This window comes from Phyllostomus hastatus, unplaced genomic scaffold (genome assembly GCF_019186645.2).
Source record: "Phyllostomus hastatus isolate PE091 unplaced genomic scaffold, TTU_PhHast_1.1 phas_contig_477, whole genome shotgun sequence".
Taxonomy (NCBI): domain Eukaryota; kingdom Metazoa; phylum Chordata; class Mammalia; order Chiroptera; family Phyllostomidae; genus Phyllostomus; species Phyllostomus hastatus.
Genome location: NW_025333889.1, coordinates 1,439,919 through 1,500,866, shown reverse-complemented (window position 1 = coordinate 1,500,866; position 60,948 = coordinate 1,439,919). Strand labels below are relative to the sequence as shown.

Genomic DNA, 60,948 nt, shown 5'->3' with positions numbered 1-60,948 from the left:
CCCACATGGCTGTCACCATCACCAGGGCCACTGGGTTCTTGCGGCTTCCGCTCCGTGGGAGGCAGGAGGCAGGAGAGAGCCAGCCAACCCGTTCCGCGCCCTTTGCTCTCTGGTCGGCAAAGGTCCGAGGCCTGGTTCTCACGCGGCTGGTCCAGAGAAGTCCCCGGGGGCCGAGCACAGGAAGCTGCCAAGCGTCGGGCCCGTCTCACTGGGAGGCGGTGGCCGGCACGGAAAGGGCGCATCTGGTGTGTTCCCCGCTTTCCCGCCCCCCTCGCTGCCCTGGGGCTGCAGCTCCTGGGAAGGCACCCATTTGCACACCAGTCCTCTGACCACTGGCCAGGGCGCCGGAGCCGAGGCCGGGATGCCGCAAATGGCTCCAGAACTCGGTCCTGGGGGGTCATTTTGCGACGGAACTGCCCCCCTGTCTCAAAGCCATGGTGTTACAGAACAGAGCCAAGGGGGGTGCACGATATGCTATTACCGAAAGGACCCCCCACTAGGTTCGCTGTGCCCGCCGCCAGAGGAAAGACATCTCTCAATGCCAGACATTCGTGAAAAGGAAAGGAAATGTTTACTTAAAAGCTATACAAACTTAAGAGTAGTGACTTATGTCTTCATTAAAATACTAAAATTCTTTAGAACACCCACAGACGCACACAGTCCTTCCTTCTCCCCTTGCCCAGTCCGGGGCACCGTATCTCAGGAAAAGAGGTAAAAGTCTATGAATCAGGCTCCCGGCACCATCAGCTGTGTCACCACCACGATCCCCAGTTAATCCAGAGCCACGTGGCACCTTCTCATGGCCCGCCAGCGAGAGTCCTTTCACCCCTTTTCTTCCAGGCAAAGTCTCTCCTGCAGCCTAAGCCACGGGGCAAAAAGGGAGCACCCCAAAGCCATGTGGTCCCCACTCCGCCAAAGCCGTGTGGTTCTCCCCTCACCTGGCTGCCGCGTCTGGGTTTGAATCCCCGAGCCAGTCTCCCTCTGCCGCCCCACTTCCGACTCCTCCTGACAGGGGGCTCAAGACTTGGGAAATTTTAGCTTAAGGTAAAAAGTGATAAGCCTAGCAAGTAATGTGTATGGTAAAGCTTTTGTTTCGAAACCGCAGAGAGATGAGGCCCGTCCTCGCTCCCGGGAACGGACCTCCCGGGGCAGTGCTGAAGACCACCGCCTGGGGACAGCCGCCGGCACCCGGGCCTCTGCGTTCCAGGGAGAGACAGCCGGCCACCGCCCCGGGAGCGGCTGACCGCCCAGGGCAGGGATGTTGCAGCCTCTGTCACCCAGTCCTCCCTGAATCTCAGAGCCCTCGCCGCACCTGGCTGACCCCTGGTATAGAAAGTCTGGCCAGGAAAGAGAAGGTAAGACGGTCCGTTAGGGTACGACCCCGCCATCTTCTCGGATCGCCAGCCATCGGAATACAGTGCCCACAAAAGATTCGATCGCTGTCATTGCTTCTTGGGTTTGGAAGTGACAGGCAGCCCGAATGCTGGTGTCTTTTCCAATTACAAATTATGTGGAGAAAGGGGTATCCCATAGTCCAACGCCTAGAAGACAATTTTTCCAAACTCTTTATTCAGAAGCTTTAAAAAAGGGCCCTTGTTACCAAATAATCCCAGTGAAGTGTTCACCGTAAAGATACGTCTCCAGGTTATTGAGACCCCTGGCTACCCGCGTGAGGGTCTGCTGCAGGCCAGTTCTCGGCTCCGGTCGGGTTTGCGGCAGTGGCTGTCATTGTGGAGTGTGGGTGACATTTCTTTTCTTTGTCTGTTCTACAGTACTTAGTGCATGTTACATATTTTGTATATACACAGTATAAATGCTATGTAATCTGTGTTTATACATTAGAATAAACATCTGCAGAAAATCATCACTTCATATGGTATAATTTACTAAACATAAAATAAACAATTAATTTTGAATGTGATGTTCAGTATTGGTTTAAAGCCGCTTTGCTTTGGGACCTGGGCAGTATTAGCAGGGCTGGGGAGTCGGGACCACAGCAGGAAAAATCAAAAGTACAGAATCCTTCGGGTTGCGAAGTTAGTGTATTTTCATCTGACTTCCATTCGTTTCCCAGCGCTTGCCTTGACAATGAGATAAACAGGAGTTGCACGCCATTTTGCTCAGCCAGCCCCTGGAGATCTACCAAGCTAATACTTATCATCCAAACCTTTGCAGACATTATAAACAAATGGTCAACAGAGCAAAACTCAGATGACAAAACTATAAACAAACCACCAAAAATACAAGGTGACAGACGTGGAGCAGGCATGACCACGAGGGCAACACACAAACAAGAGGAATGGGGCCCCGAGCCCTCGGGGGGGGGGGGGGCACAGCGGGGACTTGTGGGTAAGAGTCACGTAAGAGTGGCCACCGAGGCCGCAGGAGGGTCAGACTCCCAGCGAAGGGCTTGGAGGTTCCCGTGGAGCCAAACCAGGCAGAGCCGGCCCCTCGGCGGGAGGGCGGTTGGAGCCCGTGCCCCCCGGGAAGCACCTTTTCCATCCAGCCACCAGCCCGTCCTGCGGAACCTCAGAACGCCGGGCCGGGGCACGAGAGGGGGACACCTGTGTCTGCGGACGGAGTGGAAGTCTTTTCCTCCCTCGTCTTCCCGGCCCCACGTGCGGCCTGCCTGTTCTGTCCCTACGAACGATCCAGGGTGCCGCGTGGCTAATTCCTACGCTCCGTTTGACTCGGGTTAAAACATAGAAAACCTTGCAAGGAGGTTTGCTCACAGCCCGTGCATCTATCTCTCCCGAGCGGGGTTGCAGGCTACAGAGGCAGAGGGCTGGCCTCAGGCCCCTGCTGACCAGCCAGAGCCCGTGGGCGGGTGTGCCCGGTGTGCCCTGGTGGGACCGGGTGAGCTCAGCTCCCCTGTCCCTCCGCCCCTGCTCCCAGCTCTGGACGCCTCCACCCAGCGAGGCTCCGGGTCACTCTGGAGCCCCTTCCTCCTCCAACACCTGCAGGCACCCGGTTTGGACGTGGGGCTGCCCTGCTCCCCTCCAATACACCTGTTGAGGTGGAGGGGGGGCTTGGAGTCTGAAATAACCCCGTCACTCAGCCCTGGGCGGGGCCGATCGGTGAGCCTCCCGGACATCACCTGATTCGGAAAGTCTCCACCTGTCCCCAGCCCTCAGGCTCTGCCTGTGCCCCAGATGGGGACACTGGGTGCCCATGCCACCCTCTCCGGTCCCCAGCTCCCATCCTTGCCGCTCAGGACCCCGGAGTCCTCCTAGATCTCAGAACTCACATCCCACGGCCCCTCCCTGGCCCCTTGGGGTGGCATTGGCGCCTGGGACAGTGAAGGGAGGCGCTTCTATTCTTAGAGACTAGTTTCTCTATGCCCCTGGGGCTCCGGGGTTGGGAATGCTCGCCACACCCTTTGGGAATGTTCGAGATAAGAATCGCTTTCCCTTTTCTCCAGGATGAGCTTCACCCCGCCCCGGGGAAGGACTCTGCTCCCGCGTTCATCTCCACTCCCCCCGCCCCCCGCCCTCACTATTCAGGTCACCGAGATTTCAGGCGGGGTGTCTGTGCCTGCAGAGGGGAACTGTCCGCCGAGACACCCACTGCTCAGCGCCCCAGGGAGGAACGCGCTGCGGGCTGCAGGCGGAGCTCCTGAAACTCGGAACGGCCGCGCCAGGCTTTTGGACGGCGCCCCGGCCGCGGCCTCGTGACACCTGGAACGGCCGAGCTGCGTCCCGGTGGCTCTGGGCCTCCGGCTTCACGGCCGTGTGCGCGCGGCGGGGGGGCGGGGGGGTGCCTGTCCGCAGGGACCAGCATCTTTCACCGGCATCAAAAGACTGACCCATTTTCAGAAACCACCGTCTCGCAGCCGCGCAGCCCTTTGTTCCGCGTGCGCGGGCACCCGGACTGCGCCCGCGAGGGGGCGGTGGGTGCTCAGTGGGAGGGACGGAAGCGCGACCACGGCTCTCACCTCTTTCCTTTCTGGGAAATTTCTTTTTCTCGGTCATCATTTAAACCTCTCTTCAGGCACAAAGTCCACAGTGGACAATGGCCATACCCTGAGCGCGTGACCCCGACTGGGGACTGGGCCTGGAGCGGCCATGAAAGCCTGCAGCCGGCGGGGGCAGGGGGGGGACGGGGGGGGACGGGGGGCGGGGGCCCCAGGCTCTGCGCCCGCACAGGGCTGAGCCCCACGCTCCCAAGGGAGCTCGGAGGCAAGACGAGCCAAGGGCACTCGGTATGTGTCGAGAGCCTTCGCCGAAGCCCCAGCGAGCCGAACTGTGTTTGGTTTGTGAAATGTCATTGCTCTTAGGAGGAAAAGAGTTGCTTCAACGCCTCACCCGCTGCGCCCTCCGGCCGGTGGGCGGGGCCCGGCGCTGGGCGGGCCCCACTCTGCGCGGCCCAGCTTTCTCCCCGGAGCGGCTGGCACCGCGCCTCCTGTCACCTGCCCTAAATTCACGACAATGGTTGGCATAATGCGAAATTCACCTACATCGACTGAACAAAGGGAATGGGCGGGACTAATGCCTAAATTGTCAGCCAAATATTGCCTAGTTTCTAAAGAAACTCATTGTGCCTGACCTCTGTCTCAGAGAGGACCCAGAAATGGGTGTGCTCCCCCTCTTTTGGGGCGACCCAAGGGCGAGGTTCTGACTGGTCAGGAGCCAGAGCAATGGGTAGTGGGCTGTCCACAGCCCAGCGGGGACTAGCCCCCGGGCCTGGGGACTGGCTGGGGGCTTGGTGTTCTCTTCCAGAAAACGAGGTTAGCAAAGACGCCTATCTGAGGGGGTGGTTTTTCAATTTTATTTACTTATTTTTAGAGAAAGGGGAAGGGAGGAAGAAAGAGAGGGAGAGAAACATCAATGTGTGGTTGCCTCTCACTGCCCCCCCCCCCCAACTGGGAATCCTACCTGCAACCCAGGCATGTGCCCTGAGTGGGAATCGAACCGGTGACCCTTTGGTTTGCATGAGGACACCCAATCCACTGAGCCATGCCAGTCAGGGACTGGGGGGTTGTTTGTTTTTTTTTAATTTTTAAAATGTTTACGTTTTGGTAAAATACACATAACATAAAACTTACCATCTTAACTATTTTTTTTTTCAATTCTCACCCACTCAAGGATGTGCTTATTGATTTTAGAGAGTAAGGGGTAGGGAGACAGAGAGAGAGAAACATTGATGTGTAAGAGAAATGTCCATCGTCTTTGGGGGATCAAACCCACAACCTTTTTGGTGTTCGGGAGGACACGCCAATCAACTGAGCCACCTGGCCAGGACTTAACCGTTTTTTCTTCTCTTTTTTTTTTCAATGTGTGGTTGCCTCTCGCGCGCCCCCTACTGGGGACCTGGCCGGTAACCCAGGCAGGTGCCCTGACCCTTTGGTTCGCAGGCCGGGGCTCAGTCCAACCAGGGCGGGGCTTAACTGTTGCTAAGTATCCGGTTTGGTAGTGGTCGGCACAGTCCTACTGTTGCGCCGCAACCTCCAGAACTGTTTTCACCCGGTGAAACCGAACATTGGCACCGATTAAACGTCACCCCGTTTCTCCCTCCCTCGGTCCGTCTTTAGGAATTTGACGACAGTAGGCGCCTCGCGTTAGCGGAATTACTGTGACGGGCTAATTTGACGCCGCGCAGTGTCCTCAGGGTTCGTCCGTGGTGCAGCAGGTGCAGAAGCTCCTTCCTTTTCAAGGCTCAGTACTGTTTCCTTGGATGGACGGGCCACGTGCTGCGCGTCCACTCATCTGCCTGCGAACGCGGGGCCGCTTCCCCCTCCTGACTACTGTAAATAGTGCTGCTGTGAACATGGGTGTACAAATACATCTCTTTGAGACCCCACTTTCAATTCTTTTGTGTATATACCCAACGGTGGGATTGCTGGGTCATATGCCAGTTCTATTTTCAATTTTTTAAAAAGGTTTTATTTATTTATTTTTAGAGGGGAAGGGAAGGAGAAAGAGGAGAGAAACATCACTGTGTGGTTGCCTCTCGCACGCCCCCTACTGGGGACTTGGCCCGCAACCCAGGCTTGTGTCCTGATTGGGAATCAACCTGGCGACCCCTTGGTTCAAAGCCCACGCTCAATCCACTGAGCCACACGGGCCAGGGCTATTTTCTATTTTTTTGAGGAACTACCCTCCTGTTTTCCACAGCAGCCGCTCTGTTTTACATGCCCACCAGCAATGCCTGGCCCGCAACTCAGGCATGTGCCTTGACTGGGAATCAAACCGGTGACCCTTTGGTTCACAGCCTGTGCTCAATCCACTGAGCTACACCACCAGCCAGGGCCACAACATACATTTTTAAGTAAGATAAAAAATAAAAACAAGTCAGAGAATGACCAGAGGCTGGTCCCTGTGGAAAGGCCTTCAAGTCCCAGGTCCGCGGGTCCACCCAGCCCCTTTCTCACACAGCACCCTGGGGGCCATTTTGATGGTGAGTCTGCCTTCTTCCCCTCCCCCCGTCCCCTCCCCTGTTTTGCAAGGCGACATGGACTGCCTGCACGGCCCCCTCCCCCGCCACCCCCTCTCCTTTCCTCCCCTTTTGCCCATCAGGCTGGCCTGTGATCCCCCCGCCCCCAACAAACACGCCTGTTTACAGCCTCCTGAACAAGACATGGTCCTCGCTCCCTCGAATGCACTCGCCTTCAAAGCAAATCAACATTGCACAAACGAGCATCACATGAGTCAGAGGAAAAGGAAAGCGACACCCCAGGTGACCCTGCCAGCCTTCAGCAGGAGGCAGAGAAAAAGCCGCTGCCAAGAACAGAAAGAGCGAACGCTGCGCCCACGCCCGGGGTCCGGAGAGGGGAAGTGGCCGGCTGGCCTGGTCAGTCCGGGGGCCATGCACTCGCCCATCCCCCGGTGACACGGCCCCGCCTCCTCTGCCCGCCTGTTTTCGCTTGTGCTTTCTTCTCCTCAGCGCAGATGAGTTGCTTTTTGTTTTTGCCCTGTGCTATCACAAAATCCCAGCGCGTGTCGCTGCGGGTTGATTCCTCACGCGCACTGTTTTGCCCGGCAGTCTTTTCCCGCGCGGGGCCTCCCGTGCGGGGATGGGGGGAAGAGCTCTCAGAAGCCCCCACAGGGGGCAAAGCAGGCAGGTGAGGGGCAAGGAGGCCTGAGCAGCAGGTGCAGCGGAGGACTCCAAGGCCCCCCACCCCCAGGGCTGTGAGCTGGCAGCCCCGCCTCCCGCCGTGGGACCGAGGGGAGCGCCCCCTGCTGGACTCACGTTCCATCCCACTGCCCGGGGCGTTTTCACGGTGGCATCACTACAGTACCTGGGTTCAGGTCTCCCCTTCACGCCAATCGTGGGGATTCGGTCCAGCTGGTCAGTGGGAGAGTCAGCTCCCCAAACCTCGGGGTACTGCTGCTTCCACAGACCACTCCCAGGAGCAGCCCTCTTAGGTGGGAGTCCCTGGGAGACTGGGTTTGGACCTCCAACTCCGCCGGCCCTGCCCTGGGGGCTGCCGCGAGCAGGGCAGGCAGGCAGGCCCTGTGCGTTAGGTGTCTGTCCCCAGAGAGGAACTCAGCAGTGACTTATAAGGACCGGCACTCCCTGTGGAGTGAGCCTCGCTCTCCAGGGGCACCTGCGTGGCCGGCCACAGTGTCCGCTGCCGTGGCTCACGTGTCCTCCTGCGGGCCGCTCAGAGGGGGTTCACTGGGTGCCGGGGGAGGCAGCAAATGGGCTCCCGCTGCCTGGAGCGGGCGTTCTAGTGGGGAGGGGACCTCGCACCTCCAGTCACAGGCCTGCCATTTAAGGGGACCGGAGGGGCGTCTGACGGAGGCCGGGGAGGCCTCTCACAGGGGACCCACGGGTCAGTGGGTGTTGAATACAAGGTCGTGGAAGTGGCGAGTAGGGGAAGTTTGGGCAGGAGAACTCGGATTTTTAAAAAATATATTTTATTTATTTAGTTTTAGACAGAGAGGAAGGGAAAGAGGGAGAGAAACATTAACGTGTGGTTGCCTCTCATGCGCCCCCTGCTGGGGACCTGGCCTGCAACCCAGGCACGTGCCCTGAGTGGGAATCAAACCAGCGACCCTTCGGTTTGCAGGTCTGCACGCAATCCACTGAGCCACACCAGCCAGGGCAAGAACTCAGATTTAAAAAAAATTTTTTCAGTGATTTTTGACATACAGTATTATATTAGTTCCAAGCGCACAGTATAGTGGTCAGACATCTATATACCTTACGCAGTGATCACCCCATAAGTCTAGTGCCCAGCTGGCACCCTATGTTTAACTATTATTGGCCACATCGCCTGTGTGTGCTTCACACCCTCAGGACTACTTTGTAGCTGCCCATTCGCATTTCTCAAGCCCTTCACACTTTTCACTCAGCCCCACCTGCGGCCCGCTGGTGTGCCGGAAGCTGGCCGTGGTGCCCACGGAGGGCTGTGCACGGGTGGGCCAAGCTGAGGTTCGCAGGACTTGGCACCTGCCCAGGTGGGCATCTCCCCGCTCTCACCTGTTGGCCCACCGTTGACACCTCCTCGGGCAGGAAGCTCCAAATCCGCAGGTGTGTCTTGTCCTCACTGACCTTTGGAAAGGGCAAACCTCGTTGACTTTGGACTCGAGCAGACGGGCCTGGAAGGGCTGGCTTGGGACTTCCCAGCCCCCCCTCCCCCGCTGGGCGCTGATTCTCGCCCCGAGTTTGGGAAGCAGCCTGCTGCGTCCGTCTGCAGGATGAGAGTAGGATGACAGCAGGAAGAGCCCTCTCGCAACTGTGCTGTCCCCGATTCTGGGAGTGACGGGCCCTGCGTCAGACCCGGGAGAGCCGGTGTGGGGGTAGTTGTCGGGGGCTGCTGGCCCTCACCACGGGGCCTTCCTTGGGGAGTTGCTTTGGGCACTTGCCACTGGGAAGGGGTCTTGTGAGACATGGCCAAGCTTAGCGCGGATGCTTCCTGGTGAAATCGCTGGGGGCAGAAGAGGCCAGGACCGACCAGCCATGCGGGTGGCAGGTACAGGCTGCCCTCAGGCCGCTGCCCTGCTGCTGATTCGGGGAGCCGGCCCGGCACCGGGCGGACTGCGGGCGTCCCCGCGGCCTGGCGGACGTGGAGAGATGGGAATGGGCTCTGCAAGGGCGCCGGGACGCGGCTACCGGCAGGGCGTCGGTGCCCTGGTTTTTGCCAAGTGGGGAGTCTCCTCTTCTGACACTTACTTTTGTCACTGATCGAGAAGTTTTTATTGAGAAATAAGTCTAAGAGACAACGAGCTGTAAAAAGCAGGAGAAACCTCCTACATCCTGACTCCCAGACAATCTCCGAAACCTTGACGGACAGGCTCGCGCTCTCATATACCCACACACACACACCCCACACACGCACACTCCCCCCCCACGCACACACCCCCCACACGCACACACCCCCCCACACGCACGCACACCCACCCCCCCCACACACACCCCCCCCACACACACCCCCCCACACACACCCCCACACACATGCACAGATACTGAACACCACTGAGATCATTTTGTCTGCACTACAGTTTGATTTTTTAAAAATCTAACATTGTGATGCGAGCAAACCGTATTATGAAGAGCCCGTTGGCAAGAGCAGTTTGGGCAAGAGCGCAATCTATTCAATGTGCGTCCAGCAGCCACGGAGCGCCCGCGCATGTTCGACAACACAGGGCGCCCACGCATGTTCAACAACACGGAAGGTACCGGGTGGGGGGGCACGGGGCGAGCTGACCAACCAGGCCGCTGACTCCTGGAGCTCACTTTCCCGGGGTGACTGGGGCGGGGGCTGGGACAGGAAACAGAAAGGCAGATATGAATACAAAATCGCGTCCCAGAGGACCTCGAAGGGAGTAGCGAGGTCCGGCTGGAGAGTTCGGGCGCGGACTGCTCCCGAGGCCGTCCCAGGTGAGCTGAGGCCCGCGTCACGCCCAGGATCCGGCCTGTGAGGCCCGGGGGTGCCTGTTCTTACTCGGCCGAGGGGACCCGGGGCCCCGTCCTCCCTGGGGGAGGGGGCCGAGCCTCCCGGGAAGGCCCTCTGGTTCCACAGAAGGGGCCAGCCCCCTCCCAGCCCAGGCGGCCCACGCACAGCGGGGCACGCGACCGGCCTCAGAGCCCGCCCGGGAGTCCAGCCTTGGACCCAGGGCTGGCGAGGCCGCCCCCAGGCTCCGGGCCCCTCCTCCTGCCTGGCGCTGCCCCCCCAGGCCCCCCCACAGGCTGACCCACATCCCGGGCTCTTCACGGGTGACTAGCTCTGAGCTGGGCCGAGTCAGCCTCTTGGGCCTTTGTCCCCGGGAACGCTTTCCTCCCAGGGGAGGGCAGGCAGGGCCTGGGGGCCGCCTGGCTTTGTGGAGCCCCGTCACCCGGGGTGAGTCATGGTCATGGTCATCTCGTCCATTCATTCAGAAACTGCTTATTTCAAAAGCCTCTCCTGCCAGCCTTCTATGTTTCAAACAAGATTCTGTGCTGTGCTTTTCTACAGTTATTTAACCAATTATCTTTTTTTTTATGAATGACTCTTCATGTTTTCTGCCTTTTCCTTTCATCCTTTCAGGACTCCGAGGAGCTGAGGGATAATTCAGGCTGCAGCGCCCAGCCCCCGCCCCCGTCCACACCCCCCTCTAGCTCCCAGAACTGGAGGCTCCAGACTGGCCTCTGACCCCCCACCCGCCGTGGCCCAGGCCCCAGGTCCCTTTCCTGGAGTGGAAACTCCTTCCTTGCATTGTCAGCCGCTGCTTTCTAGGCCACCAGAACGCCTGCCTGCGTGGAGGGTGTGCACTCGCCTCCTGCTGGCGGTATGGCTATCGCCTCCAGGGACAGGTCCTCTCCAAGGCTGGGATGGCCCCTTGCGCTCTGCCGGCTGCGGGGGAACTGGGCTCAGCCTCCCCACGGTGGCACTGGCCGGGGCCCTCAGCAGAACCTCAGGGGGCAGAGGGCTGTCTATGGCCACGCACACCTTCCCCAAGACTCGCAGACAGGCCGTTAGCTGGCCCCACTGGCCCTGCAGCCCTGGGCTGTGCACAATCTGGGGTGGGGGGGAGGGGAGGGCTGTCTGTCGAGAAGGCAGGGCTCTTGGGGTCAAAGGCAGGGGTCAGAGACCTCCTTGAGTGCACCCTCCAGCCCCTGCTCAGGCTGCCCCCCGGCCAGCGTTCAGAGCTCAGAGGCGGGTGCTGCTTACAGCAACCTCTGGGTCCCCAGCTGGGCGTGGCCAGCCGATCAGGGGACTGTCTGGGTCAGCGCTTTGACACCAGAGCGCCCCCCTGAGGGCTCCACCTGGGCATCCGGAGAGAGTGCCCCCCGCCCTCTCTCCCAGCGTCTGGACCGCGGGACGCTGCAGAGCTCCGGGCCAGCCTTCCTGAGCGAGGGCCCCGACCCAGGGAAGCACGCAGTCCCGCTGTGGCCTCCCTTTTAAAGGCTTTCTGACCCTTGGCTGATGTGGCTCGGTGGATTGAGTGCTGGCCTGTGAACTGAAGGGTCGCTGGTTCGAGTCCCAGTCAGGGCACATGCCTGGGTTGCAGGCCAGGCCCCCAGTGGGGCGTGCATGAGAGGCAGCCCTGCACTGATGTTTCTCTCCTCTCTTTTTCCACCCTTCCCCGCTCTCTAAAAATAAATACAGTCTATTTAAAAAAAGACATTCTGGGGGCCTTTGGGGGTGGGGCCAGGCACCAGCACCCTTCCCCTGTGGGCGGGCAGTGCTCATCTCAGGGGGGCGTGCATGTTCTGGGGTGACCAGGTAGATCGGAAACTGTTTTATTCTTCCTTATAGGGTTTGATGAGCTGTTTCAGGGTGCATGTTTGCTCCTGGGAAGTGGGACACCTAAGAGACGAAGATAAGCATGTGGGTGATAAGGAAGTAACAGGACTCTGCAAGACCTGGACAATGGTCCCTTCGCAGCACCGACCTTCACCCTGGACTGTTCCAAGGGGCCGAAGTGCTGGGTGTCACAGTTGGCTCTCCCGCCTGCCAAGGCCTCGGGGTACAAGTCTGGAGACCCCAGATCGGGAACTGTCTGGGAGGGCTCAGAGGAAGGGGGTGCTTTGGCCAAGGGGCTGGGGAGCAGGGTCAACAACAGGAGCGATTCTCTCCAAGGGTCAGTCTCCAGTCAGGGCACGCGCCTGGGTGGCGGGCCAGGTTCCCCAGTAGGGGGCGCTCAAGAGCCAACCACACAGGGATGTTTCTCTCCATTTCTTCCTCCCTTTCCCTCTCTAAAAAAGAAAATAAATAAAATCTTTAAAAACCATTGCAAGAGGAATAATTAAACACACAAAAAATTATGTTCTATATGATTCCATTCATATGAAACTCTAGAAAAGTCAAAACTGTAATGACAGAGACCAGGTCAGTGGTTGCCTGGGGCTGGAGCGGGGAAGGAGATGCAGAGGGGCGGGGAGAATGTTGAGGCGGGCGGGAAGGGGGTGGGGGTGGCGTCAACAATGTATGTACTGACCACAGTGCATCCGCCGGCACACTCAACATGGGTGAGTTTTACTGCATGCCAGTAACAATCAAATAAAAATCCTAAGTTAAAAAAAAAAAGCCCTAAAACTTCGCACCTACATCATGGACAAACTTATGAAAACCCATTATCAAAAGAACGCCTTGAAGGCAGCCAGACGCACAACGGACAGAAGGAAGGTGAGAATGACGGCAGACTTCTCCTCAAAGACTCTGTGATGCAGAAGCCAGTCGAGGAAAACCTTTCAAGTACGGAGAGAGAAGAAAAGTCACCCAGAATCCCACAGTCAGTGAAACTATCTTTCCAATGTGAAATGCACTAAAGGCTTTCAGGCAAACGAAAGCTGCGAGCACTCGCTGCCAGGTGACCTGTGCTCAAGGGAGTAGCACAGGAGGGTCTTCAGGCGGGAGGGGCGGGGCAGCAGCATGAAAACGTGGGTCTTCGCAAAAACGAAGGGCATTGAAAATGGCAAAAAGGAACGTAAGTAAGAGTTGTGAAGGTATCTATGAGAAGAACTACAGGCTTCCAGATTGCCAGACAGGTGCGGCAGAGCCGCAGGCACCTGGCCCAACATCGGGGGCGTGGCTTCGCCCCGGTGACCGGTGACCGGTGACCAGCGCTGGCGCGAGGCTCGGCCCTCACCACCCCGGGAGTTAGGGGGGCTGGCACACACTGGCCCCTGCTTTGTGGGAATGGAAACGCAGTCTCGGAGGAAACAGTGACTGTGCTTGCACAAGAAGCCGTGTTAAGTACCGGGCGGGATCGGGCATTTTCTGCCCCGTGATGTTTGACCCAGTCCCCTAGGAATCCGAGAAACAGGCAACACAGATCGTGGAAGCAGCATCGCTGTTGAGCAGTCCCCGGGCGGCACTTCCGACCCGGGGCGAGCACCTGCTCCCCGAGGCCGTTGGGAGGGTCCAGGGAGAGGGCCAGCGGTCCTTCCACGCGGCGGCGAGCGCGCCCCACCGCAGACCCCCGCCCTGCGTGCGCGCGCAGCCGGGGCAGGGGCGGGGCGCCGCGGCGCGTCCGTTGCTAAGGCCGCGCTGCCCCGGGGACCGAGCGACGCGACCCCGCGCACGCGCTGTGGCGGACTCCGGTGCACTGTGGGATGGAAACCCGAGCGGCGCGTACGGGCCAGGGCGGGCGGCGGCTTCGGGGCGAGAGCGGCGGGGACGCGGGGCTTCGGCTCGGCGGGCCGGCGGGGCGCCGCCATGAACGCGGCGGTGGTGAGGCGGACGCAGGAGGCCCTGGGGAAGGTGATTCGGAGGCCGCCGCTGACGGAGAAGCTGCTGAACAAGCCCCCGTTCCGCTACCTGCACGACATCATCACGGAGGTGGGCATTACTGCCGGGGCCGGAGTGCGGGTCGGGGGTCGGGGCCAGTGCGGGGCGTGGGGAGGGCCGCGGCTTAGTTGGGAATCCGGGCCCGGGTTTGGGCCGGGGGCCGGGGGCGGGGTCGCGGCCCGGGTGTGGGTCAGGGTCGAGGATCGGGGGTCTGGGCCTAGGTGTGGGCGGAGATCGGGCCCAGGTTCGGGGTCGGGGGTCGGCACCCAGGTGCAGGTCTGGAAATAGGGCCCCGGCCCGAGTGCGGGCCAGGGTCGAGGTCTGGGCTCCGGGATCGAGGTAGGGGCCTTTGGCCGGGGGCCGGAATGAGGGCTGGCGTCAGGGTCGGGCCTCGCGTGGCTGTGCCCGGTCCCCGTCCCCGGAGTCCCCGCCCGCGGACCCCCGCCTTCGGCTGGCCTGCGGCCTGAGGGGCGACCACGGGCCCAGTCCTTCGGTGTCTCTGCGCCGAACGCCTCGCCCTCACCCCTGTTCCGCCCTTGTCAGCCCCACTCCCGCGGGCCACCTCTTCCAGGGAGTCCCCCGGGCCCTGAGGCAGCAAGCATCGTTTGTTTCCAGCCAGCCCTGGGTCTGTTAGAGCACATCCACGTCTTCCGTTCTACCTGCCGCAGCCGTTGCTGGGATGATTTTTCTGCAGTGCCTGGTGCCCAGAGGCGCTCAGAACTCCCGGGAGGAGGAAGTTATTTTTACCCGCCCCGCCCCCGCCAGGTTTCCCTCCACAGGGCTCTGCACAGTGGTCACCACATACTGGGTGTTTAATAAACACCTGGGGGTGAATTTACTGAAAGTGGCTGTAGGGGGACCTGGGAGGGGGCCCTACAAGAGAGCAGGTTAGTATTTGCCCACAGACAGCTCCGCCTGCCTTGGTTGGGATTGGTTGTCACTTCCCGGCGGGAGGTGAACTGCCGGGTGGCGGAGACTGCAACCTGTTTGTTGGCACATCCCAGGTGAGCTGCACGGCCAGGTGCACGGAAGGTGCTCACAGACAGTCACTGTTACCTGGCGGCTGTCAAGTCCCTGGGTGACTCAGGGGGCCGTGCCCGCCTCCATGGGGCGCCTCGGCCGGCCTCGGAGCTGCGGCCGCAGCTTGAACGTGTGGACTTCCAGGGGCCCCCGACCTCACCCCGTGCTGGTCCCCAAATGCCGTGTCTCACTCTTTGCCGCAGACTGGGTGTCTTCCTCTTCCACGACCTGTGCTTTCTTCATCTGTGCTGTTAGTTTAGAACATGTGTCTCTGTTGAAAACCCTAATTCTGCTCGGAACTCAGTCTGGGCCCCTCCTCCTGCAGCCCCCAGAAGGCCCGCGGCAGCGTGCTGCTTCACCTCTGCCCCCTCTGGCCCAGAGGGCACAGGCCAGTCACCGGGATGGGAGCGGGGCGGGGATAGCCTCACGCTGTCCTGTGTCCATCCCGTCAGGACGGGAGGCGGGGGCCATGCCCCTCCTGTGGGTGCTGGCGGGTCACTGAGCAGGCGTTTTGCTCTCTGCGTCCTCAGATAACAGGTGCGGAGCCTCGTGTGGAAATTCTCTGCGGCTCCGGAGCGTTGTGGTGAAGCTGCCACCTTAGTCCTGTAGCTGCAGCCGGACCGGCTTTGCCTCCTTCTTAAGGCAAAGACTTGGTCTTGTGATGTTCACGTCTGTCCTCATTTAAGATTATCACTCACAATTGTAACTGTCAGCGAACTGGGACCCCTCCAAAGAGACTGAGCCAGGGGCGTGCAGGAACATTAGGTGCAGGGTACTCGGGGTGCGGCGCCTGTGCGCTCAGGAGGGACAGGGCCCGGCGCTGGCACGGCTGGAGGAGGAGGAGAACAGTGTTTGGAGCCCACGGAGCGGGGGCTCGAGGGGCCGTCGATGTTGGCGTGGGGCTGGATTTTAAACTGTGCCTTCCGGTAATAAACACGCTTCACATCCATCCACCCAGGGCACATACAGAGATGCGCTCGTCCTTACTGCACACTGTGCAGTCCGATGCTTTTTTTGTTTCATAAAAAATGCTGTTGTTACCCGTGGTGTTGGTTTTACAGTAACCTGCCGAGTTTGAAAAACGCTGGTCCTGGAGCGCCCAGAGCCCCCCCTCCCTGCCACCCTGGGGGCACAGGTGGGGGGGCACAGGTCGATGGGGGGCCGGGAGGAGAGAACAGGATTGATGTGGCTTGGCCCCCTCCGTCCTGGGGGGGAGGGGCCGGCGAGGGAGGGAGGCCTCCAGTCTAGTGTCAGACCCCAGGCTGGGAAATTCCATTTCTTTCTGGAAGCCGTTCTCTCTCCTGGGCCCGAGTGACCCTCGTAAGACGCTGTCCCCTGCTTTTGAACGTCCCAGGGCCTCCTTGGGGTCCGGTGCTCAGTCCTATTCCTGAATAGCTCCCAGGGCCACCCGGGTGAGGCCCCGCCTGACTCTGGCCTCGGGCTGCTCCTGTCCTCCGGCAGCCTCGGGCCCCTGGAACAGAAGCCTCCTGCCCCGGAGCCTCCGGAACCGAGTGTTCAGCCCGACGGTGCCTGCTCAGCCCCTCCCCCAGCTCTTCCCCTTGGGCCTGCCTCCGGTCTCCCTTCAGACCCGACTGCTGCTGGGCGGAGTTCCCTGACGCCCCTCCCTCTCCTGAGTGGGGCCGGTGCCGACCCCTGCTCCCTCACCACCCTGCAAGTCCCTGTGATGCCACCCGTGCCCACAGCCAAGCTGGGCTTCCGCCTGGTGCGAGGGCTGGCACGTGGGAGACCCACGTCCGTCGAGTGAGAGCCTGAGTTCGGTCCTGGGTGCCGACAGCCCCGGTCAGCCCCAGCGTACGGGGCGCAGCGGCTGCGGCTCAGGGCAAGGCTGTCCCGGGGGGCGCTGACCGGGGCTTCGCTTTCCCTGTTGAAGGTGATTCGGACGACGGGCTTCCTGAAGGGCTTGTACACGGAAGTGGAGATGAAGTCGGAGAACGTGAAGGTGGGTGGGGCCCCGCATGGGGGGCGGGGCTTCCTACGCTGTGCGTGGGGGTGTGTCCCGTTTCCATGCGGGCTGTGGCTGGGCTGCTGGGCTGCGGGGCTCCTTGACGCGCGTGTTGCTGGGTCCTGTCCCATGTTTTCACTTTTGAGAACTGCACTCATACTAGTTTTATGCACTGAGGAATCGGATTGTGTTGCAAAGGGCGGTGCTAGCCCATCCACTGATACCAAAAACTTCAACGAATTGTTTCTGTTTTGTTACATGGAGTCAGTGTTTCTGAATTGGACACGTAAAAAGAGCTTTTTGTGCAAACAGGAGCTGTGCCTATTGAACACACTGCAGTCAACACACTTTTCTTTGAAGTGTCTCACTGTTCGTATTTTAAACGGGAAACTCCCAGGACAAAGACGCGAAGATCGGCTTCCTGCAGAAGGCCATAGACGTGGTGGTCCTGGTCTCCGGCGAGCCGCTGTCGGTGAAGCCGGCGCGCATCGTGGCGGGGCACGAGCCCGAGAGGACCAACGAGCTGCTGCAGAGAATCGGAAGGTGCTGCCTCGGCCAGGTAGCGCTGCGGCCGGCCCTGCCCTGCCCTGCTCGAGCGCGAGGGGCGGTGATCGGGAAGGAGTTCTGGGCAGGGGGTGCCAGATGCTAGGCTTTCGGTCTGATCCCGCCCGTTCTGGAGCCGTGGAGTGAGAGGAAATAGACACCCTGGTTCCACCGGCTTGGGGTGCAGAATGGGGACCCCCCGCACCTGGCTTCGGGGCTGGCGGACGGAGGCGGTGGGCCCCGGTGCCCCAGCCCTGCATTCCTCCTTCCGGGGAGTTCCGACCGGGGCCCAGGGGGCTTCGTCTGGCAGTGGTACGGGACCGCTGGCCTTTCCCCCCACCCCCAGGTTGACTTGGGTGCCCCGGCATGTGCCCGTAGCTCACGGCCATTTGACTGTTGTGTTCGGCCACGCGTCCTCCGCCCCGGGGTAGTGCCTGAGGCTTCAGGGTCACTGGGGCCTCCCTGTGGAGAGCCGGGGCGAGTGCGGGGGGGCTGCACTCCTGCGCGGAGCTGGGCGCTGGCTCCAGGGGGCGCTCGCGCGCTGCCGAGGGGGCCTCTTATTCCCAGGAGCGAGTTCCATCCTCCCCCCGGCCCCGCCCTTTCCTGCTGGCTCTCCGTGACCCCGAGGCAGGAGGAGGCATTCGTGGAGTTGTCCTCGAACAGCGTGCGGCCACGCGTGGGATGTGGGGAGCGTGGGCGGGCGCCATCGTCCCCGCTGCAGGTCCCCGCTGCAGGGCCCCGCGGGTGCCGTGCTCTGTCTGGCGTGACAGCGGGTCCCCCACGCCGCACCCTCCGAGACAAAGAGCCGGGGTCCCGAGCCGCCCTGGATGAGGCCGGTGGTGTCTGTGCCCGGGCTGACCCCACTTCCCCCTGCATGTCCTCCCTCCCGCCGGACGACAAGCTGTCCAGTGACGACGCGGTGAAGAGAGTGCTGGCCGGAGAGAAGGGGGACTCCAGGGGCCGGGCCGCCCTGACGTCGAAACCCCAGGAGTCGGAGGACAGGAACGCGAGGGTCGAGGAGCCCAGGGTCCCCGGCGAGAAGGAGGTGCCCGCGGGGCGGCGGGCTGGGGCGCGGGGCGGCGCGTCCCCCTGTGGTTCCGGCAGAGGGCGCTCGTGAGCGATCCTGGAGCCTGGCCTTCCTTCCCAGGGGAGAGGAGCCTCTGAGTCCAACGAGGGGAGCCCCGGCAGGGACCGCAAGCAGAGGGAGCTGCAGGAGGACAGCAAACCGAGGGAGAAGGACAGGGACAAGGAGAAGACGCGGGACGACGACCGCGAGCGCCATCGGGACCCCGAGAGGGACAGGGGCCGGGAGGGCGAGAGAGAGCGGGCCAGGGCCCGCGCCAGGCCCGACAGGGACAAGGACAGAGGCCCCAGGGACCGGGACTCGGACCGCGAGAGAGAGCGGAGGAGCGAGGGCGGCCGAGAGAAGGAGCGCTGGAGGGACCGGGAGAAGGAGCGCGAGCGCGACAAGGGCCGGGACCGGGAGCGGGAGCGGGACCGGCGGAGGGCGAAGGCCGGGGAGCGCGCCCGGGACCCCGGCAGGGACCGGCACCGGGAGCAGGACAAACCGGACAAGAAGGTGAGTCCCCTCCGAACGCGGGAGCCCCGCCTCCGAGTTGGGGCGGCTCTGTGACTCGGTTTTCGTCCTCAGCAGAGTGTGTCCGGGAACCGGGTCTCCGTGCAGCGCGCTGGGAGAGCGGTCTTTTCAGCGCCGCTTCCGAGCGGCACCGGGAGAGGGCGCAGTGCCGCGCCTGGGGCCGGCGGGGGGCGGGGCGGGGGGCCGGGTTCCTATTCGCTCTGGCCGTGTGGGGGTGTTTTCTGAAGCCTGCGGGGTGCGCCTGTTGTCCTGGGGACAGTGTGCTGTCTCGAGTCCCGGGAAGGAGGGCCCGAGCTTAGCTCGGTGCGGGCGGTGGGCGCCAGGCCGGAGCTGCGCCTTTCCTGCGGCCGCCCTCTGGGGCGTGGCGTGGCGTCTTGGTGCTGCCCGGGGTCCCGGGCCGGCGGGTCGGGCCCCACGGAGCCGTGGGAGCTGCACACAGGGTGTGGACCGTGACTGAGTTTGTGTTTTGGGGGCCTTGGGGCCCCCGCGTCCCCGCCGCGCTGTCCCTTGCACTCGCTGCTGGCCTGCCGCGTGTTTGGTGGAGACGCCGTTGTGAAGCCCGGCTGTACTCGTGGATGCGGGGCCTGTTGGAGCCACGTGGGGGCGCGGTTTCGTGTGCACGGGCGTGAGGCCAGGGTGGGGGCGGTCCCTGCTCGGAGCTGGGCCGCCAGGGGGAGACACATACCAGCTTCGACCTCTCTGTGTCGCTGCCTGGGGGGCGCGAGCGTCCCTCCACTCGCTTGCACCTGCCCGCCAAGAAGCTGGCCTGCCCGGCCTCTCTCCGGGGCTGGCAGAGAGAGGGCCATGTGGTGGGTGTGGGTGCGCTCTGAGAGGCCAGCGGGGTGATACGCGTGTGGGGTGAGCGACCCAGCTGTCTGTGGGCACGGGGCCCTTTCCCCTCTGAGCGGACAGCCAGGTGCCCGGCGCTGGGCAGCCCCTGTGGGGCACCGCTGTGGACGCCGCGGCCAGGACGCTCAGGGTGGGGCACCAAGCGGGCACCCGCGCCCTCTGCCCTCACGGGGGGTAGCTCCTCGCCTGTGTCTCCCCTCCTGGCAGCGACGTGCGTCTGTCTCTCGGGGAACTGGGGCCAGCCGTAGGGGTGGGGGCGGGGGGCGGTGCGGCAGCTTTCCCGTGCCTTGTCCCGAGAGTGCCGTCCGGCCGTGCTGTCCGGGCTGTTGCTCCAAGGTGCCGGACCTCAGAAAGGGGCCGCCCCCTGAGCGGGGTGGGAGCGGCGGGTGCTGGGCCTCTGCAGCTCTCCCTCCACGGTGCCACAGTCCCGTCCCCGTCCCCCCCCCTCCCGCCCCCGTCCTGCTGGGGTGTTCCCGAGAGGTTTGGCCTCATGGCCCGGCCGAGAGGTGCCGCCTGCGAGCACTCGCACCGGTCCCTGCTGCCCTGGGCGGCCGCGCCCGGGAGGCCCTGAGGGGTCCCGGCAGCCCACGGCCCGAGCCGGCTCGGACTGGGACGCGGGCAGGACGTCTCGCCGTCGGTCAGCCACAGACAGCGTGCGTCTGAGTGTCTTCTCAGAGGTGGCGGGTTTGAGTAATTCTAGAATTCGAAGGCAAGTAAAGCATCTTTTACAGTCGTCGAGCTCCGGGGAGGTGTCTAAGAAGCTGTCAGATGGACCGTTCAAAGACTCCAAAGCTGAAGCCGAGGTGAGCCCCAGAGAGCGCCTGTCCGAGGTGCAGGCCTGCAGGTTGCAACTTGCCTTTCGGGGAGGTGCGCCGGCCGCCACAGGGGAGACGGACCAGGCGTGGGGTGGCGTGGAGACCCCCGGCCCTGAGGGCCATGGCGAGGCCGGAGCTGCCAGGGTGGGGCATGGGACGGGCTGTGTCCCCCCACTGGCGCTCACAGCTGTCTGCGGGTGCGGTTGGGTGTGTAGGGCGGCAGTCGGGTCAAGTGCGCTTGGCAGGTTGCTGCCGCTTCCCAGCCCTACAGAAGGACAGAGTCCTGACCTGAGAGTCAGAGTGCGTTCAGCCGCCCTCTGACCCCTCCTCAGGCGCCCCTGGTGCGCCCCGAGTTGGTGTGGGTCCCCCCCCAAGAGTGTGGGTGGCCTCCTCCTGTTCCCTCGCCTCCCTCGAGCGGCGCTCAGCTCGTGCCTCTGCCTGCGGCATCTGTGGGTGAGGTGCCAGCTGACTCTCCTTCTCTCTCTCCCCCACCCCAGACAGAGGCCTCCCCCAGAGGGCCCGGGCCCGTGGCGGCGAAGACCTCCAGGCGGCGCTCCAGAACCTCGGGGGAAGGTACGGCTGCGGGGGGGCGCGGGGGGCTGCTCTGCTTTGCCGGCGTCCCGGCGTCTAGTGGGGAAGCACCCCTGCCGCTCAGAGCCAGACCTGCCGGGCGGGGGCGGTGGTGAGCGGGGGCTGTGACGGCGGTGACCCCACTGTGTGGCTCTTGCTCGCCTGTGAGCTCGGGGCACCGGGGCGGAGGGGCACCCTGCTGGGGTCTGTGTAGCAACCTGCAAGATGCGCTCAGACTTTAGTTTTTGAGAAACTTGTGTCACTGGAACGTCACCCACGTTCAGGACGGGCACGAGAAGCCTCCTGCTCCGAGACAGCTGGTGTCTGTGCAGCGGTTGTCCCTGGGGGTCACACTGGCACTGGGGACAGGCCTGCCGGGGGGCTTGCCCACGGACACACCCAGTGGGAGAGGCAGCCAGGGCGGCGAGGGGCGGTGCTGCCTGGAGCAGCGGCAGGGTCTGAAGGGGCGTCCTTTCCCCGAGCCGAGCGGGTTGAAGCGTGGCAAGCACACGATCTCCGGAGTTTTCTGTAGAAAGGAGACTTGGGGGGTGCGCCCCTCTCCCACCGAGACACTCAGGTCTTCAGTGAACACGCCTGTGTCCGTGGGGGGGCCCTCGCCGCCCTCCCGGGGACCTCACCCCGACCCGCAGGCCTTCCCGTCCGCCGAGGACACCGGCCAGGTCTCTGAGAAGTGTGTGTGTCTGCGCTGTTCACGCTCATTTCTGTTGATTCCGTCTGGTTTCCGGCTGCCCGAGGGTTTCCTTTTTGTGCACCGGAGGCTGCCGGTCTTCACTTCATTTTACTTCTGTCGTGGTTTATCTGCAGATTTGAGGGGTGAAGATCTGTGTTCTGTCGTGCACTTTTAGATTCAATTGTGTTAGTTATCTCCTATTTTAAATCTTGGAAGGTGGGTCGGTGTGAGGTGTTTCTGTGAATACTTCTGAGACGCCATCAGGTGTGTCCCGGGAAAGGGACGGTTTCCCGACTTCATTCCTGCCTCCCAGACCCCCCCCCGACCCCCATGGCAGTGGAGGGGGTGTCCAGCGGGCTGTGCCGCCCCAGCCCAGGGCCCGCCGCCGTCCAGAGTCCAAGCCTCCGGCGCCTCCTGCCCCGCTGGTTCTCAGCAGGGAAAGTGTCTCACACACACTTGACTCTCTTCTCTGGTTTGGGGGTGCTGGCCCATCAGCCGGTCAGTGGTGGTGACCAGGTGTCTGGGGCTTTTGAGGTGCTGGCCCGTGCGCCCCTTCCTTGCCCCTGAAGTCACTGCCTGTTTGCGCCTCTCGGCCTCCGGGCCGGCGGCAGTGGGAGGCGGTCCTGGAAACGGGGTGCGGGGCTAGTCTGCCTTGGCTGGGGGGCCAGGCCTCCGCCTGCAGGCAGCACTCCACCCCTCCGGGCCCCAGAGCCCCACCGGGGACTGATCTTGGAGCCCGTTCTGGAAGGCCGCCTCTGCTGTGTCCGCTGTGGGCCGAGGGCCACCCCCGGGAGGGGGGCTCCGCGCTGAGGCCGAGGCCACCAGCCCGCCGGGCGCAGCCTGACCCGCCCGTTCTGAACCGTTTCCGTCAGGACCCAAGGAGGCCGCTGCCAGCTCCGCTCGCATTGCCGACGGCAGCGCCGCCGGCCTGTGGCGGGACCGCCCCGAGCCAGAACCGGCAGCGAAGCAGAAAGGTGAGGGCCCCCTTTCACTCCTTTCCTGGGGGAGGCCGAGCCCCCGACTTAACGCTGTCCGTGGGCCCCTCCCTCCTTGGGGTCCCGCCGGCGCTGTCTCTGGGCGCTGTCTTCGGGCCCATTCCCTGTCACTGTGCGCTGATGGTCACGGGCGCCGTCTCCGTGCCGGCTCCACCCTCCGCACGCAGCTGGGCCGTAGGGGCGGGAGCGGAGCTGTGAGCGCGGGCCGCGGTCTGCGCCGGGACTGTCCTGCGCGTCCCGCCGGCCGAGGCGAGGAGGAGGACGAGAATCGCTGATGCGCGCTTTGTCTCTCGCAGGCGACTCCCCGAGCAACGCAGGTGAGGGGCGGCCGTGGTGCCCACGCGGTGAGAAGTGCACGTCTGTGCGTGTATGTGCAGGCGTGTGCGTGTGCGCCCTGGTGTGTGCGCGCCCTGGTGCGTGTGTGGCAGACTGGGTCAGCGAGACAGCGTCACGACGCCACTTGAAGATTTAATTTACATTCTCTTTGTGCTGAGAGAATACATTTCAGGTTTTTCCCCCCCGGGGGACAAAGGACATTTTCAGTAGCCAGATTCTGATGGGTTTTCACTATTTTCTGAAGTTTGAAACCCTTTCACTTTAAATAGTGGAGCGGAGCCTTAATTGCCTTAATAACGGCTTGGACTTACTTACTTTTATTAAGTCTCTTCTTACCAAAGAGAAGAAACTGCGGCCGGTTCATAGACACAGCGGGGCTCGCCCCCAGAGCGCCCCCTGTGGGAAGCGCACACGGGGAGCGGGGACGCAGGGCCCTGACCGCCCTCTGGCGCCCCCGTGTGTCCGCGCGGGGACTAGGCCTGGGACGGGCGCCGCCGCTCCCGGGGAGAGGATGGCAGAGGACGACGGCTTGGCGACGCCGCGTCCCCTCCGTTCCTGTCGTCCTCGCCGGTGTTGACCGGGGAGCTCTGGGCACGCGGCTCTTTCCTTTAAGTTACGTGGCTGGCCCCGCGGCCCCGCCGTCTGAGTTTTCTTCCCCGAGACGCGAGCCCCTCGCGGTCCCCAGACTCAGCTCCGAGCGTCCTCCCCGGAGCCACAGGCGAGGGACGCCCCTGTGTGCCCGTGGCTTGGGTGGTCGCCGCCTTCCCCAGTGTGTGTCTGTCGTGCGTGTTCTCTCTCCTTTGCCAACTGGCCGGGGCGCCATCCCTGCAGAAGGACACGTGGGACCCGCCAGTCAGGACAAGCCCCAGGGGCCCGAAGATTCCGAGGTCCCCGCCGACCTCCCGCCCGACGCCAGGTACGCGCCCGCCCCCGCTCGCCCCGCCCCCCAACCAGTCCCTCTGCTGCCGCGGTTTCGGTGCGCTGCGCCGGGCTCTGCGGCAGCGTGTGTGCGAAGAGGCGCTCACGCGCGCGTTCTGGGGTCCCACTGTCTGCTCCAGAAGGCTCCCGCGGCCCGGGAGCGCCAGGCCGGCGCCGCCCCGGGTGAAGCGGCAGGACAGCGCGGAGGTGTTGGCGGCCGACAGGTGAGTCGGGCTCGGACCCGGCAGGGGCTCCTCCAGGTGGGTAGGGCCCCGGGGTGGCTGGGAGTCGGCGCGTGCTGGGGAAGGGTGCCTTCGTGAGAAAGCACGCTGGGTGAGGCCCTGGCCTGGAACCGCACCGGCCTCGGGTTTCAGATCGGTGAGCGCCCTGGCCCCTGGCGTTTGTGCGCGTCCAGGAAGCCTTGAAAATACGTGGGGAAGGGGCGGGGCGCCGTGCTCTGACCTCCAGATAGAGGGTTTTCGGAGCATAAAAACGAGGGGGAATTAAAGGCTGATTGCGCGGAAAGGAAAACCAAGCGCAGTGAGCAGGTCACAGACGGGGACGCAGGGCCTTGACGGTGCGGCCGGTCAGCAGGCTGGGCCGGCGGGTTCCGGGCGGAGCCGGAGGCCTCGGGCTCCACTGCAGAGACAAAGGGGAGCAGCGGGGAGGAAGGCCGGGACGAGGGGCGTCCCCAGCTCCCGTTTTCCAGAGGAGGGAGCGAGCACACCTGGGTGGCAGTGGCCAGAGGCGCAGATGTGGAGCGGTGGGAGCAGCAGGCTGGGGGCCTGGGGGCAGAGTCCCTGATGGGGCGGGGGGTGCGTGTGCAGCCCCGTGGGAGGAGACTCCGGGAGGGGTGTCTTGTCTGGGCTTCATGCTCCTGTGCCAGCAGCCGGTCTGGGGAGGCGGGAGGCGGCTGAAGCCGGTCTCCACAAGAGGGGGCTGGTGGCACGCTGGCACCGGGGTTCTCATCTGGGGGCCACCCCCACCCCCGACCCCCGGAATGTTGAGGACAGTGGAGCCATGTGTGGAGATGGAGCATCGTGACTGGGGAGGAGGCGGGGGGGTGGGGGGGTGGGGGGGAGGTTCTTGGCATGCAGTTTGCGGGGTTGGGGCCAGGGGTGCCACCGCCCACGGAGAGCGACCGTCCTCCCGGAGAGCAGGCAGGGGTGGGGGGACCCTCGGAGAAGGCGGTGAGGCCGGAGAGGCCTGCTGAGGAGGGAGGGCTGTGGGGAGGGCCAGGAGCGGGGACGGTGGGTTGTGGTCCGCAGTATGGGGTGCAGAGTGTGAGGGGTGCGGGGCGAGGTGACGTTGGTCCTGGGAGAGGCGGGCCTCCGGGCAAGGTGATGATGGACTGAGGGTGCGTGAGAGCTCGTGACCCGGTGCCCTGCGCTGAAACATGGGAGTGGCTCGGGGTGTGCACGCGCGTGTGAGTGTGTGTGTGTCGCCAGGCTGACAGTGGGGCAGGGATGTGGAGGGCATTCGTGGAAGTGGGGAGCGGGTGGGAGGAAATGAAGGTGGGGGGTCCCCGAGAGGGAGGCGCAGCTGCTGGGCCGGGGGCGTGGCCGGGCCGGGGGCGTGGCCAAGGCTGCAGTGTGGTGGAGGCAGTGCCCGTGCTGGGGACGCTGGCTTGGCCTGCAGGGTGACGGTGGGCGGGGCAGTCCCAGCGGGAGCTCACTGGGGGTCTGAGAGAGCTCTGGGTTGGAGGGCCGGGTTGTGGGCTGGTGGCCCAGAGCAAAGGCAGGACCTGGTGGGCAGCAGGGGTGGGGTATGGGTGCTGGGCAGGGACGCAGCTCAGGGCACGGACTGGGGGTCAGCGGAAGGGCCCTGAGGACGCTGCTGTTCCCAAGTGGCACTGAGGAGCAGAGGGCTGGCGGGCCACCCTTGTCGTGACGCTTATGCCTGCCGTGGGAGGGCGGGCCCTCATGTGAGGGGTGACAAGGGACAGCAGGGTCTCCCTGAGAGGCGGCCAGGGGAGGGGCAGGTCCGGGTGTGGACAGGCAGGGCGCACCTGCGCACCTGGGATGGGAGGGGCTGGCAGAGGGCGGGGCTTCGGCTTGGGTCCAGGGGCTTCGCTCAGCGCCCCCCGACCTCCCCCGCAGACGCGGGGGCAGAGGGAAACGTCCCCTCGTGGCATTTCTGACCTGCTCTGACGCCCTTCTGCGCAGGACCGGGAGCGGTAAGGCCGTGTCCAGCGTGATCGTGGACGCCCAGCACTCGGACGACGAGGACGACCAGTTCGTGGTGGAGGCGGCACCCCAGCTGCCCGAGGCGCCGGAGCGCGAAGGGGTCAGTGCGCCGGCCTGGGGGAGGCGTGGCTGCCCTCACACCGGGTGCCCAGGTGCCCGTGGACGATTCCCTCCGTTTCTTGGTCGGTTCCCGCCCTCTCTGACCTCGTCTGTACTCCAGCACGCTCTTCGGGAGCAGGGTTTGGGGGACTCGGCAAACCCGGGTCCCCCCTCTTCTCCCTCCCTTCCCCGCGCAGGCGCAAGCCGTGGAGCTGGGCGAGGACGAGAGGCACGGTGAGTCCCAGGTGTGGGGAGCGCGGCAGGGTGGGCTGGGCGGGCCCGGGCTCCGCGGGCTCTCTGTGCCGGGAACCTGGGGGACCTGCGGGCACCCCGAACCCTGGGGCCAGCCCTGAGCTCTGCCTGGGGGACCCCTGTTCTTAGCGTGTGGTTACTGGGTTGCGCAGAGTCGCAGGGCGTCCCCAGAGCAGCCACCTGGCCGCCCGTGTGCTCTCGTCCCCACACACCTGCCTTTCCTCATGCATGTCACCCCAGGGTGGGGGTCCTCAGAGGCTGCTCAGAAGCAGTTCCTCAGTTCTCGTGCTGTTCGTAACTGTTTCACATGCTCATCTGCATTTCTTCTAAACTTTTGGAAATGGAAAATCTATTTTATTTCTAAAGTTTTTTTTTTAAGATTTTACTTATTTATTTTTAGAGAGAGGGAGAGAAACATCACTATGTGGTTGTCTCTCATGCGCCCCCACTGGGGACATGGCCGGCAATCCAGGCATGTGTCCTGACTGGGAACCGAACCAGCAACCCTTGGGTTCACAGGCCTGTGCTCAGTCCACTGAGCTACACCAGCCAGGGCTAAAGTTTTTGTTTGTGTTTTTTTCACCTTTCACGGAGCTGGTTTCTCTGAAGCTCTGTGAAACGGTGGAGTTGGTTTCCAGCAGCAGCGGCTGTGTCAGCCTGCTGTGGGCTGTCCGTGATCAAGCAAAGGTGCTGGGCGCCGTCTTCAGGGTGGGGGAGGCGGACTGGGGGCTCGGTGTGCTCCCCGGCCCTCCGGCTGCCCGGGGCGGAGCTCAGCGGGAACCTGAAGCCGCTGCTTTTCCGCAGGAGGACTGGTCACAAAGATTCTGGAGACCAAGAAGGATTACGAGAAGCTGCGGCTGCCCCCCAGACCTGGGGAGAAGGTGAGGTTCTGTCCGCGGCCGCCGGCACCTCTGCGCTCTGTCACTCAGGCTCTCGCTGAAGCCTCGGGCGCGCCTCTTGGTGCTGTGATGGGTGGCGTCTGTGCGTGATTCAGGGTGGCGCCCCCTCAGTGGGGGGACAGACACTCTCGGAGTCCCCTTACCTCCCTGGACCCCGCGTCGGCCCTGTCCCACGTGGGCAGCAGCCTCATTCAGCCTCACTCAGGGACTCAGGGGCCCTGAGTCCACGCCAGGGCCTGCCCTGCGCTGACCCCGAGACCCCCATTTCCCAGTACGTGGAGTCAGCCGTCCCCCGCCCCAGCTGGTTGCAGAGTGAGGGGTGGGGCTTTCTAGTCGGGCTCTTACACTCGAGCTCTTGGCCCCTGGCCTCCCCGAGTCTCTCTCTCCCGTGTGGGATGTGGTCTTACTGGGCCCTGGGCCCCCTGCCGGCGCTGCCCCTGGGCGTGGGACCCTGTGGGGGCAGCTGCGGGCCGGGCGGCCTGACAGTAAGTGCTTGCTGTGGGCTTTCAACAGACAGTGGTTTCCTGCGCGTTTCCTGCACATGTGTCCACTCGCTGGCTGTCTGTTGTGTCCGTCTCGCTCCCGGTCGCCTGCTGTGTCCTGGGGCCCGGCCTGGCATACCCCCTGGCATACCCGAGGGGGCAGTGTCCTGGGTCAGGGGCCTCCTCACAGGCGCAGGGTCGCCGCTGTCCCTGGCTGTGCGTCTGCAGCCCTGGGGCGGCCGTCGGGGCCCCCCCCGGGGCTGTGTCTGTGGGCGCCCTTTGAAGCCTCGGTTGGTTTCAATTTTGCGGCCCTGATTTTTATGCAGAGCACACCAGGCCGTGTTTCAGAGTTCCTCTGAAGAGTGCGTTTCAGAGGACTGGGGCTTTTGACTCGGGAAGATAAAAGAGGGAAAAGCGCACTTACTGCTGGAGAGAGGCAGCCCCATAAGTGTTTCCAGGCGGGGGGCGGGTCTGGGGGAGGGGCGGGGCGCGTCTCGGCGCCGCTTTCCTCCGCGGGTCGGTAAACCCCAGGTTTGCATCTCACCTACTGGTCTTCTGAAAATCCTCGATTGTTTTTTAATAGGAGAAATTGAGATGGGCAGGAGATGTTGCAGTCATTCCTGTCCGGGCCCCGCCCCCCTGTCCCCAGCAGCCCGCCCCTGCGCACAGTGCCCCGGCTGCTGCGCGCCTGGCGCTGCGCCGGGAGGTCCCGTGCCCCCTGTGGCTGGGGGGGTCCCTTTCTCCAGGCAGCATGTTGCCCCTGAGACCCTCGCGTTTTGACACTGCAGCTCTGTCTGTTCGTTTTAATCGGTGGCTCTTTGTTTATTAATTCCTTTACTGACGGACGTTCAGGCTCCTCCCGCCGTTCGCTGCAGCGTCCACGCTTCTGCGGGCGCCGTCCGTGGCTGCCGGCACACGGGAGCGCTCTGTCCAGGGCAGGTGGCGAGCGTGGCCGGCTCGGAGCCGGGCCGTCTCCGGCGCGGACAGCAGTGGGGCGTGTGCGGGCTGTGCTCTGAGGACGCGGTGTTCCCCACAGGACCCAGCCGGGGGCTGTCGCCTGCCACCCCTTCCCCAGCGGCTGCTGAGTGCTCTGTGCGGCGGCTGCACCGTTTCCTCTCCCTGTGGGTGAAAGTCAGCACAGATGCGTGCCAGTCACGGTCAAGGCAGGGTCACGCCCATCACCCTCCAAAGTGGCCTGTGCCCCCAGAATCCCTTCCGCCCTCCTCTCTCCGTGCCCCGCCCCCACCCCTGCAGCCCCTCGCCCCGCTGCGCCTCTGCCCTCTAGCGTGCGTTCCTGAGAACTGCGTCTGCGTGGCGGCGTGCGGTGATGCGAGCACTTGCTTGCGGGCTGGCTGCCGTGCGTCCCGCCTGTTCGGAGGCGTCTCCGTGAGCAGCGCGGACCGGGCCGGTTCCTTGCTCTGCTGAGCTGCCGTCCTGGTGCCGGCGGACCGCAGTGCGCTCATCCGCTCACTAGCCAGGGCGCCGCTGGGCGGCTAGTGCTTGGGACTCTCGGAGCGCGGCTGCGGCGGGCGCGCGGACCGCCCACGGGGCGGGCGGACACTTCCGCCGCCAGGAGGGCTGCGGGGTCCGAGGGCAGACGTGTGTCCGCCGCGGCGGGAGACGTCAGCTGTTCTCCTAAAGGTTCCCGCATTTCACTGGGTCGGCCGGAGGGTCCCTTTGGTTTCATCCCTGCACCTTGGCTCTGTGGCACTCAGCTGTCTTCAACTTCACTGGAAACAGTTGTGTTGGATGTATTGTGGCAGCTGTCATGTCAGTGTGCATTTAGAAACCTTATCAAAATGGGTAAGTTGTTGTGCAGCCATTTTACTACTGACGATGGAAGAAAACGCACAACTTTTCAGTGTATTGTGCTTTGTTGTTTCAAGAAAGGTAAAAATGCAACTGAAACATGAAAAAAAAGATCTGTGCCGTGGGTGGAGAACGCGCTGTGACGGATCGAACGCGTCAGAGGCGGTTCGCGCGGTTTGGTGCCGAGATTTCCCGCTGGACAGTCGGGTGGACCCGCCGAAGTCCACGGCGATCGCATCGAGACAGTCATGGAGAACAACCAACATTCTACCACATGGGAGACAGCCAACATACTCAGAATATCCAAATGAATGAAGTTATTGGTGAAAATGAAAAACGTGTCTTTCATTTTACGGAAAAAACTGATCAGACGTTTTGGCTGGCCCAGTTCTCTCCGGCCAGCAGCATGGGAAGGCCCTGGCCCCTCCGCCCGCATCCTCAGCCTTCGCGGTTTGTGGGGTGTTGTTACCGTGCGTCTCCCGGCAGCTCCGCCCGGCCTGTCCTCGCGGCCCCTCCGCCGCGCGCTCGGTGCTGCTGGGCGTTCCGGAGGCTGCCGGCCCGCCGGCTGCTTGTCTGGAAGCCGCCCTTTCTGCCCTCTTCTGGGGGCGGTGCCCCCTCCCTGTTTCTTTCTCTCTGAGTGTCTTTTTGGCAATTAATACGTGAATCGGTCAGGATTGTGTTTAGCTGCGAGGGAAGGAGAGACCTGGAACCGTAGTGGCTCCCACGCAGCAGGGAGTGCTTTGGCTCGCGTGTTGCCCTCGGCGGTGTCCTCATACCTCCCCTCCGCTCTGCGGCTGGTCCGCCGGCAGGAGGGCGGGGCCGGGGGCCGGGGCAGGGCCCGCCCCTCCTCTTTCAGGCTGTCTGCTGGGGGCTGTGCACACCCCCTCCAGGCCCTGGTCACCGAGGGAACCGGGAGGTCAATCTTCATTCTGGGCATCACTGGCCCAGCGATCAGTCGAGTTCCTTGATCCCAGGCTGGAACTTGCCAGATTTTTCCCGCGGCCTGGCAAGCTCAGAAAACGGCGATGTCGGCGCGGCACGTGGGTGAGCGGAGGAGCTGCCCACCGCTGGGTGCTGCGGTCTCTGGACCCCGCGAGTCTGCTGCGTGTGGGCCGCCCTCAGCGGCGGGGGGCTCCAGCGAGCAGAAACGGCGGCCAGCAGCCTCTCCGCAGCGTTTCTCTGGGAAACAGTTCATCGCATCCACGTTTTACGAGGTCACGGCGTGACGACGTTCGAAGTCCACTTTCTGATTTTAAAAATACATCGTGGCTGCGGTTTTCCTTTCCTGTCAGAAGTGCCATCTTTTCTTTACCCTCGGTGACACTTTTTAAAAACTGTTGAAATAGACACCCTCTAGGAAGGAGTCAACTTTTGGTTTTGTAGATGATCACTTTCGTGTTGCTTTAATTTCATTGGTTTCTACTCTTTATTTTTCCTTTTGATTTCTTTAGGTGTTCACTTTTCCTAGCTTCTTGTGTAAAGCTCATTAACTCATTTATTTTTAGTCTGCCATTTTAAAAATTAACATATTTAAGACTACATTTTAAGCATGCTTTGTGCGTGAATTTTAAATTCCTTGAATAAGAAGTTAATATTAAATATTAAAACTTTTTGAATTTTAATGTAAAATTCTTTGTTACTTCTTTTAAACGTGTGGGCCACTTAGGTTTCGGTTCGTCAGCTTTCAGATCAAAGGGTCTTGAAGAGCCTCCTTACTGACACTGCGCAGTGTGGCCGCACGTGCAAGCAGCGCGGTGCCCGCGATTCCGACTGCCCGGGAGCGAGCCTGTCCTCGCGGCCCCGCTGCGCTCGCGTCTGCGCGCGCTCCAGCGGCACGCAGGGCGTCTCCGCTCCCTGCGCCCCGCCCACGTCCCCGGGAGGCGGCTGTCACGTACCGAAGAAAAGGCCCCTCGAGCCTGCCTCTTACCATCGGTTTGCACAAATCAGCGTTAACATCGGCGGCTGATCTTCTCGCCGCCTCGCCTGGGCATTCAGAGAGAGGGGGTGTTCTCTCTGCTCTTCACCTGAGCCAAGGTGGAGTGCTGCGGTCTCGGTGCCTCTCCCTTCTCAGAGGGAGCCTTTGTGTCAGCGCCGCCGGGGACACGCAGGTCGTACGTAGCCCGGGCGCCTCTCCGGCCTGCCTTTGAAGTCGCGCCGGGAGGAGAGCCCTTTCTCGTTGCGCTGGGGCTGCATCATGCGTTTCAGAGCAAACATGTGACTCGGGCTCCCCGAGCCGTTTCTGATTATCCCGGCCCATTTGTTCTCCTTTCAAGAGGAAATATTAAACTTTGTTAATGGTAAGGTATTAGCTCATGCCAACATTTTTTCCCTTCAGATTTATGAAGTTTTTAAAAAACAACCAGAAAAGCACTTTTATTAGTGTTCCTTGTGCTTTAAAAGTACTTGCTCTCTAACCGTTGCACGTGAAGGAGCTTCAGAGTGATGGGGGCAGTGTCCCTGGCGGGTCACTCCCTGCGAGGGGCTGCGAGGGTCCCCGTCCCCCGGTTCACTGGCTCCTCCCTCCCTCCTCCTCCTCGCCTTCCCGCTCTCCGTCCCGGACGGTCCGTTCCGACTGAACGTGAACTTCAGACACCAGCCCTGCCTGTGCGAGTTCGTGCTTTCCAAGCGGACGGGGGAGTTTCCCTCCGTAGGTGTCTCCGTCCTCCTGTTTCTGTCCGTTTCTGCGGTTTCACTGCCCAGTTTCTGCGGTTTCACTGCCCACCGCGTTGGTGCTGGGGGCCCCGCCCCCCTTCAGGTGAGAGCGCGAGGGTGTGCACACGGGTCCACCCGCACACGCCCGTCTCGCCCCGTCTCCGTGGGGAGGGCCCGGGCGGTGGCCGCGGTGGCCTTGCCGGCGACGGGGTGACTGTTTTCAGGAGGCGTCGGCCAGGGACCGGAACAGCATGCTGTCTGTTAAAATGTCTCTTCGTGGATAAGATGATCTTACCACAACCGTGTTCCATTTTAATTATAATAATTAGCGTATAGCAAACAGCAGCTAAATTCTTATGGAAGTCAGGGATTTCGGTCTTACTTACTCTCCTGTATTTGGTTGATTTAAGTCGACCCTTAAATTACTTCTTATTTCGGTAGCTAGATGGTGCAGTTTCAACACAAATACTTCAGCCGTGTTGGAAAAATGCGATTCGGAGCTCGTGCTTCTCTGACTTCCGCGCCTGATCGGAGTGGTTCTGGTCTGGGCGTTTGTGGTCCCCGCGTCGGAGGGAAAGGGGCAGATGCTGCGATGCTTCTTCACCAGCGACGCCGGGAAAGCTACCTGGGGCCCACTGGCTGATGTTAGTACTAAAAAGTTGTTGTTGTTGTCGTTATTATTTTAGGAAATAAGGTGATGGTTTGATGTTCCCAAGTCGTGCAGTCTCTTCCAAGACACACAAGTCGGGGTTTTGTTTTTTTTTTAAACTATTTTTTTTAAAGATTTTACTTATCCATTTTTAGAGTGGGAAGGGAGGGAGAAAGAGAGAGAGAGAGAGAGAAACATCAATGTGCGGTTGCTGGGGGTCATGGCCTGCAACCCAGGCATGTGCTCTGACTGGGAATCGAACCTGCGACGCTTTGGTTCGCAGCCCGTGCTCAATCCACTGAGCTACGCCAACCAGGGCTACAAGTCGAGTTTTGAGTTTTGGGTGTGAAATTGTCACCAGCAAGTTGGCCACAGTTCCACTCAGAAACATCTACACCGCTGTGCCGTGGGTCTGTCACATGCGCGCAGACAAAGGTGGTGATGCGGAGGGAACATCAGAGCTCTCTCTAAAAATTTATTTACTTGTTTTAGAGGTGGGGGAGCACGAGAGGGAGAGAAACTCAGTGTGTGGCTGCCTCTCACACGCCCCCTACTCGGGGACCCGGCCCGCCACCCAGGCCTGTGTCCTGACTGGGAATCATACCACCGACCCCTTGGGTCGTAGGCCGGCACTCAGTCCGCTGAGCCACACCAGCCAGGGCAAAAACATCAGAGTACTTCTACCTGAAAAAAAAACCCCAAAAACCATTTGACTTAAGGAAATTGGTGCCGCGCGGTGTCCGTCGGAGGGGCTGCTTGTGAGCCGGGGAAGAGCGGCACTCGGAACGGGGCCGCCAGGTCCGGCCACGCAGGGACCTCCGGCAGACTGGGGGGCGGGGGCGGGCCGTGCGACCCTGTCAAGGTCATCTGGGGGTCGCAGCTAGCACCAGGAAAAGAGAGGTTTGGTCTGGTGGGGGCGGGGGTCACCGTGTTGGAAGGTGCCGGCAGCCTGCGGGGTCCGTCAGCCCCAGGAGTGAGACCTGTCCGCAGGAGGGGGTGGGCGACCCGGGAGCCGTGGCTCCGCAGAGGCCGGCGGCCGGCCGGCAGCGGTGGGGACAGCGCTCCCCTGCACAGCTGGGACACGCGTGTGAGTGCGCGCTCCATGCGTGCCTCTGACAGGACGCTTCTGGTAACTGGGTGGAGAAGCCCAGGAGTTTTCCAAGAAACAGAGACGGTCTGGAGAAAACCAAGACATTGTGGTCCTGGTCAGGAAGCTCAGCACTGTAGCTGCGTCCTGTCCCTGGGACTCACTCACAAATTCGGTGCCATCCTAGCAAATACTCAGTGCGGGCTCTGGAACTTGGCAAAGAATGTTCTGAAGTTCCTCCGGAAGGTAAATACAGGAGAACAGCGCTTCATAAAAATGCCTGAAGAAGCCAATGTCAGGCCAGCAATGCCACGTCCTTAACTTACTAACGACTGTGGGTGGAGAGGGGAGCGCTTCGGCCGAGAGCGTGCGCCCTGCGCGTCCCCGCCGCCTGCCGCGGCGCCAGTGTCGGCTGTGGTCGGTTCTCTGTGTGATGGGACGGCTGTGAAATTGTGTCCTTTTCTCGGGTCAGCGCGAGAGGGCGGCCCAACTCCCGTCCTCTCTGTGCTGCGCGCTGACCTTTGCCTCGGCCATAGTGACCCCGGGGCGCACGCCAGCCTCCGCACGCTCGCCCCCCCCCTCCCCCCCGGCTGCCCAGGCAGCTCTCGGGCCCTCTCCGGGGCGGCGCCGTTTGTCCGGCCGCTGACTTTGCAGAACCCACACCGGCCGCTCGGAGGCGCCTCCTCTGCCGTTCTTCTCCGGGAGGAGCCCGCCGATCGGTTCTCTGTCTGCCGTGGCTCCATGAGCAGGCGGTGCCCCCGGGGAGGCGGTTCGCGTGTCCTCCCGTGGGCTCCTGACCGGCACCGTCGCACGGTGGAGGCCACGGGACCGGGTGTGCTTCCCCCGAGTGCGGATCAGACGCTGCGCCGGGGGCCGCCTGGATGTCCGCTGGGGTGTGGTCCTTCGGAAACTGTTCAAGGTCGTGCCCGTGGCTGAGGTGGGCGTGCCCTCCCGCCCCACAGGACCCTCCTGGGGCCGCGTCCTGGCACGCGCGTGAGGTGGTCTGGAGCCGCGTTGTGTGCGAGAGCCGCAGAGCAGGAGCGGCCCCTCCAGCGCGGGGTGGGGGCGGGGTGGGGGCGCTGCGCTCTGCGTGGGCCGTTCCCACCGGCAGCGCGGCTTCCCTCCGCCTTCCCCCGACAGCGAGGACGCTGGGCGTCGCTTCCTGGGCGCCTCCCTTGCGGGGGCGGGGCGGGGGGGGTTGGTCCCTGCCTTTTGTCCGTTTTCTGACCGGATACTTTGCTTTTTGGCTATTAAGTTTTGGGAGTCTGTGTGTTCTCGACACTAGTTCTCCGTCTGCTGTCCGGTCTGAACCTTCTCACTCTCTGACTCGTCTCCCCTCCGCCCGACGGGGTCTCTGGCACGGCTGGGCCGAGGTTTAGTTTCCGTAGAGGCCCCGGTAGTGGGTTTTCCCAGGCTGTTTTGTCCGGTCGAACTCTGTGCCTGGCCCTGGATTGCGAAGACTCTCTCCCCCCAGCCTTTCTCCTGAGGGGTCTGTGGCTCTGCGCCCGCCCACAACCCACTGGGCGGGCGCTGCTTGCTGGTTCTCGTGTGACCTGGGACCCGAGGCCCATGCCCCGCTCCGGCGGACCTGCTGGTCTGGTGCGGGGAGCTGAAAGGCTGTTCCCTTCACTGGGTCGTTTCTGTGCTCTGTCAGAGACCAGGGGGCCCGTTGGGGTGGGTCTGCTTCTGGACTCTCTGTCCCGCTGTGTCGGTCTGTTGTCCCGCCGTCACTGTGGCTGTATCGCGGGTCCTGCACTGGGCCTCCCCCTTCTTTCTCTAGCCGTCCGGCTGCTGTGGCGGCCTTGTCTGCACACGGCAGCGTGGTGCTGCTGGCCGCGCCCCCCTGTCCGCCGGCAGGTGGGCAGTCTCCCTCCCTGCACCCGTACCAGGTCCCCAGTCTGCCCCCTCGAGGGTCCGCCCCTCCCGCCGCCTGGCAGGCTGGGTTCCTCCGTGCCGGAGGGGGAGGCGATGCGGTGAGGTGCATGCAGGGTCGGGCCCCCTCTCTGAGCTTCCGCGACAGGACGACGGTAAGAGACCCCTGCGCCCTTTAGGAAGGGGCGGGCCCTCCCTGCAGCCCGTTCCCGCTCCCCGCCCTCCTGCCTCAGGACTGAGCGTCTTCCTCTCGCCACATCTCCCCGTGATTGCAGGATAAGTCGCTTGTCTTCGAATCAGCGTGGAAGAAGGAGAAGGACATCGTCTCCAAGGAGATAGAGAAGCTGCGCGTGTCCATCCAGACCCTGTGCAAGAGCGCGCTTCCGCTGGGCAAGATCATGGACTACCTGCAGGAGGACGTGGACACCATGCAGAACGAGCTGCAGCTGTGGCGCAGCGAGAGCCGGCAGCACGCGCAGGCCCTGCGCCGGGAGCAGAGGTGGGGCGGGGGTGTGGGCGGGGCAGGGACGGGGGGGCGTGGTGAGGTGTGGTGTGGGCGGGGCAGGGGCGGGGCGTGGTGAGGCGTGGTGTGGGTGGGGCGTGGTGGGGACGGGACCTGGTGAGGTGTGGGCGGGGCAGGGATGGGGGCGTGGTGAGGCGTGGTGTGGGCGGGGCAGGGGCCGGGTGTTGTGTAGGCGGGCTGGGTGGGGCGTGGTGAGGCGTGGTGTGGGCGGGGGTGATGGCGGGGCGGGGCCTGGTGGGGCGGGGTGCGGGGGGTGAGGCATGGTCACGGTGTGGCGGGCAGGGGCGGGATTAGGGGAGCCCCTAAACTGCCAGCCCCTCTCCGGCCTCTGCCAGACAGCGTGCCCACGGAGCCACACGGCCAGGGTGAAGCGGCAGTTATTAGAGCAACCGTTTGCAGGGAAGGGGTTGTGAGCCCTGCCCAGCCGCCGGAGAACCTGGCGGGGCGCCCCCAGTCAGACGCGAGGCCTGAGAGCAGGGACGGCACGTCCCTATTTAACAGCACGTTCCGCACGCGCACCAGTCTACTGCGGCAGGCTGTCGTTTGTCCGCTCCTGGTGCCGGCTGAAGCGCCCCCTTGCCGCCAGCAGAACCGGAACGGGCTCTCCGGCGGCTGTCGGGGTCCTCTCCGTGCGCGCAAACAGTGTGGGGGCTGGACGCGGGTGGGTCGGCACCCACGCACAGTCTTCGTTCGTTCACCGTGGTCAGACCGCTCCGTGACGTCCAGGAGGATGCCCCACTTACCTCCCTGGCGCGCCCTCCTAGGCTGTCCGGATACCCCATGACCCGCTGGCGCTCGGACGCGCAGAGGGAGGCGAGCTGCGGCCCTGCGCTCAGACTCAGGCCAGAGCTGCGGCGGCTGATGCTGGGCTCTGAGCGCGGCGCCCTGCTCCAGGTGCCACTGGCTTCCTCTTTGCCCTTTTTTGGAGAAGCGAGAACCCCCTTTGGGTGCCTTTGGGTCAGCGCAGGCAGGCACTACTAACGCAGTCCTCCGCGAGCGCGAAGGGTCGGAGCGGGGGCTTTCCAGAATCGGGAAAGCCTGGCACGGGCTGGCCCTGGTTGTGTTTTGGTTCGAGATGTTGAAACCATCATCCCAGACTTTTCCCCCTGAAGACGCCCCACTCGACTTCGCGGTCGGGCGGCTGGGCGCTGTGCCCCTGTGTGCCCCTGTGCGCAGACGGGGGCGGGGGGAGGGAAAGGCAGGTGGGACTGGCTCTGCCACAGACCCCTTGCTTCGCCAGAGTCTGACCCCCAGTGAGGGGCCGCCGGCCTTGAACAGGGAGTGGGAGGGCCCTCAGTGGGGACCACTGACATGGGTGCGCCTGCCTTGGGGGTTGGGGTCCCCCCACTGAGGCAGGCAGGGGTGTGCGGGGCTGTCCGGGTGGTGCTTCTGGGTGTCGTGGGCCCTGCTGCTCGGCCTCCCGGCCGTCCCTGGGCCCTCGGTGACACCTGGATTTCAGGGCTTTAAGGATCATTAGCTTCCTTTGGGTAAACCTCACGTTCAAGGGCGCTTTGGGCTGTGGCGGGGGATGAGCCCAGTGGACTTTGCCAGGTGTCAGGGGTTTGTCCCTCGCATCACCTCACCGTTGTGCTTGCCGTGTCTTCACCTCTTTCTTTGGACGGGACGAGCACTGAGCTGTGGACGCGTACTACGGAGAGGGCGTGGCCTGGGGGGAGGGGCGGGGGGCTACAGGTGGGAAAGGGGCAGGAGGTGGGGACAGCCGCAGGGCCTGGACGGCAGCCCACACTGGAAGCGAGTGAGTGTTAAACGAAGCAGCAGCCTGTCCGAGAGGAGGCGGGGCCCTCACGGCGGTGCCTTCCCTCCTCAGCATCACGGACGGCGCCGTGGAGCCCCTGCGGGCGGAGCTGGCGGAGCTGGAGCAGCTGATCCGGGACCAGCAGGACAGGATCTGTGCCGTGAAGGCCACCATTCTGAAGAACGAGGAGAAAATCCAGAAAATGGTGTACGGTCTCAATTTGAGTTCGAGACGGTGAACCTCTGTGGTCTCAGCGATTCAGAGTCTGAAAATAAAAAGGACGATGGAGCAGCATCGCTCTCTAAGTTCAGTTTGCAAAGGAAACGAACGGTTAACAGTGTCGTCTAGCCGGCGTCCCGCGCGGCGGGAAAGCCGTGGGCGCGCTCAGTGCGTGGAGAGTCCTCCGGCGGGCGGGCTCGCTGCTGAACGCCTGGGTGGGGTCTCCTCGCGGCCCATCCTGCGTGTCCCCGGGAGCCTGTCCTGTCCAGTCCCTTCCAGAACCCTGGAGCCCCGCGCGAGGATGACTGCCCCTGGAGGCACCTCGCCCCGGGGAGCGCAGCCCGGGCAGGAGAGGGTTCTGGTTTTAGGTCACCTGCACTGGGAAGGGGTCGCTGCGGCCTGTGTCGCCCAGAGGTGCACGGGGGCGGTGTGTCAGCCCCGTAGCTGTGCGGCCCTCTTCACGTGATTTTCCCAGCAGTCCCCGCTGTCGGCGGCTGGTGTTTCTCGTCCTTCAAGTTCCCGAGTTTAAGGAGGTTCTGTGCAGCCCTCACGGCATGGCCCGGATGTGAGCTCGTGCCCAGCTGCCCTGGCTTTGTTCGGCGTCTGCCTGGCGCCCCGGGCGGGTGCTCCTGAGGCTCCAGGGGCCCTGCCCTCCCCGCCGGGCCGGCCCTCCGCTTCCCAGCGATGCGCGCGTGTGCACCTGCCCGGCAGGCGGTCCAGGGGCGTCTGGGGAAGGGAGGCCCCGATTCACGACAGTGTGTGATGTTGCCATTTGGGGAAGGAAATTATTTTTTAAAAGAAAGGGTTTTTTTTTTTTAAAAAAAAACATGGTTTGTATTCAGTTTTTCACATACACACAGCACTCCATACTCAAGTTTCAGGCACGTGCATAAAGGGTTCCGCTGTTGGAGACACACCTGCCGGTGTGCACACTTGACCCTCTGGACAGGGTGTCTGCTACGTAGCCAGCGGGCGCCGCGCACGGCGTCAGGGCTGCCCGCGGGAACCGTGTCGCCGTGAGGGTCCGCACGCCCAGCACAGCTGAGCTTTCCTTAGTGCGGTTTCCACGGTGATCTTTCACCCAGGTAGTGACATGCTTTTCTAAGCCAAGTACAAGAGTAGATGACTAAGATCTACCATTTAGAAACACCGATCTTTTTCTCCTCTCTAAAATTTGTTTGATCAGATTACACTGAATCCCTTATTGGAGGGAGGGAGGTGTTTTGGTTAACTGGTCCTTCGCTTACTTGTGATCTGTTTCCTACCGAATCGAATGGCTCAGCCACGACCCACATGGCGCTGCTCTGCTTCAGGCTAACGTGCCTGCCCTTTACGGATTTGTACACGTGGCTAGGAGTTTTGCATTGCAAAAATTACATACGTTGTATGTGGGTAAAATTTTGTATGAAGTAGCCTATCAAATTGTATCATAAAGTTTATTTTTTCTTTTATACATAAATCATTAAAAATAATCACATATTTTTTCTATGAGTGTACGGGTTGTGCAATTCAGTTCACACCTGGAAGAAATCTGTAAGCATTTGGGTTTTTTAATTTTTGAATGTGCATTTTGTTTTTCCTCCAAAGGAGGTTCAGGGAAGGGACGCTTGTCCCTTTTCCGTATCAACGGGAGCTTTCTGAGACAGGTAAGCATTTGTCAAACCGTCAGGCTGTCCGTAGAGTCGTGGAGAGTCTCTGAGTGTGATTACAAATAAATCACATCTGAGCTATTTATTATGTTGATAAAATACACAGATGCGATATGAAATGTTTTCTCTACTTTGGTTTCTAAGTTTTCAGGAAGTGCTGGAGTCATCAGAAATTTCAGTTTAAAAGTTGAGCTGACACTAACATATTCAAAGGAAATAAGTAAACCTTTGGAACAACTTATTCAAGACTAAAAAAAAATGAAGCTTTCTACTTGGTGGTATTTGTGCCTTTTCTTTTTAATAAGGAACTTTAAAACAACGATGGCCGACATCTGCGGAGAGAGATGCAGTCACTCAGAGCTGAGTGCGGGCCGGGTCTCGGGGGTCTGGCGCGCTGTCCAGCGTGCTGGCAGCGGCCCCTGACCCATCGCGGGACTCCTCGTCCAAGGTGCCCTGACCCGACTGGGCCTGACCTTCCCGGAAAGACGGGCTGGCCCAGGGCGGCCCCGGCAGGGCTGCTCGGTGGGTGAGAGCGCTGTGGGTTCGATGCCTGGTCAGGGCGCGTCCGGGAATCAACCAATGAGTGCGCGAACACGTGGAAGGACAAATCAGTGTTTCTGTCTCTCTCCCCCGCTTCCTCTCTCTCTCAAAACAATTTAAAAACAGAAAGATGGCCTGCCCTTTGCCAGCTCTTGAATAAACAGCTCGCTGTCAGTGGTCCCAGGCCGAGGATGAGCCGTCTGCTCGAGCTCCCACCAGACCCGGCTGCAGAATGAGGCGGAAGCACAGGGTCTGGGCCCAGGTGCGCCCACCTGCGGGGAAATCCCAGCAGCCGCGACTGGGCTGCAGGCTCCGGAGTCCCCGCCCACTCCCAGAGGCCCAGGGAGCAGACCGCCCTGCCCATCCTACCTCCTGCGGAGGGGCCCGGCCCCGCCCCGGAGCCTCGGAGGTGGGCTCTCGGTTTACCTCCGCCAGTGACGCACTTCCGCCCATAGGAAGGTTTCGTGTCTTCCTAACGGGCCTCCGGGAGGCGGGGTTTATGTGAGCCCTACACCGGGCCTGAGCGGCGGGCCCCGGAAGGTCCCCTCTCGCTGGTTCTGCGTGTTTTCATAAAGGGAGATTGGAAAGGACTTTTCTTTTAAATATAGCAAGAGAAAAGAAAATTAAATGGCTTTTTAAACTATAAAACGAATTCTAAAGTCCATATTTACAGCTGAGTTCCAAATTATCAGCTTCTTAAGCTAAGCAAGTCCGTCTTTCAGGTGAAACAGCGTTCTCAGCTTTGTGTTTTTTGTTTTGTTTTGTGTTTTTGTTTTTTTTGTCCTTTAATTCTTAGACAGTGGGGAAGGGAGGGAGAAAGAGAGGGACAGAAACACCAGTGTGTGGTCGCCTCTCGCTCACTCCTACACAGGAGCTGGCCCGCAACCCAGGCACGTGCCCCGACTGGGAACTGAACCCGTGACCCTCTGGTTCTCAGGCCTGCGCTCAGTCCGCTGAGCTGCACCCACCAGCCACAACGGCCCTGTTTAGTGAGGCAGTGGGATGCGTGGGCAGGAAGCACTCAGAAGACAAGTGTAGTAAGTGCTGAATTTATTCTGGGGTGAAGAGCTCCTGAGAAAGATTTTCAGAGGTCACAGGTGAAAAAGATGAACATTTGCTCTATAAAAATTAAAAAATTTCTATACAGCCAAGCAAAAGCGAGCAAGTGAACAACCCACCGGAAGAAGTATGTGCAACATCTCTAACAAAGAGACAAAGGATTTGTAACGAGGGAGGAAATACAGCCCGTTGAGTGGCACAGGAACGGTGTGTTAGGAAGCACGTGGAAACCAGCGTTTGACCTTATTACCGAGGAGAACCGGGCAGAGTTTGGGAAACCAGAAGGAGAGCGCCCCCTGCCTGTGAGCCCCGGCAGAGCGGCGGCGCAGCCCTCCGCGGGCGGAGGGCCCCTTCCTTAGCTTATGACTTTGGTCGAGAGGCCTGAACTTTTTGCCTAACTTTTTAAGCATTTGATTGAACCCACCAGGGGCCTACTCCATAGTTTGATGTCAGAGGATGAGTGCCTCACTGGTTATAAATACCAAGGTCAGCCCTGGCTGGTGTGGCTCTGTGGATTGAGCATGGGCTGCAAACCACAGGGTCGCCAGTTCGATTCCCAGTCAGGGCATAGGCCTGGGTTGCAGGCCAGGTCCCCAGTAGGGGGCGCACGAGAGGCAACCACACACTGGTGTTTCTGTTCCTCTCTTTCTCTTCCTCTTTCCCTGTCTCTAAAAATAAATACATAAACAAATAAATAAAATCTTTAAAAATAAATGAATACCAGGATCAGTAACTGGCACGGAGGTGCCCTGTATATAAGTATTGGCCGTTTGTCCGTCACGGTCTGGGAACCGTGAGCCATGAGCCCACGCTTTCGATCGGCAGGCGTGAAGGGGATTAGCAACGCACGGGGCGGGTGAGGGTGTGGTGTGCGTTGGGTAGTTTGGAGGGTGTTTTGGAAGTGCTTCTCACGCTGCAAAACGGGACTGTTTTGCCGACAGAAGAGACAGCGGAGCTGGGACGTGACCGCTGTCCTCACACAACGGTGGGTAGAGGGGGGGTGGACCTGCCTCTGTGGCTAAAGACCAGCCGTGGGCGAGGAATACGGGGACAGGAGACTCTGGCTCTGGGTCCCCACTCAGATGGACGGTCTGGAGGCCCATGGACGGCCTGGGAGCTGTCGGGGGAGGAGCTCTGGCAGAGGCTGGCTGACCGCTCCTCCGGGCGCTGGTGGGGCCCCACTGGGACTGCCCCCCACAAGGAACAGACCCCCCACTTCCCCAGGTCTGCACCCCACCCTGCTGCTCTGCCTCCACCACCCTGCCACCCCTCGTGTGGATGGATGGGCACAGCGGCCACACCCATGGCACTCTGAGGGCCCAAGAAAGTGTACACTCTTAGCAGGGAAAAGCAAACTTTTATCTCAAAGGAAATGTTTTAGGATGTAATATTAATATATTTGCCTTTCTGTCAATGCAGTTGTGAAGTGCAATTTCTAATACTTTCTGTGGAGGAAGGGCCCAGGTGACCCGGGCCGTCACGCAGCCCAGGTCGGCTGCTGGGACCCACACCGTCTGTCCCTGGGCAGGACCCGCCTCGAAGGGGACCTCACGGTGCTCTGCCCCCCGGGACCGGGGCAGCGGAGCCGAGCCCGAGTCCTTCCGGCGGGTGTCCCATTCCCGGGGCCCAGGGCTCGGAAGGAAGGCGTCTTTGGGGCAGTTTCAGTACAAACCCTGGGATGCATTAAAAATAGAACTTCCAAATAAAACCCCCAAACCGGGGTCTGAAGCACTAAAGCTTGCCCGGGCGGTGCACATGGACCGGTGCTCTTGGCACCGGCAGCCGCGGCGCCCCCGCCGAGAGCCGCTCCTGCGGCCCGTAAAACTGCGCGCCCTCCTGCCGCACCTGCCAAAACAGCCGTTTGTGGGATCCGAGTGAATTCTTGGGCCCCCCACCAACGAACAAGGTCACGATTCATAACGAGCAAAGTGGTCCCTGGGCGAGTGGGACGGCGCTGGGGGGTCCCCTCACCGTCGCCCCCCAGGAAGAGCCTGGCGGAGCCTACCCTGTGGGGCTCCTCAAGTCCACACTGCCCGCCCTGTGACCGACCCCCGGGCCCCACCCCAGACTGGCCCCCCTAACCCCCCCCGCGGGGCCGGTGCTGGGTCTCCGGCCACAGCTGCTCGGACCAGCAACCTCGACGTCCAGGGGTTTTTCGAGCCGTTACGTGAAAAGTCGTGGACACTGACAACTCATCACTAACTTTTTAAAAATCACATCTTACTGTTACCTGTGCCCTGAGGTCATCGGTGTCTTGTGTCCGAGGGGGGGAATCCTTCCTGCCCCGGCCCGGCTCCTCCCAACACGGGGCAGCGCAGTCGCTGGCGGCGGGCGGGAGCGTTCGTGCCCTGGAGGCTGGGAGAGGTTTGTCGGCAGCCGGCACGGCGGCGAATAGCATGGGAAGCTGAAGGAATTCCTCCCAGGAGTCAGAACCGTCCAGCAGAGAAGCCGCTCACGTGGACAAGCGAGCGGAGTCCCCGCGGCTCCCGCTCTCCTCTTACTGGTCAAAGCAAGGGACGGGCTGGCCGGGTCACCCGACGCGGCGCTCAGCTTTCCAGCGTATCATGGGGGAAATGAAGGCTACACATCTTCACATCACGAATATTTTCAAAGTACATTATGTGCCGTGTCACTGAGAACACGGATGACCCACCTCCCCCGGCCTGGGCAGGAGGTGCCCGCTGGGGCAGGGGGTGTCCCCAGTGTCCTGGGGGGGCGCTCAGCCTGCCCTGGAGAAGCCGGCCCTCCCCTTACGCCAGGGCAGCCCCCGGTGTTCCTGCCTCGTCACTGGGGCTTTGTCCTCCCCTCTAAGCCCGTCTCCTTCCCAAGCAGCACTGCGGAGTGTCCCCCGAGTCCCCGGGCCCCTGCGGAGGCAGGTGTGGGGCACGGTGGGGGGGGGCGGCCCTGATTGCTTTCCAAATGACTGCACCTGTCTCCTCCCCGACACAATAGCCACTTGAGGCTACGGCTCCTTTGGGCTCTGTTTTCTGGAGTGGACACTGAGGTGCTGGGGGAGTGGGGTTCATGCATCTGGATCCCACAGACTGGGGGAGGGGCAGGGGGAGAGCGGGGGAGGGGGAGGGGCCAGTGCCGCTGGGCAGGTCTTCCCCCGGGACTCCCGGGCAGAGCCAGGCTGCCCCCTCAAGGCCCTCCCGGGCGGCCCCCTCACCCCGGGGGGGCAAAGGCGGCGGTCTCAGCCTCCCCCCAGCACCCAGTGCCCTGTGGTTGGTCCTGACGGAGTGGACCCAACGGTGGGTCGAGGGGCTGGTGGTTTCTGATCCCCGCCCACCGGCGACTGCTGTGTGTCCTCAGGGACCTCCGTCGTTCCGGCTCCTGGTTCGCCGGCGCGTCCGCCGAGAAAAGGGACCTGACACGGGAGTGAGCGTGACTCACGGGGCCCTTCCCGACTCAGCCCCGGTTTACACGCTCACCGAGGGTGTGCGTGGTTTCTCATCCCGAGGTCTTCCCGTGATCTCGTCCACGGGCACGCACACACAGCACAGACACGCCGCACACGCATGAGCTCTGTGCTCCCGCCACAACTCGCACAGGGGCGTGCAGGTCACCGGACGGGTGCCTCGTGTTGCTTCCTCGGCAAACGTCTTGTCGCTCTGTAGCGGCTCCTGCCGCGGCCACTGAAGGTGCCCCTGTGCCCCCACCCCCACCGCGGCCCAGCACGCTGTCCCCTCCACGAGAGGCCCATAGCATTCACCTTCACAATTTACTGCTTTATTGGGCTTAACAAACAACATTTTGACCTGTCATTGTCGCCCCCCCATTTCTGTCGCGGTGAAATAGGCACGGCGGAAGATGTGTCATTTTAACCGCCGTCCATTCAGCGCACAGCTCGGGGGTGCCGGGCGAACCCACCGCCCCTAGCACACCACCGTCCTCCCCAACTGAGCCTGTGTCCCCGAAACAGTCCGCGCACCCCCATCTGCAGCCCCAGGCCACCTCCGTTCTCGCTCTCGATGGCTCCCTCCGGCTGCTGTGGGCCCCTCCCACGCGCGGACTCTCGCGGTGTTGGTCTCCCGGGCCTAGCTCAGCGCGAGACTTCGAGAGCCATCCCCGCGGGGCGGGCGGTGGAACCCGCTTCTTTCCCAGGCGGAGCGCAGCCGCACTGCCTTGTGGGCGTGGCCCGCGTCTGTGGGTGTGTCGTCCCCCCCCCTCCGGCCCACGAGCCCGGGTCGCGCTCGCCTCCAGCCACCGCGGACGACGCTGCTCTGGACAGGGCGCGCGCACAGCTCTGCGCGTCCCACGTTCCATTCTTCCGTCCCTCCCAGCCGTGCACGAGGGTCCCGTTGCCCCACGTTCCTGCCGCACGTGTTACCTTCGTGTTCCGTGTAATTTCTCCTTAAATCCGTACTTTCCGACGCTGGGGCAGCTTGCGAGGTCTGTGTGGCCCCTGCTCCCGGCCTCGGGGGCTGCCTGGCCACGCCCCCTCCTCCTAGAGGCTTTCTCCTGGGGCCCATCACTCAGGGAGGGGGTGTTAAAGCCTCCGGTCCCGCGAAGATTCGCTCCCTTCTCCTTTTTGTGTGTTTCCATCCTTTGTCTCAAGATCTCTCTGAACCCTCGTATTTTAGTCGTGTCCCGTACCCCTCGGGTCTCCGCGCCGACTCGGAGAGTCCATTCCCTGTGGAGGTGTCGTCCTGTCGCCCTCAGTGACCCCCGGGCTCCCCGCTGTTCGCTTTCCTCAGACTCACTTTTTGGGGCCTTGTTTGGGGAAAAGAAAACATTTTTTCCTATTTTTCTTACTCACTTTTTTTTTTTTTTTTTTAGATCTGCTTGGTTTGGAAACGATGCGTCATCCAGGGGTGTCGAACTCATGTTCGCCGGGGCCCACGTCAGCCTCGAGGTTGCCTTCAAAGGGCCGAACGCAATTTCAGGATGATCTAAATGTGACTGCTGCCCTGGCTGGCGTGGCTCAGTGGATGGGGCGCGGGCTGCGAACCAACATGTCACAGGTTCGATTCCCAGTCAGGGCACATGCCTGGGTTGCAGGCCACGGCCCCCAGCAACCGCACATAGATGTCTCTCTCTCTCTCTCTTTCTCCCTCCCTTCCCTCTCTAAAAATAAATAAATAAAATCTTAAAAAAAAAATGTGACTGCTCCTTATCTCGCGGGAGCTCGGTGCGGCCGCCCGGCGGGAGGAGACCAGGCGGGGGGCCGGGTTCGGCCCTCGGGCCCTGTGCCTGCCTGCGGTGCCCTACCCGGTTGATATTTTGGCGGCTGCCTCGGCGACTTTCATTCTGGTGGTTCACACAGTCTGAGAGTTGTCCAGATCTCCACTTTTCTTTCAGTGATACGGCCCCCACTAACATGCTTTACTATCTGGGGCTGAGTCCTACCCAGGTTCTATGCTCACGGCTTGCAGGTTGCGCTGTGTTCAGGCGGCCAAGTTGTGTCCAAATCTACTCACAGGCTCAGCCGCACCTGCTCATTGCTGCCCCTGCCTCGGCCCTGTCTGGGGTCCTTTCTTTCTTTCTAAACTTGGCCTCGCGGAAGCGGTTCCGAGGGAGGGACCCACGAGGCAGCCGGCGTGGCCCCCCCCAGCCCCGCACACCCCCCGAAGGTCGCCTGGGGGTGGTCTGTGGGGTGACCTGCCCTCACACTGCCTGCCGGTCTGTCAGTGGGAAGGGCTGCCGCCCTGCCCCTCCATCCCCCCCGCCGCCCGGGGCCAGCGCCGCGCCACCGCCACCTCGGGGACCCCCACCCCTGTCTCTGCCGAAGGGGCGCTGGGGCCGGGAGTACACTCAACAGACTTCCTCCAGGAAACGTGCGGCCTCGCATGGCCACTCGCGCCGCGTTTATGGGCATTTCCCCAAGAAACACTTCTCTCTGGAAAAACACATCCACAGGATGTGATTAAAACCGCTCGATGTGTGTGTTGGCCTGGGCGCCTCCTAAGTGCTTCAGCAAACGGGCCACCGGCGCGGGGATGAAGGCTGGCTTTGTTCGCGGCTGGTAACCGTGATCTTTATTAAGTGTGACCCCGGGCATTCGGTTACCGCGCCTGTGCGCGCGGGGCGGCCTCTCCCCGGGCCCGGGGCCTGACCCCGGGGCGACCGCCGCTTCGAGACCGCAGGGAGGGTGGCCCTGCCTGCCGGGCCTGCGGGGGGTGGGGGGCAGCCACCGTCGCAACTCCCACCCAGGGCGCAACGGCGGGTGCTTTTCCGGCTTACGACCTTTGAGAAAATAAAGAAATAAACTCATCTTGCCTTCAAACATCAGACAAATGAATTTCTGGGGAAAAAGAAAGTTCCCAAAGCCACGTGCTTCCGGGCAGCGTGGCTCCGAGTGCCCACGTGGCTGGGCCGTCTCCTCCCATCTTCTCCCTGCGCTCCTTCGGCCTGGGCGCTGGGGTCCCCGTGCTGCCCACTGGGGCCCCGGTGGCAGAGCCCGGCCCCACGGGCCCATCTGAGCACTTCCTGGGAGTGGTCTGTCTGTGGTCGGGCCGACAGGTGCCTGGTCCTGCCGCTGCTGAGCTGGGAGCGGGGAGGCCTGTGGCAAGGCCACAGGGAGGTCGCTGTCCCAGCGGCAGCCACACACCGAGGCCAGCGGGTCTGGAGGTGGATGAGACCTGGGGCCAGACCTTGAGCCCCTGGGTCCAGCCGTGCCTGAAGACCACATGTCCCGGACAGCCCGGTTCTACCAATATCTTAGAGGGCAGAACGGTTCAACTTCACCTGAGCATGGCGAGGTCCCGGTGCTGGTCGCCCAGCCAAACCGGCACCGTGCTGCCAGGAGGCTGCTTTGTAGATGGCATTGACCTCTGCAGGCCGGCAGCGCTAACCTGAGGCTCCTGCCCGAACCAGCTGGGCAGGCCCTGCCCGGGCGGCTGAGGCCGCAGGGACACAAACAGCTCACCCCCCGGCTGCAGCGCAGACCCCCGTCTGTCCGGGCTGCCAGCCTGCTAGCAGGTTTTCCGACTCAAGACCGACATCAGCTCGTTGAGCTCTCCGGCTGGAGGTCAGACTCGCCCGCCGTCCCAGGCACCCGGCCTCTTCGATGATGGCGTGCCCACTGCGTCAGGTAGAGAACACCGGGCAGACTTACTGGACCACAGAACACGGGCGCGAGAGTTCCGTACGCACCGGGAAACGGAAGGGAACCGTGAGGCTCACTTCATCCTGCTGTCTGCGTTCTTGCTGTGTTCTGGCACCCGACCCGCAGCACCTGCGAGGGTGCCTGTGCGCACCTTGCCGTCGGAGCTGACGGTCAGACCGGGTGGGGGGCCAGGGTGGAGCCTCTGACTCAGTGGGACCGGCGGCCCGTCACAGGGGCAGGAGCTCAGACAGGGGCGGGCGTGCACCGGGACAGGCAGGGGGGACCCTGGTGAGCTGAGAGGGGCGGCCAGAACAGCAGGGCGCTCAGGAGTCACGGAGGGAGAGAGCCGAGCTCAGGGGGGCAGTGAGGGACGAAGGAGGAGACCGGGGGGGCGGGGGTTGGAGAGCAGCAGAGAGGACGGCCGAGGCCCTCACGTACGCCTGCAGGGGCTCGGGAGTGGGCTCCTCTGTTTGGGGACCACCGCTCCCCCCCCACCGGACCCTGGGCCACCCCTGCAGCCCGGACCAGGCCCAGGGCCCGCACGCGGGGCCGTCCAGTGACTCGGCCCGTCGGTGCAATCACGAGCTCCGGTGACTCTGCGCAGAATCGAACTATCTGTGTGGCCAGAGTCGCCTTTCCAGGAAGGGACGCGTCTGCCGGGTCCGATAGGGTGGGACGGCCCCCAGGTGGGGGGGGTCAGTGGGGGCGGCAGGCCTGCTACTGGAGGCGTGTGTGGGGGTGGCGGGCGGGGAGGAGCTCGGTCGGTCAGGGCTGGGCTGTCGGACTGGGGGGGGCCCTCATGGGTGCAGACACAAGCTCTAGAACAGGGTGCTGGGATCGGGGCGGGGGGGGAGCCTGGGGTGAGTGTCCCTTTGCAAAGGACCCAGCGCCCGGCTAAGGGACGGGGGGAGCTCCAGGCTGCTTCAGGAGCCGCCCGCCTGAGTGGCAGAGGCGGAGTCAGTTAACTGGCAGGAAAAACACACCTGGTGGTGAAGGGCGGGGCAGGGGCCAGGCCGGCAGGTGGGGCTACCCCAGGGGGCGGGGTTTTGAAACCCGGAGTCCTGCGTGAACCTGCCACTTCCCTGCGATGCACAGACGCGGGGTCAGGCGCCCCCTCCTCTGATTCCGAATGCCCACCCCCACTCCCCAGTCACAGCGCACAGCAGGTGCCCACACAGGCCCAGGCCTGCTCTGTGGCCTCCCGGTGCCCGTGGGGCACACACAGAGAGTTCCGCAGGCCAGGGCCGTCCTCGCGGCCCCGCAGGTCAGCCGCTCGGGCTGCATGCGTCCTGGCTCCGGCCGCGGTGGCCGCTGTGTGGGGGGCTTCTTGGGCCACTCGCCGCTCGCCATCCGGGCTGTGGTCGCTGCTGCTCTCCCAGCGGGGCAGCGGGGGGAGGCGGCTTCCCGCCTGGGGAAGGGAGCGCCGGAGGGGGTGGCACTGGGCCCCGATGAGCTCCTGGCGGCCCCACGCAGCAGAGGGACGCTGACACCCGTTTTGTTCTGAGGCTCTCTCACGCTGGGAAGCACGTGGCACCTTCCGAGGGGTGTGCGTCTTCTCAGCAACCCTGTGAGGCAGCGGTCGCTGGTCCCACTTCACAGACAGGAGACAGAGGCCCGGAGGAGCTGCTCCTTGTCCAGGTCCCTCGGCCAGGGGGAGGGGCCGCTGGACTGCCTCTTTCTCTACCGGTACTCGCTCCCTGCCCGGGGCCGGGGCGGGGGGGGGGGGGAGGCTGGGCTGCTCCAAACGTTTCCAGGGCAAAGCCTGGAGCGCTGGCTGCCCTGGATTCATGGCCTCCCCAGGGTGCACCTGAATATTGGGGCCCCCCAGCTCCCTCCTGGGAGGCCGAGGGCAGAAGAGGAGCGGGATGGGGGAAAGGAGAGACCTCCCAAAGACGGGGGAGGCCCGAGGTGTCCTGGGAGGAGCCGCCCCAAAGGCAGGGGCCGGAGAGCTGCCTGCTTCCCGCCCTGCAGGGTGGCTGTCGGTGCCCGATCCCCGAGGCTGGGCTGTGGGGTCCACTGCTGGTGGCACCAGCGGCCCCGGCTCTGGGCCAGGCCCTCGCCTCCCGCAGCCCAGGCCTCCTGCTGCCCCGTACACAGCGCTGTCCGCAGAAGGGGTCCCTGGCTCCCGGCTGCAGGGGGAGCCCCAGGGACCAGGGCTCCTGACGCCTTCCCAGACCCGAGCCCAAGAACGGCTGCTGAGCGTCGTTGCCGTAAAAGTCGTGTTTAATGAGCATCACTGCAGCTAAATCTCCCGCACGGTGGGAGGTCGCCTTCAAGTAAATGCTTAGAAGAGGAATTTCTAATGAAGGATTGTGAGCATTTCATGCCAAGCTATGCTCCGGAAACACTGGGCTAGGCTCCAAGGGGGGGGTGTTAGGGGATGTTGGCGTTTTATTTTGGGGACACAGATGAGTGGGAGGCACCGGAGCTGTCAGATGGCAACAGGATTGGGGGGACTTTAGAGTGGGGGGAAGGGAGGGGGGATTGGGCAAGTGCGAGGGTTCTGGTGGGACTTGGGGGGCAGAGAGCGCCCCCACTCTGCCTGAGGCGGCACTCGCCCTGTGTCTGTCCCGGCCGTGCCCCCCACAGCTGTGCCGGCTCGGACACATGCCCGTGGGCTGCAGGTCCCGTGACCGGAATGCCGCCCACCTGCAGCGCTCACCGGGCGGCCCGTGGCTGCTGGGTGTTTGGGGCTCACAGGGCCCAGAGCAGGTGGGGGCCTGGGTAGGAGGTGAGGCTTGAGGGGAGACGCCGCAGGGCTGGACTGGCCGGGGTTGGAGTCCCGTCTCTGCCACTGTGCAATCTGGGCACAGCCGGAGCCCCCTGACCTCGCGATGAGGTGGCGTTCGTGCCACTTCCGGCATCTGCTGCTGCTGTTGAGGGCGCTGCCCTGAGCCCACTGGGCACTTGGGAAGGGGGGTGTCACAGACCCAGTGCAGCCTCAGGTTCTTCCCCAGCAGACAGGATCCCTCAGACTGCCTCAGAGCCAGGCACGGCGAGGTGACCCCTACTCAGGCCGCGGGGCCCCCTCTGCGCAAAGGTGCTGAGGGCGGCCCTCGCAGCTGCGGCCGGGGGCGGGTTCCCAGCCCGGCTGCGTGTGAGAGTCACCCGGGAACCTCGGAGATCTCCGAGGCCAGGTCCAGGCTGCACCCCAGACCCTGCTCCAGCACCACGGGGCGGGAGCATGGGGGGCCCGGGGGGCGCAGGCTCCCCTTTCTCTGTTGTAGTAATGCAGACACAGTAAACGGTACCGTCTTCCCTTTGTAAAGTGCACCGGTCTGTAGTGTTGAGTGCACTCACACGGTAGTGCGACTGCACCCCTGAACTTGATCACCTCCACGGCCTGAAACTGCTCGTTAAACAGTGACTCGCCCTGGCTGGTGCGGCTCAGCAGACTGAACAGCGGCCTGTGAACCGAAAGGTTGCGGGTTTGATTCCTGGTCAGGGCGCGTGCCTGGGTTGCGGGTTCGGTCTCCAGCTGGGGGTGTGGGAGAGGCAACCAGTCAGTTTCTCGCACACGTTTTGTTTCTCTTCCTCTCTCTAAAAATAAACACAATCTTAAAAACATTCCTCGTTCCCCTCCAGCCCAAGGCACCCACCCACCCTTCTGTGAACTTGACTGTGTTAGGAACATCTGCGAACTTGTCCTTTTTGTGACGGGCTTCCTTCACCCCGCACAACGCCCTCAAGGGTTGCCTGTGCTGTAGCAGGGGTCAGAATGCCCTTCCTTTTCAAGGCTGAGTACTATTCCCCTGTGTGGATGGACCACATTTGTTTACCCAGCCTCTGTTGGGCACTGGAGGACATGCGTTTATTGATTCAGAGAGAGAGAAAGACAGACAGACAGACAGACATTGATGCGGCAGTGACACCGCTCTGCTGCTTCCCCGTTGCCCCCTGGACCAGGAGTCGAACCTGCAACCTGGATATGTGCCCTGACTGGGAATCCAACCCGCAACCTTTTGGTGTATGGGGTCGATGCTCCAGCCAGCTGAGCTGCCCGGCCAGGGCCAGGCTCCCCTGTTTTCAAAGCTCCCAGGTGTTTCTGTGTGCAGCTCTGGGGGGGGGTGGCCAGTGGGCTGGGCTACCCGGCCTCCCTGCAGGGTGGGACCGTGGGCGTCACCCTGGTCCTAGCGCCTAGGGTGCACTCTGCTGTTATCAGGTCCGAACAGCGATGCACCAAGCACCCTTTCCCCACCAACACCCAGCAGGGCCTGCCAGGTCTACAGCTGGGGTGGTGCCACCCAGGGTGTTGGGCTGGTTCAGCTCCAGCCTGGTTTTGTTATTGCACCGCAAGATGGGCCAGCGAGTCACATGCACAGTTAGTGGGGGGTCTGGCTTCACACTGGTCAGGTCCCTCCCGTCCCCCCCCCCCCCACGCCCCGCCGTACCTCCCACTTCACCTCTCAAACCTAGAGCCGCCCTCCTCCTGTCCCCTGCTTCCTCCCTGTCCATCCATCCCCCGGGGCCTCAGGCTCCTCCTCCTGCAGAAACCAGGCACGCTGTCTGGTTTGCGGGGGCGGGGGGCGGGTCGTGGAAGGAGCCACGGGAACCCCTGCCCAAGCACCAACTCAGCATGCGCGGTTTAACAGCGGTTCGCGCAAAGAGTTTCGCGGGAGCGTTCGTCGAATACCCCATTAAAGAAGCCCCACGCGGCGGGACCCCTCCAACACAGCCTGCTGAGGGGAACAGAGCTGGGAGTCCCGTAGCTTCGAGTCCACGGCTGAACGCGGACACGCAGAGCCTGGCCACCGCTGTGGGCGCAGGCCTCGCCCCCACAGTCACTCCTGGGGACCAGCCACTCGGCCAGGACGACCTCCGGCTGGACTTTGACCCCCGCAGACACGCCCACGGCCCCGCCCACGGCCTCCAGGCAGGAGGCCACGCCCTCTCCGCGGGGGCGGGGGCGGGGGCGGGGGCGGGCCTGACCAACCGGGGCTGCCAGGGCTGCGAGTCCGGCTCCGCCCCCGGCGAGCTTGTTTTCCCCGCTGCCCCGGCCGCCCGGTGCCCAGGCCCCGCACCCCGGACCGACGGCGCGTCCGGCCCCTGCGCTCCCCCACGCTCCCCCCGGGAAGCGAGGCGAGACCTGGGCCCGGAGCCCTGCGCGGCGCTGCGGGCGCGCGAGCGGGAGGGGCGCGCTCCCGGAAGTCGCTCCCCCGGCGCGACCCACCTGCCGCGGCGCCGGAAGTGGTCGCGGTCAGGCTGGTTCCGGTCGCCAGGGTGCTCTCGGGCCAGGGAGGCGGGCCGCGGACCGGCCGGAGGTTGGATCGCGCATGGCGGAGGGCGGCGGTCCCGACGGTCGGGCCGGCCCGGGGCCTGCAGGTAACGTGTGCGCCGCCGCCTGGGCGCGGGGGCGAGGGCCAGGCCGCTGCGTCCTCGTCCGGGGGTCTGTCGGGCCGGCCGCTGCCGTCACCCCGCTCCTCGGGCTCGCGGGAAGCCCTCGTGCCGGTTTCCGTTGCTAGGGAACCTGCGCTTTAACTGTCAGCCCGTTAGGACCCGACTGTAAACATAGGACACATGCCACCTCCTGGCTCTGCGCGCGCCGGTCAGGAAAGCCCCAGAACCGGACCCTCGGGCCCGCGGGGGCCTCTAATCCACCTGCCCCCGCAGACGGCGATAGCGCCGTCAGTGACACAGCACGCCCGGCCCCAGCCCTGTCCCCGTCCACGGCCCCGCCGGCAGAGGCCGCGGCTCTGGCACTTTGTTTAGGCGGCTGTAACGCCCACCACCCCAAGTAGCCATGAAACATAGCGTCTCTCTCCGAAATGCCCCTGCTCCGCACGTGTGGATATGCAGGGGTCCAGCCTCGTTCCCTGGGGTTCAGGATCGGCTCCGTCTCACTCTGCGGTGGGATCCCCGCGCCTCTTGTCTGGATTTGCCCGGGTCCCAACCGCTTCTCTGTGCCCTGGGCCTTCCGTGCTCCTGGGTGTCTTTGGAGAGATACCCCTCCGAAGAGATTATTCGTCTTGACTAATAAACCAAGAAGCTTGTTACTCTTAAGTGCACCTTGATTTAAGGGTCGGTGTTGACTTGGAGACTCCGGCAGGTAGCACTTTGGGGCCCTCCTTCCCTCGGTCCAGCAGGTGGTCACCAGGGGCCCGGCTGGGCCTGGCTGCCGCTGGGACACCCCGGTGACCGAACCAAAGCCCCCTGCACCCTAGGGTTTGGTTGGTGCTGGCTCTGACCCCGGGGACAGCCAGGACCCTGGGGGCGGGGATGTCATCTCACGTGAGTGAGGGTGGGACGAGGGGTGTTCGGCTGGAAAAAGGGGACGGACGGCCGCGTCTCCGTCTGGAGTCCTGGGGAAGGCAGGTGGGTGCCGCCCCACTCCACGCGGGCACTGTCTTGTTACAAAGTGGGTGGCAGGCCCCGGGGTGGCCCCAGAGATGCCCCCCTGATGCTGACATGCCCGTGGGGTGACTGCTATCCCTGGAGAAGCTGAGCAGCAGAACTCGGACCGCAGTGGCCCCTGGCCCGCAGCCAGCGAAGAGGGGCTGCCCTGGGGGTGGGGGTGGGGTGAGGCCCAGGGAGGACCGGTGGACGCCGTGGCTCTCACTCACCTGTCTGTCTTCACCCTCCACGCTTTCAGTCTTACCCTTCATGTCCTGGGGTGAAACTAGGGGGTGGCTGGAGCGGAGGCCTGGGTCCTGGATGCCAGCCTGCTGACCCGCAGGCCGGGGTGAGCGGCCTGTGCGTCCGCCAGCCCTGCAGCCTGGGGCCTCCTGTGTTCCCCCCGCCAGGCCTTTCCTGCTCATGGAACCCTTGTTTGGCTGGGGTCGTCCGTGTTAAGGGGGTTGGGCTCACGGTCCCCATCCCACCACCATCCCTAAAAGTTCTGTTCGTGTCGGGTTCGGTGTCAGGAATGCGCTGCTTTCACTAAGGGAAATGTCCGATACTTTTCTGTGCTCTGCAAGTTTCTGGAGCACGGGGACGACTTCTTCTTGGGGGGGGGGGTCGCTGTGGGTGGTGCCCGCTTGTGGCTGGTGTGGGCGGCCCTCCCCGGAGCTGACAGGGGCGCCTCTCTCCAGCGCAGGTCCCAATCTGAAGGAGTGGCTGAGGGAGCAGTTCTGCGACCACCCGCTGGAGCGCTGCGAGGACACCCGGCTCCATGATGCCGCCTACGTGGGGGACCTGCAGACCCTCCGGAGCCTGCTGCAGGAGGAGGGCTACCGCAGGTGGGCCTGGCCGTCCGGGGCCGCCCGGGGCCCAGGCCCGCGCTCCGGCTGGGGGGCAGGCTGCCCGGCCTGTGGGGGAGGCGTCCCGTCTTAGGGGGCAGGGAGCGAAGGAGCCGAAGAAGCCGAAGGAGCGTGGCCGGACGTGTCATAGCGCACGGCCAGGTGGTGCGGGCAGGATTGAGTTCAAGTCCACCGCTGTCGTTCGACCTTTATGTTTCCTGGCGGCTTCTGATCTCTCTGGGTCGGCTTTCCCGATGGCACTGAGGCGGCACCACCATCCTCTCCGGTGGCGGATGGCCCTGCCCCTCTGAAGGGCTCCTGTGGCTCTGCGTCCCGGGAGCTGTGCACCTGAGTGCGGCTCCCTTGCCCCGGGGTCCCAGCCTCCTGGCGGGCCACACACGACTCCATTCCTGGCGGACTCTTGTCTGGCTCAGCTCCCTGGTCCTGTGCCTCTGAGGCCTGGGGGCGCCGTCCGCCCCACCACGCCATGCCACACTGGCATGTGTGTGTGTGTGTGTGTGTGCCGGGGGCACTGGTGCTCGCTCACTGTGCTGCCGGCTGCCCGCCCGGTCCTCCGGTCCCTCCGGGGCGGCTCCGGCCCGTCCTTCCCCAAAGTGGAGCCTCGCTGTCCCTTCTCCCCGCCTGGGGCGACAGGGAGCGCTCCAGTCCTCTCTCGTGGGTGCTTGCTGACGGCTCCGGTGTCAGACTGGATCCCCCGCTGGATGCGAGGCTCCGCCCCCAGGACCGCACCCTGCTCCCCGTCTCCCTGTTTCCCCCTGTGCAGGTGCTGTGTCTCCGTGGGTGGTCCTCGGGGGGTTTCTTTCCTTTCCTCTTCTTTTCTTTCTCAGATTTTATTTATTTTAGAGAGAGGGGAAGGGAAGGGAAGAGAGAGAAACATCCATGTGTGGCTGCCTCTCGCGCGCCCCCTGCTGGGGGCCTGGCCCACAACCCAGGCACGTGCCCTGACTGGGAATTCAACCCGTGACCTTTTGGTTGGCAGGCTGGTTCTCAATCCGAGCCAGGCCAGCCAGGGCAGGGTTTCTTTCTTGTAGAACAGGCCCTTAAGTGCCGTCCTGCCATGTACCCGGGCCCCGCAGGGGGCGGGCGTGCAGCAGAGCACCCTCGGGAGCGTGGTCACCCCCCCGTCTCGGGGCAGGCGGGGCCTCTCGCTGGCGTCCGGGCCCCACCCTCAGTGCCGGCCGCCCTGTGCTCTCTCCCAGCCGCATCAACGAGAAGTCCGTCTGGTGCTGCGGCTGGCTGCCCTGCACCCCGCTGCGCATCGCGGCTACCGCCGGCCACGGGAACTGCGTGGACTTCCTGATCCGGAAGGGGGCCGAGGTGGACCTGGTGGACGTGAAGGGGCAGACGGCCCTGTACGTGGCCGTGGTGAACGGGCACCTGGAGAGCACCCAGATCCTCCTGGAGGCCGGCGCCGACCCCAATGGCAGCCGGCACCACCGCAGCACCCCGGTCTACCACGCCTCCCGTGTGGGCAGGGCCGACATCCTGCAGGCCCTCATCAGGTCGGTGCCGGCAGGCCGGCCCCCCCCCCTCGGTCCTGGGGGGGCGTCCTGGGGGGGGTGGGGGCGTCACGGGGGGGGGCGGGGCGCAGGGGGCGGGGCGTCACTCGGGGCCGGGCTCCTTCCAGTCTGCACTGCACTTTCCCTCCTCCTTCACACTCCTCAGGGGTTTGCTTGTCTTCCTCGTCGCCTAAAGGAGCCGCGGCTCGGGGCTTTCAGTTCTCTTGTTACTTTCACTGGCCAGTTGCCACTCCTTCTCTAGTTTAAAAATGTTCTCCTTTATTTTCTTGATCTTCATCACTTCGGAGTCGCTTGCTCACTCGTTGTTTCCGGGATTGACAGTGCGAATGTTCAAGGCTGTTCACCCCCCGTGTCTGCGGCCTCGGCCGTGCCTGCCGCGCGCTGTCCGCGCTTTCCGACGGGGTCCAAGCCGGTCTGCCCCCCCTTGCTGTCGTCTCGGAGGAGAGACTTGTGTCCGACTTGATGGTGCCGTGCTGGGTTCGCCGGGCGCGACCCTCCGATTTGCGTCGTCGTGGGCGCGCGTCCCCGGCCGCGTGGCCGCGGGCTTCTGGGGCGTCGCGGTCAGCTTGCTATGCGCAGCCGCTGTGTGTGGGGTCGGGTGTGACCTTCAGAGGGCACACGGCGTCCTTCCGGAGGACAGCCCTCCAGGCCTGGTCCCCTCCCCGCCGCAGGGGCCCCGCGAGGCCCTGTGCGCCGCTCTGTCGGGAGGTGCGGGGTCCCCCGCGGGGGCAGTGACGGGCGGGGGAGGGGCGCGGGGCGAACACCCTGCCTGCCCGCTCGTCCCCACCCCGCAGGGCCCTCGTCCGTGGGCTGAGCCCCACGCTGCGCAGAGCTGCCCTCTCGCTTCTCCCACGTTTTTGACCGTGGGGTCTGCAAGTAAACCTCCTTTTGTTTCTTGTGAGTTCCCTTGACAGGTGCTGCTCAGGTCTTACGAAAAGGTGAGGAGCAGTACTTCCCCGTGCGCAAATGTCGCACTGATTTCCCGAGTTCCCCCGGGGCTCCTTGCCAGCGATATGAAAAGCGGGGGGATGTTGGAAAGTCTTCAGGATGAAAAGGAGCCGGATCGCATCCAGTGTGGTTCTGTGAGTGGGCGCAGGGCTGTCACGCTGCCCAGGACTGCAAACGTCTTGGAAGACGGGCCCCTCAGAACGAGGGGAGACTGCGAGTGCTGGGAACCCAGTGCCCCTTCCCGAAGTCTCTGCCGGTTCGGTGTGCGTTCCAGAACGTTCCTTGTCCCTCCTGGATGCCTCCGAGGCTGATGCTGGCGTTTGTGAGTCGGGTGGTGCCCACCGTGGCGTTGGTGGGGGGCCAGTGGTCCCGTGAGCGCCCAGGTCTGGGGGCGGCCTCTCTCCCCACCTGTGCGACCCTGGCGGCAGCACCGGCTTCCCGGGACACGCGGAACCGCGGGCGCCGGTCCACCGAGCCGCACCAGCCGGGGCTGACCGCGTGTCCCTTTACTGACCCTCTCCTCGCTGGCTGGTTGCGTTTTCATTGGTGGTTCGGGGTTTTCCAGACACAGCCACAGCCTCTGGAAACAGGAAGTTTCTCCTCTTCCGTCGCCTTCCCAATCGGCGAATTGTCCAGTTGCACTAACAGTTACTTTACTTAAAACCCCTTTAAAAACAGCGAGTCAGCAGGCGGGGGGGTGTTGCTCCCGGCTTAGCGGGCGAGCCCAGGGGTGCCCGTCGAGCGAGATGCCCGCTTCTGGGTTGAGGATGTGTTTTTTTTGTGTGTCTCGGAGACGCCTGTCACCTGCTCTTTTCCTGAGTGGTTTTAAACGAGCGTGAGCACTGGGTTCCGTCACACGCCTGCGTTCGCGTCCGAGAGACGGTCCCGGTTCGATCCTCAGACCCCTGCCCGCGACGGGGGCGGGGGCGCTCGCAGAGTCCCTGGTGTTGGGGCGGCCCCTCTGCTCCTGCAGCGGCCCCCGGGGGCAGGGGCTGGGCACGTCCCCAGGGACTGGGTTCTCGCTGCTGACATTCCGTGGGGGGCCGAGTGGGTGCTTGGAAGTGCAGTTGGTCGGTTGTTTTTCCTTGTGGGGGGTGTGGCCTCTGTCGGGTTTTGGGGTTGCTGGTCTGGTGATCTCGTGAGATGGATGTGGGCGTTTTCCTTCCAGGAGTCTCGGTGGCTGTGGGGCGTCGGGTCCGGAAGGGTCTGGGAGAGCCCCTCCCGGGCTCCGTGCGTGGGCCGCAGGCCCCGACCCCTGCTGCCTGCCGGCCAGGACGGGCTGCCACGCTCCGCGGGTCCCCTTCCAGGCCTGACCGCTAACCCTGTGCCCCCCAGGTACGGCGCGGACGTGGACATCAACCACCACGTGGTCCCCGACGTCCGGCCCCCCTTCTCGCGGCGCCTCACCTCCCTGGTGGTCTGCCCCCTGTACATCAGCGCGGCCTACCACAACCTGCAGTGCTTCCGGCTGCTGCTGCAGGCCGGCGCCGACCCCGACTTCAACTGCAGCGGGCCCGTCAGCACGCAGGGCTTCCCCCGGGGCGCGCCCGGCTGCGTCATGGACGCCGTCCTGCGGCACGGCTGCGAGGCGGCCTTCGTGCGCCTGCTCGTGGACTTTGGGGCCGACCTGAGCCTGGTGCGGTGGGAGTCCCTGGGCCCGGAGGCCCGGGGCCGGAGGAAGGTGGACCCGGAGGCCCTGCAGCTCTTCAAAGAGGCCAGAAGTAAGCGCCCGAGCCCGCCCGGCCCGCATCCGGTCCGGGTCAGTGTGTGTGCCGCGCCGCGGCCATGTAGAAACCCTCTGGCGGAGCCCTGGTCAGAATCCACAGTTGGGGCCCCCGGAGTTTTCCAGAGTGGTCTCCCGGGTGGGCCTTCTCTCTGGGAACTCCTGGGTGCCAGCGGCCGGTGCCAGGAACTGGGTGAGAGCGTGTGCCCTCCAGGTTCCCGAAGTCACCCCTCTTTGCCCTGCGTCGTGGCCCCCAGTTCTTCCACTTCCATGTGATCTCCGAGTGTTTGCCCGAAGCTAGCCGCAGGCCCCCTCTCCAGGGTCCCACGGTCCTCCCCTCGGCCCGGGACTGGGTGGGAGGCCGCCCCCGCCCCCCTCCCCGAGAAAGTCCGCAGTCTGCTCGCATGCACGCAGAGAGTTCACGTGCGACAGGCAGTGAGGCTGCAGCCGGAGGGGCCGGTCCTGGCGCGGGCTCCCTCTCCGACCCAGACCTCCGTGTCCCCTCCGTGCTGCCCGCGCGGCCTGGCGCCGCCTGGGCAGACCGACGCTCACGGCCCCTCCCGCAGAACATGGTCGGGTGCCCCCTGGCTCACTGCCCTCGAGCAGCCAGTGGCCACCTCCCCCGGAGGCCCTGGCCGGTGGGCGGTCGGAGCGGAGCTGCTGGGGTCTCGCTGCCCGGCCTCACGCCGGCCGCGGGAGGCAGTGACGCGGCGCGGCCGGGCTGCCCGGAGTGAGGTCGGCGGCCTGCCATCCGCACGCGGCGTTTGGCGCGGCTCTCCCGCACCCCCGGGGCCTCCGGGGTTGGCCGAGCGCTGGCGGGCTGGGG

At 63.3% G+C, this 60,948-nt stretch overlaps 2 protein-coding genes across 2 annotated transcripts in view; both read left to right on the top strand.

The window, feature by feature from the left end:
• Window positions 1-13,466: 13,466 nt before the first annotated feature.
• On the top strand, window positions 13,467-40,356 carry TRAF3IP1 (TRAF3 interacting protein 1). Its single transcript, XM_045845572.1, has 16 exons — window positions 13,467-13,708; window positions 16,569-16,637; window positions 17,038-17,199; window positions 18,085-18,228; window positions 18,331-18,762; window positions 20,361-20,432; window positions 20,942-21,017; window positions 22,578-22,679; window positions 22,997-23,017; window positions 23,868-23,952; window positions 24,095-24,178; window positions 26,120-26,240; window positions 26,437-26,473; window positions 27,296-27,372; window positions 36,217-36,440; window positions 38,293-40,356. Exons 1-16 carry the CDS (start codon window positions 13,586-13,588, stop codon window positions 38,456-38,458), a joined length of 1,995 nt encoding a protein of 664 aa, XP_045701528.1. The 5' UTR covers window positions 13,467-13,585; the 3' UTR covers window positions 38,459-40,356.
• Window positions 40,357-53,863: 13,507 nt separating this feature from the next.
• Window positions 53,864-60,948, top strand: part of ASB1 (ankyrin repeat and SOCS box containing 1) — a 7,825-nt gene continuing 740 nt past the window's right edge. Inside the window, exons 1-4 of the mRNA XM_045845598.1 lie at window positions 53,864-54,057; window positions 55,769-55,910; window positions 57,131-57,433; window positions 59,735-60,120. Of these exons, the coding sequence (XP_045701554.1) occupies window positions 54,009-54,057; window positions 55,769-55,910; window positions 57,131-57,433; window positions 59,735-60,120 (880 nt within the window). The 5' untranslated portion in view covers window positions 53,864-54,008. The remainder of the gene's footprint in view (window positions 54,058-55,768; window positions 55,911-57,130; window positions 57,434-59,734; window positions 60,121-60,948) is intronic.

Bases quoted from the DNA above. Each gene is read 5' to 3' on its own strand.
- TRAF3IP1 (XM_045845572.1), top strand. From the start codon at position 13,586: ATGAACGCGGCGGTGGTGAGGCGGACGCAGGAGGCCCTGGGGAAGGTG. The intron at 21,018-22,577 runs GTACGGCTGCGG...CGTTTCCGTCAG, and splicing joins CTCCAGAACCTCGGGGGAAG to GACCCAAGGAGGCCGCTGCC. The intron at 23,953-24,094 runs GTACGCGCCCGC...TGTCTGCTCCAG, and splicing joins GACCTCCCGCCCGACGCCAG to AAGGCTCCCGCGGCCCGGGA.